This window comes from Arachis stenosperma, chromosome 2 (assembly GCF_014773155.1).
Source record: "Arachis stenosperma cultivar V10309 chromosome 2, arast.V10309.gnm1.PFL2, whole genome shotgun sequence".
Classification (NCBI taxonomy): domain Eukaryota; kingdom Viridiplantae; phylum Streptophyta; class Magnoliopsida; order Fabales; family Fabaceae; genus Arachis; species Arachis stenosperma.
Genome location: NC_080378.1, coordinates 93,928,559 through 94,000,647, shown reverse-complemented (window position 1 = coordinate 94,000,647; position 72,089 = coordinate 93,928,559). Strand labels below are relative to the sequence as shown.

At 35.4% G+C, this 72,089-nt stretch overlaps 2 protein-coding genes and 2 non-coding genes across 5 annotated transcripts; 1 reads left to right on the top strand and 3 right to left on the bottom strand.

Moving 5' to 3' along the window:
• Nucleotides 1-17,937: 17,937 nt before the first annotated feature.
• Nucleotides 17,938-21,606, top strand: LOC130961739 (NADPH-dependent aldo-keto reductase, chloroplastic-like). The gene is made up of 7 exons (XM_057887736.1): nucleotides 17,938-18,266; nucleotides 18,808-18,858; nucleotides 19,012-19,088; nucleotides 19,238-19,325; nucleotides 19,862-20,137; nucleotides 20,471-20,719; nucleotides 21,313-21,606. Exons 1-7 carry the CDS (start codon nucleotides 18,147-18,149, stop codon nucleotides 21,397-21,399), a joined length of 948 nt encoding a protein of 315 aa, XP_057743719.1. The 5' UTR covers nucleotides 17,938-18,146; the 3' UTR covers nucleotides 21,400-21,606.
• Nucleotides 21,607-26,924: 5,318 nt separating this feature from the next.
• LOC130961103 (2-oxoisovalerate dehydrogenase subunit beta 1, mitochondrial) lies at nucleotides 26,925-35,451 on the bottom strand. Of its 2 annotated transcripts, XM_057886782.1 has the most exons (14): nucleotides 35,148-35,403; nucleotides 32,738-32,973; nucleotides 31,145-31,256; nucleotides 30,854-30,889; nucleotides 30,673-30,732; nucleotides 30,542-30,599; nucleotides 30,354-30,451; nucleotides 29,629-29,718; nucleotides 29,476-29,544; nucleotides 29,276-29,362; nucleotides 28,047-28,142; nucleotides 27,790-27,867; nucleotides 27,590-27,676; nucleotides 26,925-27,328 (listed from the first exon to the last, which is right to left on the bottom strand). In XM_057886782.1, the coding sequence occupies exons 2-14, from the start codon at nucleotides 32,917-32,919 to the stop codon at nucleotides 27,293-27,295; spliced, it is 1,089 nt and encodes a 362-aa protein (XP_057742765.1). In that variant the 5' UTR covers nucleotides 32,920-32,973; nucleotides 35,148-35,403; the 3' UTR covers nucleotides 26,925-27,292. The 2 variants fall into 2 exon arrangements, with proteins under 2 accessions (XP_057742765.1, XP_057742763.1); XM_057886780.1 differs by lacking the exon at nucleotides 32,738-32,973 and having other exon boundaries at nucleotides 35,148-35,451.
• A 9,450-nt stretch (nucleotides 35,452-44,901) lies between these two features.
• LOC130964585 (small nucleolar RNA R71) lies at nucleotides 44,902-45,005 on the bottom strand. Its single transcript, XR_009080672.1, has one exon. It is a non-coding gene; the product is annotated as a small nucleolar RNA R71 (small nucleolar RNA).
• A 12,163-nt stretch (nucleotides 45,006-57,168) lies between these two features.
• On the bottom strand, nucleotides 57,169-57,276 carry LOC130964378 (small nucleolar RNA R71). The gene has a single exon (XR_009080475.1). It is a non-coding gene; the product is annotated as a small nucleolar RNA R71 (small nucleolar RNA).
• Nucleotides 57,277-72,089: the final 14,813 nt, after the last annotated feature.

Genomic DNA, 72,089 nt, shown 5'->3' with positions numbered 1-72,089 from the left:
TTTCCAATCCATCACAGCCTCCACCTTAGTTGGGTCTACGGCTATTCCCTTCTTACTCACCACGTGACCCAAAAACTTCACCTCACTCTTCCAAAACTCACACTTAGACAGTTTTGCATAGAGTTTCTTCTCCTTTAGAATCTGCAACACGGTCCTCAAGTGTTCCGCATGCTCTTCTTCAGTCTTGGAATAAATCAGTATGTCATCAATGAAGACAACAACGAATTTATCCAGAAACGGACGGAAGACTCTATTCATGTAATCCATGAATACCGCAGGAGCGTTCATCAACCCAAAGGACATCACAGTGTACTCGTAATGACCATAACGAGTCCTGAAAGTGGTCTTAGGGATATCCTCACCCCTCACCCTTATCTGGTGATAACCGGATCGCAAATCGATCTTGGAGAAAACTCCAGCTCATTGTAACTGGTCCATGAGGTCATCAATTCTCGGCAATGGGTACTTATTCTTTATTGTAACCTTGTTCAACTGCCAGTAATCCCCACAGAGCCGCATACTCCCATCCTTCTTCTTCACCAGTAACACCGGAGCACCCCACAGAGAGACACTTGGTCGTATGAAATTCTTTCCCAACAAATCCTCTAACTGAGACTTTAACTCGTTCATCTCTAACGGTGACATCCTATAAGGAGCACTTGAGATTGGTCCCGCCCCGGGCACCAACTCAATAGCAAACTCAACCTCTCGGTTAGGTGGAAACTCATCAATATCATCGGGAAACACTTTCGGAAACTCACACACAACCGGAATCTGCTCCAACCTTTGATCATCACCCGAAACACCCGTGGTTAGCAACATGATACCCTGACATTCGGTTCCAGAACAATTCACCATCATCGAATTCACGTAATAATTATTCACCACGACCGACCCTTCTGTATCTCCCGGCATAAAGTACACCGACTTTGTAGAACAATCAAGCAGAACATGGTTCTTAGATAACCAGTCCAATCCCAAGATAAGATCAAGACCGACCATCGGTAAGCAGATTAAATTATGAACAAAATCACGCTGCTTGAACCTAAAGGAAACTTCCGGGCATCCTAGCCTAGTCACCGTGGCTTCATGGGTAGCATTGTACACTCTTAGATCATAACCTAAAGTTACAATTTTCAACCCTAACTCATGGGCTTTCCCAAATGCAATAAATGAATGCGATGCTCCCGAATCAAATAAAGCATTTAAAGTTTGAACAGCTATTTCACAGTTACCTCGAATGAGTGTTTCGGATCCCTCTGCACCCACAGCTGAGGTGGTGAACACCCGACCAGTTTGTTGTGCTTTCCCAGCACCTTGCTTCTGCCGCTCCGGACACCATGGGAGCTTATGCCCTGCCTTTCCACAATGGTAGCACAAACCCCATCCGGCCTTGCATGGTGTTCCCGGATGGTGACCTTCACACCTAGTACAAACTTGATCATTCTGAGGTTGCTTCCCAAACCTTTTCCCTTGGGAGTTGTTGTTGTTGGGCCTCCTAAAGGAACCTCTCCTCTTGAAAGGTGGACCTCTAGGTGCAATGCTCTTCCCTCGGTTCCGTGGGAATGATCCTCTGTGACTTCCCCTCTTAGCGGCTGCCCTATTCACACACTCTTCAGCCACCCCACACTTGTTCACCAACACAACGAAAGTTCTAATCTCCATTGGTCCCTGAGCTCTATTTCTGTCGTTGCCATGGTTGTTCATCTGTTGACCAAGGGCTTCAGCAGTGGCTTGCATAGCAGCAGCCATATTCTCCAATGCAGTCGTAAAATTCACCGGGTCATTAGGGTTATTCATCGGCGCACGAGCATTCGTACGACCTCTCGCACTACCTCTACCGCGTCCACGAGGCGCCATCTGGTTCCTATACACACCAAACAATCGATATTAAGTTGATCAGGCTCAATATCGGAAGTCTAGTGCTTCAAAGTCCCAAATGCATGCTCATGAACGTTTATGGCAATTATATCAAGCAGATATACTATCAGCACATAACACACACACAGAGAATGCACAGAAGCATAGTCAGTCCATCCCTCAGGCTCTACAGGAACGAACTGCTCTGATACCATAATGTAACACCCTACCATACAGAGTCTTATGCTTAAGTCATAATTCAGAGATGGCAAGGTATTACGACCTCTAAAATAAAAATTTAGTACGTATAGTAGTATGAATGATTGATTATAACTAGGAGCCTTTGTAGCAAAAGGGGTAAACAAAAAAAAAAACCGCAACTCAAAAGCGCAACACTCCGATCGATAACGTAACGAACGAGGATAACCAACGCGAGATTATATATTTACAAAAGAGTGTCAAGAACAGGAATATCAAGGCTCAAAATCCAGCTGCGAAGATAACCGGTCCGAGCATAACAATATATACATATGATAAAATAAGGAAAACCCCAAGGAAACCCAAAGGGACACAAATACATAAAACCTATTCTCCAAAATCTCCCATAAGAGGAGTCATCACAGTTTGTATTATTTAATGGAGATAAAAGTATCTAAGAAAAACATATAAACTAAACAGAGTCCCCAAGAGCAAGGAATCTTCGCAAATCTAGAAGTCTCCAGCATGCCTCAGCGGAAAACCTCACGTCCTGCATCTGAAAACCACAAAATCCGCATGGGTGAGAACCAGAGGTCCCCAGCATGGTAACAGCTTCCACATATATAATACATAATAATAGAGGAAAGCCAAAGGCAATCCTAGAACTTCCTCCAGATAATATCAAAGCTTATAAACAAGCTAAACCGTATAAGGGCATCTGACTAAAGATTCTTCAGTCTAACTAATACTTCCCTTTCCAATTCCTTCAAACCTCCCAACCACCAGCAAGAGTATATTATAGCAAGCACAGTTATATCAGACAAAGAATATACAAATAGGAGCAGTTAAGACATTTAGACAATTAGCAAGTAATATGCAGTCAAATAGGCAATCTCAAACAATTCACATAGTATGCATATGATGAATGCCTGTCCCTAGTGGCTGATGATATCATCTTGTCGGTTATAGAGCCAACCCGACAAGTCCTGGTCGCTAACCATTGGACTGTCCCTCTGTCATGCATCCCCAAACTCGAGTTATACTCGTTATAAACTTGATCATAAACATGATCCATATCCATCACCCTCACTGGTGAATATTTATGGGGGATCGAGCTCATCCGGGTCTTTCACAGTGCCCGGCCACACTTACGACATAGGGTTAACAGAGTCTCGAGCCTCCACCTGGAGCACGTGGTGGCTAGCCACTGCTACTACCCAGGGAAACTCGTATCTCTGATAGTGGAAGTGCAAAAATCACAATTATCAATAATTCAGCATAAACATGCATGAATTCTCATCCATGGATCAACATCCATATCAGCCATCCGGCTCACGGTTCAGTCCAGAACCAGCCAATATTCATAGCATACACAGCTATTCCGGCTCATGGTTAAATCCATAACCAGCCATTTCATTAACAATTACAGCCTTTCGGCCCATGGCATAACAAGCACTTCCACCACCATCCTCCGCATCTCACATAATCATATTGATCCTCATTGATCATTCATATTTCCCTTGCTTCACTCGCAAGTTACCTCATTCACTAGCCCCTTTTTAATAGCTAGGCATGTCACAAAGATTTAAGACATAAATGGTGAGATCGGAGGCTTAGAAGTATGAGATTTGGCTTTTAAAACTCAAAAGTCAACTTTGGGATGAAAACAGGGCCACGCATACGCGCACTCCACGCGCACGCGTGGGTGGCCTCAAAACTTCATCGACGCGCAAGCGTCATGCACGCTAACGCGTGGGTTAAAAACTTGCCAACCGACGCGCACGCGTCAACCACGCGTACGCGCGGGTGTTTTCGTGCCCCAGGCACAACACTGGCACAGTTCTGGCATAACTCTCTGGAAAATGGCTGGGCATTAGGTGCAGCACCATCGGCGCGCCCGCGCACATCACGCGTACGCGTGGATGGCACTTCTCGGAAGATCGGCGCGTACGCGCCAGGTGCGCCTACGCGCAAGGGGTCATTCTGCTAAAAATTTTCTAAGTTAAAAGCTGCAGAATTTCACAGATTTACACCCCAATCTTCCAATGGACATAACTTCCTCATTTTAAATCGTTTTTCACCCGTTCTTCGAACGGCATGGACATCCCGGATCCAATTTCATTTCTAAATAAATTTGACACAAAACGAAGATCCGTAGTCCAAGTTATGTCCCGTCAAAATATGCCCAAAAACCATATTTTCATACAAAACCACAATATGCCATTTTCAAAACAAACCATTTTCAACTCTTTTCAAAATCAATCAAAACATGCCAATTTCATCCCTTTTCTTTGAAATCAATCAAAATGTATCAAATTCAACACCAAGCCTCCTCAACTCACACATTAAGACTTTACCACAATTTACAAAATCACTATCTCATCATTTTAGCCCACTTCACCCAAGTGGCTCAAACTCAAACATATTGACATATCATATACTATTCCTCATGCCACCAATTCTCAACAACATCAATTCCAATAAACCATCATTGTACATAATCAATATCATACTCACCATCAACATGGTTCAACCCACAATTCAACCATAACCAATCATCAAGCATATATCACAACATGCATATTTCTCATACATCATACCACCAAGGCATCAATAATCATCATCACATATATGACCACATCATATATCTCAATCATTTAACAACATCAACAATTCAATGCCTATCTTAGGGCCTCTAGCCTAAGTATTTCCTACCACATTACATATTAGATACGGGAAACCGAAACCATACCTTAGCCGATTTTCCCAAGCTCCCCCGGAGCACTTCCAAACCACTTATTCACAAGCTCTCAAGGCCTCAATACCTCCAAGAACAGATTTTTCACCACCAAGCCCTTTTCAAGCTTTTCAAAATCACCAATCAAGCTCCAATATTCACATATACACAACCTAAGCCACAACCATCATACCCATACACAACATCTCAAAACCCAAACATCATAAAACAACAAAATACACTAGGGTTGAGAATCTTACCACACCCAAGGTCCAAGGAGACAAGATTAACCTTCTCCTTCAAGAGGGTTGGGTCCTATAACATCAAAGAACCCAAAATCTCAACACTTTACCCATGAAACTCGAAAATAAGGGCTGAGATTTCGAACAGTAACACGTGGCTTACCTCAAGATTGGTTGTATGAGTTTTGTAGAGCTCTCCGCGATGAACGCGTGGCCGCAAACGGAGCGGCAATCGGAGCTCTAGATCAAAAGTTATGATGGTTTGAAGATCAACCAAGGGAGAGAACTTGAGAGAGTGTTCTTCCTCCCTTTCTTTCTAATTTCAGCTTGTGTGTGTAACAAATGAGGAGAGAGAGTGCTGAAAACTAGGGTTTTGGTTAAGTTATGTTGGGCCAAGGGCCCACTTTGGGTCCGGTTGGCCCGGTTTGGCCCGTTCGGTCCAATCTTGGTCCGAATTCTATAAAATTGGTACCAAAATTCTCGTCTCAATCTCCTCTATCACATTTAGCCATAAAAATCACATTTTAGGCTTTCTAGAATAAATTCTCATTTATGAGTTAATTAGCCGTTAATTAACCGGGTTTTACATATCTAATTTTTAAAATTTTTAATAAAATTGAATATATATATATATATATATATATATATATATAAAGTTTTCAAATTCTCCTTTTCCATGTTCACATGATGCTATCACCACTAGTCTAAGCTAAGTAAAAGTCAAATTAAAAATTTTTATGATTTTTCACTTATGGGTAGTGTTATGCTAAAAATTATAAACAAAAAAATTTATTAGACTCAAAATTGGTTAATAATAGTAGATGGATAAAGTAAGGTTATTTAGCTAAATGAGCTTATATGAAATAATATTATCAATCATATAAATACGTACATATACAAAATATTAGACATCAAAAATTAAAATAAATTGAAAATTATAATCATAGAGAGAACAGCACAAATAAAAATAAAAATATTGTTATAAATATAAAACCACACATTAATAGCTCAAATCTCACTAGGTTGTATTCTAGTTTCAATCTATGTTCTACAATTTTTCTTCAATCAAAATTAATGAAATGCTTTAACCCAAATTAATGGGATGTTCTAAATTTTTCATAAAAAACTTATTATTCTAATAAAGTAATGTAAAAAATTAAAAATAAAATAATTAGAAATAAATCTAATAATAATAATAATAATAATAATAATAATAGAAATAAAATATACAAGTGTTCAGTAAAAAATTTGTTTACAACTGATGATGTCGATCTATACCCCTTATACTTGAATTTTGTACGGCCTACTATGCACTCATTACGATCAAAGGGTCAACGATGGCTCTACAAATTTTCACTTTCAGTTAATAGATTTTTAGACAGCTTAAACTAATACACATTTATATCTATTAACCGACTCTCATCTCCATTTTTTGCTTTTTTTTTCTTTTTTATCGCTCATCTTAATTGAAAGGAAAAAGAAAAATATGTGAAACTAAAATATACAATAAATAAAAACTCTTCTAAGTGACATAATAATATAGGCATACTTAATCATACAAAAAAATAATCCTATTATTAATTCTAAATAATTAAAAATTATAAGTCACTTATTATATATATTCACCAAATTATGCCTAATCATAAATAATTACTCCAAATTATATGGTAGCTACAACTTATAATTGAGAATTTAACAATATTTTTAGAGACAAAGCTTATACCAAGACATATTTATCGAGCATCGAGTGCGCATAAAAATAAACAAGAATAGATATGCATAAACAAGTGATTCAAATCTAACAATGCACGATAACAATATTAAGAAGCAAGCATTGTTTCTAAGGATTGAAACAAATTTTTTTTATCAATGATTCTTTGAGACATTTTTAGAACACTTAAATTTTTTTTTAATAATGTATAAAAGAGACATCCTAACATATATTTTCACCCTAAAGCAAATTGTAACACAAAATTAAACAAATTTAACATAGCATTAAACAAATATAATGTAAAAGAACTTAAAACATGAAAAAAATTAAAAAACAAAAAAAGAATGAAAGATTTTACCATGATATGTGTCTTTCACCTAATATTTTTATTTATTGTCTTTAAGTTAAACACAGATAAAATTCTTGCCATAATAGTCTGTGCTTGAATTCATCTTTAAATTTTTATCAATATTTGATATGTTTTATGAGATCCTAAGTTAAGTGTGCCAAGCTTTGAAGAATTCAAACATAAGTAAAGAGTCTCCAAAAATATTTGTTAATGAATTTTTTTTTCGGGATTCCAAAATTTATAAGACAATTCACCTTTTTGTTTCTCATGTTGCTTTCCTTAAAATTTTCAAGGATCTAATTATTTTCTTGAACTCCATATCATAGTCTTGGTTTTCTTGAATTAAGCCTTGCACTATTTTTGGACATCAAATCTTAACTTTTCACCTTGTTGAATTTTGACTCATGTTGTCACCTAACATCCAATTTCTTCTTGCTTAGCATCCCAAAAAGAGCTTTAAGTAGTCTATTTTCAATATGACATATTGATGTGGGCCAAAAAAATTATAGAGAAAAAAGTTACACACTCAAATTGTATTTTGGATGTTGGCAACTTAGGAAGAGATAATTTCAATAGGTGTGCCATCGTAGTTTCTACCTTCTTTGACTTTTGTTCATCGATTTCTAACTCTTTGTAAGTTTTTTCAAGTTTCATCTCTTATTTGTCAATTTTTTTCAAAACTTTTTTTCATATCAAGAGATATATCCATTAGAGGGTGTATATATTTCTCTCTAATAGAATCTTTACCTTGCAATGGTGAAGGAGTAACAAAGTATTTATTATTAGACTTGCTTATTATTTCAACTTATTCCAAGTGTTCAACCACCTCCTCACAGTTAATGCACTCAATAATCTCACCTTTGAGCAATGAATCCTTCAATTTCTTCTTTTCTAGTTGAGAACGCAAGATTTTTTTTGCACACCACTATATTCGATTGACTTTATTTCCTTACATATGTCTAATGGTAGTACAATAGAAGATATTATAAGTATGCTTATAGCAATTTGGTCCATTAATTTTTTAAGGTAGCTCAATTTCTCATCTCATCCTTAGATGATAGATTTGAGCTCTTTTTGTTCTTGAATTAATGGTTGAAAAGTTTCTTCCATCGAGGATTGTAGAAAAAAAGAGGGTTGATCATATAAAAAAAAGTTATAGTGTATGAGAAGTAGTTCATAAGGGTAAGAATATTGAGGTGATGTATATAGAGGTTGTGATTCTAAAGGTGGTTGTTTAGAGGCTCAAAAGGGTGGTCGTAAGGTGGATATAGATTTGAATCCCATGTAGATATTTGGTGGTGATAGAATATGGATTGAATGTATTGTTGAGGATGAAAGTCATAGAAATATGGTGGATGAGGTTCATAATCATAGCAAGAACTACCATAGCCATTGGCTTGGTATGTACCATAGATTAAACAAAACTAAAACCTAGAATTAAAGAGAAATTCATAAGAAAACCTTGAAATTGTAGAGAGAATTTAGAGTTTCTCTTTTTAGAATTCAAGATCCTAAACTTTACAAAACGAGAAAAAAATGAGTATAAAATATGTTGTGTATCTCACCCTCAAATCTTGGATTTAAAATATCATATCACGCAACTGTTGAGACCCCTTGGAGAGCAAAAAATGTGAATATACATACTTCATTAATTAAGGCATGTGAAACTTTCTTCGTGCAAGCAAGAACATATTGCTTACGCGAGAGTATCGCTTAAGCGAGAAAATTGTGTTCGAGCGAGAATCTCACTTAAACAAGAAAATCGTGCTTAAGCGAGCTTCCAGATAGCTACACTTTTGAATTGCTTCTTGACTTCGCTTCTTTGCTCTATTTTTTTCAATCTTTTTTAGATCGTTGATACATTTTAACCATGAAACAGTTAAAAAAACTTTATCACGACATCAAATGACATAAAAAGTAATTAAGAAATTAATAATTAAAAGTACGAAAAGTATATTTTTCACACACAACTTCATCTAAAGCAATGTTCGAAAAATTTAATTAATTAAACCAAAATTATTTACATTAATTGATAAATTTCGTACTTTTTAACACAATTTAAAATGATCAAATAAAATTTATCAACCACTTGTATTTGATTTTTTGTGTGTGTCATTTGTAATTAATTTTTTTTGTACAAATAACATTTTTAATTAATTTTAATGTATATTAAAAAAAATTAATATAACCTTGTATCAACGATCAAGTATCAACGATACTTTTCGAGAGAGTAATAGGGGGTACAGGAAAGAATGAGCTATGATTCCACCTTTTTTGATATCGATAAACGCTCATTGGAAGAGGAGGATTTGGTGTCCAGAAACACGAAAAAAAATAAAAATGAATGAAGGAGACTAAGAAATACAAGGAATGGAAGACGTTGTGGAAGAACAAAGAAATGAAAAACCAAAGAAAGCAGGTGAAATCATGAACCAAGCAGCAAACAATTGTAATTCAGAGGCACACAAAACGCCTAGAAGATCCTACCGAGACATGGCAGTTGAGAACGGCTTTGGCAAACTGAATCCACAAGAAATTGTGGAGATGGTTTCGGAGGACTACATCTCGGAGGACCTTGGATAAGATCTACTCATAGAAGACCTAGCTTCCTTCAATCCTAAGCCTACGATTGTGGTTTCTCTAGAGGAGTACGAAGACTGGTGCAAGCTCTGAAAACTCTCAATCTTCAAGCACTTGACAGATGGGTGCAAAGATGATGGGTCAAAAAGGGATCCATAAAGGTCATGATCTCGAAGAGAATATTTTCTTGGGTAGATTCACAGATCAAGATGACTACTTCCATACGCTTTTTGAAGAACCTTGGATGATAGTTGACCATTATCTCCTTGTTCAGAGATGGAGACCTCTATTCATTCCTCAAGAGATGCATGTCCAGAAGGTTGCGGTATGGATTTGGATCCCTAACTTTTCAGTTGAATTATATAATAAATACTTTCTTTGGAAATTGGAGAAGGCTCTCGGCACGATACTCAAGGTGGATGATCTAACATTTATCCACTCTAGAGGAAGGTTCGCAAGAATGTGTTGAAATCGATTTTAAGAAAATAAATTATGCCAACTTTTACAGTTCTTGGCAAAGACTTTAACATTGTGTACGAAGGTCTACATCAAATTTGCTTTAACTGTGGCCAATATGGCCATAGAATGGAAAACTGCCATGATAAGGTAGCCGGAACCACCAGTAACGGTGGACCTAAGGCGACTGAGGGAAATAAAACTAGCCATGAAAAACCCAGCAATGGTCATGAGTCAATTCAGGGAGTACAAGACCTGCAACAGGATCCAAAAAGGAAAGATATTCCTATTGTGATTAATCAGGAAACCATCTCGCCCACGTCTCACGAAGTGCAACTAAAAGGGAAGGATTTATTAAATCACACTACTAATCAGGAAAAAATCAGCGCAAATCAAGCAAATAATCCGTATGGACCATGGATGATTGTGAAGAAAAACTAAAGGAAGACGAAGCCCAAAACAAAAAATTCAGGAAAGGAAAAAAAAAGAAAGGGTCCACCAATCAAGAATTCTTGCTAAAGGAAATTAGGAAACAAATTTGAATACTGAAGAAAGCCAGCCCAACGTCCATCATGTGATAAAATTAAATGAGAAGAATGATAACCAATTGGTGGGACCCATGAGAGAGTACGAACTAAGCAGAAACAAAAAAAAAATCTTTCAAAAAAAGAACAGCAAAGACAAAAGAATTCTATTCCCATCATAGAGAGAAAGCATACTACCATTAGTAAAAAGACTCTAGTAGCCTCTAAACATGTCAAGAAACCAGTTCAATATCATAAAATCTTTTGAAGCACTCCAACTAATCAAGACAGCAATCAACCACCACAAGCAAATAAAAAAGAAAAAGAGGAGCAACATCAAGAATATTGGAGACAATTCTCTTACCTTAACAAGCAAATTGTTAAAATAAATTCTGACCAACTAGTTCACGTCGGAGGCCTCCTAAATCATACCACTCAAGATCTTATTGAAAGTATCATGGAAGGAGGGGACAAGAACCAAACTAACATGGAAGATCATACTAAACCTCTGGACCCAGGTGAGTCTAGCAACATGGCAAATAAGGGTGCGACCATGAACGATTCAGAACCACAGATGGAGGGAGATGTGACCCCATATACAGTTATGGTGGGGAAACCACCAATAACAAGGTTACTATGGCCTAAGTCCCTACTGTGTTCAGGAAGTTTCTTCAACTTTCTTTTATTGTTTATAATAAATCTGTTAATTTGAAATTGTAGAGAGGTGTCCTTTAAAGAATTTTCCATTATTATTAAGAATTTAACTTGTCGTTACAAACAAAATTTATGTATTTTACTTGAAACTCATGTGTCAGAATCTAAGGCAGAGAGGATTATCCAGAACTTGGGTTTTGATTCTTGGTGCATTAGCAATAAGCACGAAAGGTATGGTGAACCTATCTGAATTTAGAAATAATTCGTTCATATGAAGATAAAATATAAGGAGAATAATTGCTGGTTCTTTACAAGTGTTTACGGCAGCCTTCAACCTACAAACCGTAATAGCCTTTGAAACGACCTCGAAGAGTTAGCTGCTACAACCCAAGGACCATGGTGCCTTGGTGGAGATTTCAACTCCATTATTTCACTTGAGGAATCAGGGGCACCCTGAATCTATCCCAGGATACAAACAGATTTCAAGAATATATTCAGCATTGTGGGCTCAAAGATTTGGGTTTTTCTGGACCTCCTTTTACTTGGCAAAGGAACCGAATAAAACGCAAACTTGATCGTTTTCTTTGTAACTTAGATTTTAGGGATGTATTCCCAATAGTTGGAGTGAAGCATCTCCCTAAAATGAAGTCAGATCACCTACCAATCTTATTGGACTTCAATAAGGGAGGAAAGACGAGACAGACCTTTCAAGCTTCTTGCACCTTGGTTTCTTCATGAAGACTACAACAACTTAGTGAAGAACAACTGGTGTAAGCAAGGAGACCTTATCCTTAACATCAATACCTTTATTGAACAAGCTAAAGTGTGGAATAAGGAGGTCTTCGGTCCTATTTTCAAGAAGAAGCAAAAAATCATGTTCAGACTCGACAGTGTCAACCAGAATCTATCCTTTAACAGTAACCCCTTTCTAGAAAAACTCCAAAAAGGCTTATGGAGGGAGTATGAAGTGATTATTGTCCAAGAGGAGAGTTACTGGCAGCAAATGTCCAAATACAAAATTATCAAATTTGGAGATAAAAATTCAAAGTATTTCCACCAGAAAGCAAATAGCAGAAGAATGAGAAACATGGTCAAGGCTCTAAAGAATAGTGAGGGTGAATGGATAGATAATATGGAGGAACTAAAGGACCTAGGAGTATTTTTTTTAAATCCATTTATGCCCCTTATAATTATAATTCAGTGCTTACAAATTTTCTTGTTGAGAGTAGATTTCCTAAATTATTTGAGGCAGACCTATGTCTCCTCAATAGTAATATTAGTCGTGAAGAGATTAAACATGTATTTTAACATGGGTAGTTGGAAGGCGCCAAGAAGGGATGGTCTCTCAGCAAAATTCTTCCAACACTCATGGAATATTGTGGCTGATTTCATTATTAATTGGGTGTAAATGATTTTTCAAAACCTAGAAGAGATTGCCAAAGTGAACCAGCCATTGTAGTGTCTGTTATAAGATTGTTACAATGGTTATTGTTGAGAAGTTAAAATCTAATCTAAACTATATTGTCTCTAACACTCAAGCAAGTTTTGTACCAGGTAGGGTTAGTGCGGACAACATTTTAGTAGCTCAAGTAATCCACACTATGAGGACTAGAAGAAGTGGCAAAGGTCTTATGGCTATTAAGATCGACTTGGAGAAGGCTTATAATCGTCTAAGTTAGAGGTTCATTATGGATACCCTATGTGACATAGGCATTTCAGAGAACTTAATCAATGTTATTCATCATTACATCTCTTCTCCCTCTATGAACCTTCTTTGGAATGGTTTACCCTCCAAGGATTTTAACTCGACAAGAGGCATAAGACAGGGAGATCCCTTATCCCCTTATCCTCTTATCTCTTAGTTTTGTGCATTGAAAAGATTTCACATTTGATAACATCTCTTATTGATAACAAAAAATGGAAACCGATTAAGCTATCTAGGAATGGACTTCACTTGTCTCATTTATGTTTTACAGATGACCTTGTATTGTTTGCACAAGCAAAAAAAGATCAAGTAAGAATTATTAAAGAGGCACTCAACACGTTTTGTGAAGCATCCGGTCAAAAAATCAGTTTAAACAAGTCGTGCGTGTTTTTTTGTAAAAATGTTAACCACATTATTAGAGAGGAATTCAGCAGAGAACTTGGCATCCCTCTAACAAGTAACCTTAAAGAGTACCTCGACATCCCTCTCATCCATGAGAAGTGTGGAAGGATCCATTTTCAACCTATCCTAGACAAGATGCAAGTTATGCTTTTGAGTTGGAATTTGCGTACTCTCTCTTTGGCGGGCAGATGCACACTTGTTCAATCATTGCTTTCTACAATTCTAAGTTATACTATGCAAACCATGAAGATGCCTAAAGAAGTCTGCAATCAAATTGATAAAATTTGTAGAGATTTTCTATGGAGGTTGAATAAGGAGAAAAAGAAAATTTACTCAATCAACTGGGACACTGTTTGCAAGCCGAAAGAGCTAGGAGGTTTGGGTTTACGTAAAGCTCAAGAATCAAATAATCATTTTCTTATGAAGCTGACTTGGGGTTTAATTCATGATGGCCAAGCTTTATGGGTGAAGGTGATGAAGTCCAAATATGCGTGTGGAGACAGCCTCATTCCTAAGGTAATGGACATGACCAATTACTCTAATGCTTGAAAAGGAATTGTAAAAGTTTGGAATCAATTTCAAAGCAATCCAATATGGTGTATGGGAAAAGCATTAAGTTTTGGATAGCTCATTAGATTCAAGAAATTTCTAATCTTAGTGAATTACCCCCTTATTCAAATTGATGAGCACATAAAAGATGATACGCTGGATAACTATGCTACAATTGATGGATGTTGGGATTGGGCGAAGATCTCCCGATCTGTCCCAAAAGAGGTTACCGACCTGATTCACAGTATGAAAGCGCCTCACCCCTCTCTTGGCCCAAACTCTATTTGTTGGCTACCAGACCCTCAAGGTAAATTTTCTATCAAATCAGCCTACAATGCTATATATGTGAAGATGATGAACCTAGTTGGATTTATAAAACTTACTAGAAAATTAGAGTTCCTCAAAGGTTGAGAACATTTTCTTGGTTATTATGTCATAATACGCTGCTAACTAATGTTAAGAGAAGAAATAGAGGACTTACAGACAACGAAAATTACCTAAGATGCAGTGATCACGAAAAAAATTTGTTCCATGTTCTTAGGGATTGCCCTTTTGCCCAAAGCATTTAGATGAGCAGCTTGAATAGAGACTATCAGGATCATTTCTTTAGCCAAACTCTCCAAAACTAGTTATATGAAAACCTGAACAGAGTCTCTCTATCTAACAGTGGAATTTCATGGCTTACTTTTTTTCTTACCAACTGCAACATAATTTGGAAAAGGAGGAACAACTTGATTTTTAGACAAGAGAACACTCCATACCAGCAAGTTGCTCAGAAAATTAAGGTAATAGCTAAAAATTACCATGATATTCTTGCTCTTACTGAGAAGAGCAGTGACATCCTCCAAGCTTCACACTCTATTATGATCGGATGGAAACTGCCAGATGAAGGATGGTACAAGGTCAATATCGACGGCACAGTTCTTCAAGCAAGGAATTCAGGTGCGTGTGGCGGGCTAATTAGAGATTTTAACGACATGGTTGTGGCAGGATTCATGATGAATATTGGAAAAGTCACTATTACAGCCAGTGACGGACCCAGAAAAATTTTGCAGTGGGGGCAAAAATATAATAAAATTTAGATAAATAGATATATTTTTTTGGATTTTCACAATACCCAACAAGTTAAGAACTAATCCGTTATGAATATGAATTTCATTTAAGAGTCTGCAATTAGCCAATGAGTTGCTACACATACGAGATAAAATTCAAACTCTCAACACTTGCTTAAGCGGACAACAACTAATCTGATCACTCGATCAACCCAAATTGATTTAGATATATTTAAAATTTTAAATTATAACTATCTATACATATTGATAAAGACTAAAAATATACACACAATCACTTATTATAATATTTTTAAATAATAAAAAGATAATTTTACACACAATATAATATTCAAAATAATAAAAACAATAATTTATATTGGCTTTCTTTTTATTTTTAACATAATAATAGTATTTTTTTATATGTGTTCTTAAAAAATTATTTTATTTTTTATTATTTCATATTTAATTGTTAAATCTATTTATTATAGTCTTTATGGTATAAATAAATTTTTTAACCAAAATAATTACTATAATCAAGACTATTTTAATAATAAATATTAATACAATATATTAATATATAAATAATATTTTTTTATCTTAAATAATTTTTTAAAAAATCACTAATAATTTAAGTTGTATTTAATTAAAAAACTAAGTTTCAATTTAATTATCAACTAATTAATTAATATAATAAAATTAATTATCACTAATTTTGAGTTTATTTATGTATTTATTATTATACGAACCCAAATTTAATAATAATAATAATAATATTATTATTATTATTATTATTATTATTATTATTATTATTATTATTATATGTTAAGTTTAACAAAAAAATTTAACATAAAACACAAAAAAAAAATCATTTATATTTATTACTTTGAAGTAATATAAGAAGAGACATATATATAAGTATTAGAGTAAAGTATCGTTTTTATCCCCAACGTTTGGGGTAAATCCTATTTGTGTCCCTAACGTTTAAATCGTCCTATTTGTATCCCTAACATTTGTAAAAGTGATTCAATGTTATCCTGCTGTCAATTACACATCATGAGCTCTTTAGTTTGAATTTTAAAAATCTCTTATCGAAGTTAGAATACAAATGTCTGGGATAGAATCGATTATCTACTCCGAAAAATAGCTCATCAAATGTTGAAACTAATTCCTACAACATTTACATAATTCACTTTTTTAGGGACATAATTGAATCTAAACACAAATAGTGGGTATAATATTAAAATCGAACACATCCAAGTGAGACCTAATTGAGAATGAATACATCCAAGTGAGAATAATTGAAAAATATAATCTGATTTGTTAGTATAATTGATAGTAGGATAACATTGAATCATTTTTATAAACGTTAATGATACAAATAGAACGATTTAAACGTTAGGGACACAAATAGGACTTACTCCAAATATTGGAGACAAAAATGATACTTTACTCTAAATATTAATATTTTTTTTAAATTTTGTGGGGGCAAATGCCCCCTCTTCCTTATATGTAGGTCCGTCCTTGATTACAGCTCCAGAGTTATGGTCTATATACTTAAGTTTCAAGATTACTATTGAATTGGATTTCAAGAAGGTAATGATGGAGACGAATTCTACCTGTGCAGTGAAGTTGCTGCAAAATAGCTCAACCACCCTCCATGGTTGCACCTCCCTTATTCGGGCCATTAAAGATCTCCAAGCCAACCTCTTTGATTTCAATGTCAACCACGTCTTTAGAGAGACCTACTTTAGTACAGATGCTCTGGCGAAGCACGCCCACAATCTCCCGGTGGGTGTTCATCGTTTCATCACTCCGCTCATTTTTCTTGTCCCCTGATGGATGGTGATAAAAGAAAAGTCATGTTTGCTAGAATTCTAAAAGCTTAGTTTGTTTTTGTTTTGGGCCTGGAGCCCCTACTTCATAAAAAAAAAACTATCAAGTATCAACACACACCTATAGCACATGACAATAGCCGACACTTGACACTTCAACATGTCATAACTCCATAAGTCATAATATTTGCTAAAAAACTTTTTCTGAAAAATAATAGCAATGTGGATAAAATTATAATTGTAAAAATCAGATTGAATTGACCTATTCAACAAAAAAATTGGTCAATTGGATACTGATTTAGTCCGGTTTAATATTCTAACCGTTTAAAAAAAACAAACTGCTTAAACTGACACTCGACCGAACTTGGCTCTTCTAATATAAAGACCAAATTGACAACTACTAAGCTAATTTGTTTTCCGCTATCTTTCATGCTTTTAAAGCATATATTTCATTTTTAAATAATATCCTAATTAAGACACACATATATACGTCGAAATATTTAATTCCTATTTTTTATATTTAACATTTTTAAAATTAATTATTTTTTAATTGTATACAATTATTAACATAAATATTAAATTTTATTAAATATCTATATATTAAAAAGTAAATAAAAATGCTTTTATTAATTATAAAATATTTTTGCTATTTATAATTATTTGATCTATTAATATTAATTTTTTTCAACACATATTTGGATAATTTAATAAGTCTAAATTAATTTAATATAAAATAAAAAAATTACTTATTCTAAAAAAAAAACTTATATATAATTATTTAAATTATAAATATACCTAGATTTTTAATTTATTTCTTAGATATAGTTTATGAATTATTATTTTTGTTACGTCAAATTAAATATTATTGTAGTAGTATTGACTAATTTTATATTTATCTTTATATTAATTATTTTTAAAATTTAAAACTTAATTATATTTAAAATATCAATAAAAATATATATTTTTTAAAATTTTAATTATTTTATAAATTTTATTTAAATACGAACTGAATAAACCAGATTCAATCAGTAATCTATTTATTAAATTAATAAACTAATAAATCAGTAATCTAACTACCTCCACCACCTTTTTTATTCTGACATCTGTGGACAAAACTTCCCTGAGGATTCCCGGAACAAGAAAAGCATAGATTCTGTTTCTGCTCACTTGTAGTTTTCTGTTTTCGACTCCTTTTTCTACTTATCATCTTTTAAAAAGCTTCCGTACCAGAATTTTCACTCTACTAGGGTTTAATAACCTGTTCGCATTCCGAGAAAAAAAAATTTGAAAGAAAAATGACGAACGAAATCCGATTCTTCGAGCTCAACACCGGAGCCAAGATCCCCTCCGTCGGCCTGGGAACATGGCAATCCAATCCTGGCCTCGTCGGTGAAGCTGTTGCCGCTGCCATCAAGGTTTCCACTTAATCCATTTCATCCTCACACTTATGTTTTCTAATTTCGATTTTTCTCAAATTTGATTTTTGGTAAGGCTTGTTCTACTTGTTTGATGTTTGTTACTACTATTATCACTCTACATGCCGTCTTTTTTTCTCTCAGAAGTTCATTTCCTTAACTATGTATTATCATTGAATTGAATTACATGGTTGGTTAAGTTGAGTTTTTAAATTTTATTTTCTGTTTTGCTATTTTGTCAATCACTTAGTTTCAGTTTCCATACAGTGATAATATATAAGGAACACAGCTATATGGTTTTGAATTGCGCTTCGGTTTTCATCACTTATCATGGCTGTGGTGTGTGTTGCGATTACTGGCATTGTTGTCATGGCAAACGTGGTTGTTGCTGGTTATCATCATGATATGTTTATTGACATAGGAGCTATATTGTTGTGGTGGACTGCAATTAAAAATCACATAATTGCACAATTTCTTGAATCTCATGTTCTTGTTCTATATGATGATGATTCATATTTAATTGGTTTGATGTATGTTACAGATTGGTTATCGCCACATTGATTGTGCTCAAATATATGGCAATGAGAAGGAGGTAATTGACATAAATTAGGATTCTTTTATTCTCTTTTTGTATTGGTGTTGTGTTCTGCTACATTGATTCTATAACATTAACTAACTATTTGGAGCAAATGATTGAGATCATGGTTGGTTGGGTACAAAAGAAATTATTTCACTTTGATTGCAGATTGGTGTTGTGTTGAAGAAGCTTTTGGATGAGGGTGTAGTGAAACGTGAGGATTTGTGGATTACCTCTAAACTATGGTTTGTTTTTAGATTCTAGAATTTAGATTATTAGTTTGCTTTCCATGTTTAAGCCTTTAAGTTAAAGTAATTCTGATAGCATTATGATAGCATGTATCTTTGTTAATCTTCGTTGAATAGAACCCAAGTATTTGAGATGTGTCCTGCAGGAATACCGATCATGCTCCAGAAGATGTGCCACTAGCACTGGACAGGACTTTGAAAGATTTGCAGCTTGATTATGTGGATTTGTACCTTGTATGTAATATCACCAAATCTCCAATATTCTCTAACTATTTGATGCTAAAAATTTAAATATATGCAATTAATTATTTTATTACTTTTGAACTTGATTATTTTGTCTATATATAATTTGTTTTGAATTTTAGAGGGAAGTATTGTATCTGGATTTACATGATGCAGCCTTTCAATATGAAGTCATTAAGCTAAATATACCATCCGTTTTAACTTTTCATTTGTAGGAAAAACGCTTCCACTTATAGCTTGGTTTACAGATGGTATATAGCTTTGCTAAATGCCATATGCATAAATTTTTCTATTCTAAAATGTTCTTATGCAACAATTGGAAATCAGTTGTTAACCATGTGTCTTCATTTGAGGAAGTCCAAATTAGTACTTCATGCATGTGCTACATTGCTCTGACTTTTATGTGTTTTTAATGCGTGTATAATATTGTATCGAATAATTTCAGAATTTGGCATGGTACTGTTAATAGACAGTTTATATACGCATACTCTGTTGTAATCTGCAAACTGACAATTCCGCCCTTTCAGATTCACTGGCCTGCTCCAATGAAGAAAGGATCAGTGGGCTTTAAGCCTGAAAATCTTGTGCCGCCTGACATACCTAGCACTTGGAGAGCAATGGAAGCACTATATGACTCTGGCAAGGCTCGAGCTATAGGTGTAAGCAATTTCTCCTCCAAGAAGCTTGGGGACTTGCTGGAGGTTGCTCGGGTTCCTCCTGCTGTCAACCAGGTGGAGTGTCATCCTTCTTGGCAGCAGGACAAACTCCGGGCTTTCTGCAAATCCAAAGGTGTCCACCTCTCTGTAAGTCAGCAAATGTTGGATGATCTCTCTCGTGTTTGCACCATGTTGGCTATTTTCATCAATCATCCTGTTGTTTTCAGGCTTTCTTTTATTTTTTGGTAGAGAGTGTTGCTACTTGGTAGAAAATTTGATAGAATCTAGCTCTGAGGTGGTTCGTGAATGTTTGAAGTAGGTTTGTAGTAATCAACTTGGGTTCCAAATGTCCAATGGGCAAATACGGAAGATGATCTAAGAAAATTGAGTAAAACTATTAAAGTAGGTTTGTGAAAGTTCATTTTTTGTTTGATTTTTTTCTTACATGAATTGTGTGACCTTTTAATTGCATTTCTGTAGGGCTATTCACCTTTGGGCTCCCCCGGAACAACCTGGCTGAAAAGTGATGTTCTTAAGCATCCAGTTCTAAATATGATTGCAGAGAAACTAGGCAAGACTCCTGCGCAGGTAGCTCTGAGGTGGGGACTGCAAATGGGCCATAGTGTGCTGCCCAAGAGTACACATGAAGCAAGAATAAGGGAAAATTTTGATGTTTTTGGCTGGTCTATACCGGAAGACCTATTTGCTAAATTTTCTGAGATTGAACAAGTGAGTATTCAGCTTTCATAGTATCTCAAAACCTAAATATGTTTAGCAGTTATGTTTATATTGCAGGTACCTCTTGAAGCATTAAATCTAAAATGTTTTGTCGGAATTTTGTTTTATAAATTAAGTATATGGCGCTTTTACTAATTGATTTTGGATTCTGTTTTGTCACAAAAATCCCAGCTTGTTTTCTTCCTATGCTTTGAGGCTGAGTTGAGATTCATGTAGATTAGAAGCTTTGTAAGCATGGTGCTTGTCAAATAAATAATTTTTTTTTTTTTTGACATCTCTTAATCTAATTCTGAGATAGTTGGCTTTTCACTTGTTATTATGGCCTATATAATTGGTTGTTTATTGTTCCCGTTCTTAGTTCATGCATCAAGCTTGAAAAGTTTTTTTCATGAGGAAACATATTAGATATGAAATTATGTATTTATTTCACTAAATAAGTTAAGCTTTTGGGATAATTAGTTCTTGACATTAAGTATGGCTGTATGGCTGTCAGACTGTATGATATTATCCTGTGGATTGCGGAAGGTGTTCTTTACTTCCATGGTAGCAAACAGTTTTTTCTGAAGTGTTCTTCGTTGTTGCAGGCACGATTAGTGAGGGGTACCACTTTCATTCATGAAACTTACGGTGTCTACAGATCTCTTGAGCAGTTTTGGGATGGTGAAATCTGAGCTCATTGGACAACATTATGGACGCATGGTGTAAGAGAAGGCTTTGAAAGTGTGAAACTGCACAACACACACACACACACACACACACACACAAACACACACACACACACACACAAAAGTCATTCTCATTGTTCTTATATCTCAGCAGAAAACTACATTTGCTGAACTGTTGACATGGTTCTTATTAAATTTCATGAATTGAGATCACACCATTGTGCACATTTTTTCGTTATCATTGCTATTGTTATTGTGGCTTAGACCACGATGTGTACTTACAGATTTAGTTATTTGAACTGGTCTTTTAAGTATTTGAGTGAAAGATAAATAGGTTATAGTCTTTTTTGGGTATGTCTAAAATGAGCTCAACGATTATGTGTTTATTGAATGAGCCACACTTATATAGGCTATTAGATCTTATTAAATGGAAATTAAAGGTTAATACAAAAGAAGAGTATTGATGGACTTTAATAGATATAGAATATCCTAGTACATAAATAAATGTTTTAAATGGCAATACTTTGATGCACAATACTTTAAACGGTAATAGAATCTTATATTCTTAAATAATTAAATATAAAATATAAGAATATTTTTTATTTATTAAAATTAATTATTATGCAAAATTTTTTTATAATATTAAAAATTATATTAAAATAATATTTTAAATTATAACTAATATAAAAATATAAAATAATTAAAATTTTATTTTATATTACTTGACAAATAATTAGATTATTATATTTAAAATTTATTAACTAACTATGTTTATTAAAGATATTATTAAATTTATTAACTAACCATATGCGGCACGGGCCGTCCCGTCCCGTCCCACCAACTAAAGTGGGTGCAAAATGCTAGTCGTTTGACTTTTTTTTGAAAAATAAAATTAATTAAAATTAACAAAAAATAATATTTAAACAATTAAATACAAATAAAAAATAGTCAAATTATAATATAATTTTTTACTATCTTTTTTTAAATTTTTAACTTCAATAAAATTGTTCAAAATAATATTTGTCAATAGAACTATCTTTATTTTAAAAAATAAGTCACATAATTTGAACATATATACGAAATTGTAAAATAAAATAAATAAAATCACATAATTGGAACATATATACATAATTTGGCGAATTTTTTTAATTTGACAGATTTCAAATTCTAGCCTGACCCACTTTTTTAGCGAGTTCGGCGGGTCGGCCCAACTGAATATATATATATATATATATATATATATATATATGAAGATAGAAATTTTTTGTTCTAAAAAATATAAAATAAATAAATACAAAAAATATAAATTTTTTTATTCATTAAGATTAATTATTATACAATTTTTTTATAATATTAAAATGATCTTTTAAACTACAACATAAAAATATAAAATAAATAAAGTTTATTTTCTATTACTGGAAAAATAATTAGTTTATTATATTTAAAATTTATTAACTAATTACTTTGTTAAATATATTATTATATAATATAATTTTTTATCAAAATATTTGTAAAAGTAAAATTTATTTAAAACGTTATATATATTACATAAAAATATTAACTTTTTTATTCAGGTATGTATTTAAAATTATATTATTTATTCTGTTTTTCTAAAAAAAATTAAAAAAAATAAAAAATTAATATTTTCATGTATTATATATAATATTTTAAATAAATTATTTTTTTAAAATATTTTTATGAAAAATTATATTAGATAATAATATTTTTAATAAAAGTAGTTAATAAATTTTAAATATAATATTCTAATTATTTACCAAGTAATATACAATAAAATTTTAATAATTTTATATTTTTATGTTACCGTTTAAAATATTATTTTAATATAATTTTTTATTATTATAAAAAAGTTTTGCATAATAATTAATTTTATTAAATAAAAAATACTCATATATTTTATATTTATATATTTTATATTTAATTATTTAAGAATAAAAGATTCTATTGCCGTTTAAAGTATTGTGTATTAAAGTATTGTCATTTAAAGTATTTATTTATGTACTAGAATATTCTATATTTATTAGAGTCCATCAATGCTCTTCTTTTATATTAGCCTTTGATTTTCATCTAATAAAATCTAATGGCTTATATAAGTGTGGCTCATTCAATAAGCATATAATTGGTGAACTCGTTTTAGACATACTCGTCTTTTTTAACTGTAACCATTTCTTCCGTGTTGTTGCTTTGACACGAGACCCGCAAAAACCCTCCCGATTACAATGAATAGCTTGGTTAATCGGTTCATTTGTCGTCCTGTCAAATGTTGTGGTCCGTATCTTATTTACAAAACTGACTTATTTGCGTAGCTCGCATAAAATTTCTGAGCCAGTTTCAAATGCTCAGACCGCATCCCAACTCTTGATATTTTATCTTCGCCAAAGTAATTGTGATCCGGTAACTGCATATCAATTCAAAACAAACATCAGTCGATGAAAACGAGGATTAATGATCAATTCAAACATGCGATTCACGAAAAACTAACAATAAACTAAAGTCTAAACTTCATTACGAAAATCCGTCTCATCACTTCTAAACTCAATAACGTGCGTAACTTCCATGGCCTACTATCGAACATACACGCACAAATCCAAACAAACAACCTAATTAAATATCATACCATGAAATAAATATTAACTAAAAAAACTTCCAATCATCGACCAAAAGAAGTCAAACCAAATACAAAATAAGAGACCTTTAGCTGTGTTAAAAGACTCCAATAATAAACAATCATTCTAAAAATTTTGCCTTTTATAACTCTACATGTTCGAATAAAATCAAACATATTTTTCAAATTGAAAAATGAATACCGGGTGTTAGGTCTAAAAGAAAATTAACACATCCTCACCATAACAAGTAAGTCTAATTGTGCAATGTATTCTCACCATTAAAAAATTTAAAAATTAAAACTCTAATTAGTTTTAAACAACGTAAAAGCTATATCACATGATATCTAAAGTCTTTATACATGTATTTATATTTTAAATTTACTACCATAACAGCTTTGGATGCATCGAGAATTAATATATTGAATTTACATAAACGGTTAAAATAAAAGAGAATACTCTATTTGTACTAAGAATAACTATCTCGTTTATGTCTGTGAGTATGTGTATATAATGAAACAACAATGAATAAGAAAACCAATATGTTTAATTTCCACTGAAGAGCCTCATTGGCTCATTTCAAATTAAAAGATTTTCTACTTAAAAAAGAATACCTACCGAATATTTGTCTGGCATACAACAAATAGTTAATGTTATTATAATTAATACTAAAAATGAATAGATAATTCTGAATTTTAAATTAGATAAATGTATTAAAAAGAAAGAGACACCTATACTCGATTATTATTGAGGGATCTAATACACAGTTTCACATCATATATATCCAAATTCTTCATCTATGATGATATTACTATTAAGAAAATATGACTTGAAACCTGGAATAAATATATTAATAATAGGTGTCAATTTTTTCGATTTCCTGCAATTGTTTCACATGTATTTAATATTTTATTAGATGCAGAAATTCTTCTTCATCATGAGTTTAATTTGTGATATACTTAATTGAGTGTAAGTGGATTGTTGAAGAAAACCAATATTTTTTTTAGTGGATAATCTCATTCAGCAAGCAGCAAACATTTGATGATGAACACTAAGAATAACCATCTTATTTTTATGAAATTAAACATCCATTATCAATGCATCAACCTTCAATTGCTTACCTTGTTAGATTGTTCACCCTCCACCTCAATTGAAAAGGTTGTCAAATGAATGCGTCGAATTGTCATCGGTAAACGAAGATGGGACATGACAAACCAGTTCAACCAAATTAAACTCCATTTACATGGATGTGAGGGGTGATGTACGTTAGAAAAGACAGCCACGAATGTCGGCTGTATTTGGACGGATCTGTCGCAGATGAAGAGGATGCGACGGTAGACGCGGTGGGTTGCGGAGGGCCTGCACCGTCGGCGCGTTGGTGGGCTGCACGAAGGACAACTTGTACGCGAACGGGGGCCTGCTCGGACGTTGGCATAGAGGTAGACGGCGTCGGCTGCGGCTAGACGGCGGTGGCTAGTGTTTTGATCGGCGACGGCCCGGCAAGAGTGGGAGACAATCGACGGCTGGGCAGAACGCAGTTTCCACATGCAGAACGCGCGACTAAAAGAGTAGAAGTGATGAATTGTGTAACTGCTCTATGTTTATCAAATCCTTATTTTATTTAAAATTTAAAATCTGATATTATTAAAAATAAATTAATTATTTAATTAAATATTTGATTTTAATTTTTTTTAATCTTATTATTCACATTATTTACTAAATTTATTGTCTTCTTATACTTTTTTTTATTTTTATTTTAAACTTTTTTCTCTTATGTAAAGGCGTAACCGTAAGACTCTTTGCATTGTCTACAGAGATCTAACCTACTTCAACTTGATTGAAGCCGAATGAAACTGCAGAGAGAATGTACTATAAACCAGTAAAATCGGCCCGTGAACTAATTCAAACTCGACTTTTTAACTGTTTGATAAGCTAAGTTCATGATTTTATAAGGCGAAATTAAACCTAAAATTAAGAATAATAAGTTTGAATTTGGATAAATTCGTGAGTATAGTCGATTATATATATATATATATATATATATATTATAATTATTTATTTTAATACATAATTATATATTTTATACTTTTTGTTTATATTTTATAATAATAATAATAATAATATATAATTTTGCATATAATTATAATATTTATATTTTTTAAATATATAAAAGATCCTGTTAGCTTCCTCCTTGCCGGTAATCCCACAAATATTTACGGGTGCTGTTTTCTTATTATTACTCACCATTCAATTAAAAAAAGAACTGACCAACAAATATTATTACTTTTAGCCAATATTTGGCTAACAATAAATTGTACTTATATTTATGAACATTTTGCATATAAGTATATAATTTGTATTTAATTTTTTTAAAATTTACACATTTAAATTAATAAAATTTATTTATTAAAAATAATTTAATATTTATGCTAACTAAACGATAATGGAAAGTACTAAAAGTGACTGCCCCAAGAATTTCTCTAAAAATGAAAAAGCTAAAAGAGCAGTTCTATACTAACAATGAAAACACCTGATGCAAGGATAAGGTAGTAAATATCAATTCTAAACAATCCCAAAGTCACATGAAATCAAGAAACAGGGAATAAGCTATAGACATATACAAACAAAAAAAAGAGTTTGTTCGTGATTATCTAATTTGTCACGTCAAAAAAAAATAATTAATTTTCAAATTTTCACTAATTCAATCGACATTTAAACAATTTAAACAATTAATTGGATAGTCGTGTAAAAACCTATATTAAGAAATAAGAACTAGCGCAACAACTTTAATAATTAAGACATATGGGCAGTCCCAACATCTATAAAGTAGCAAAGGCAGAAGTGGAAAGAAAGGGTTACTATTTCTGGCACACGGTGGAAAAGAAGAGGGTGGAGGAGGGAGACGGAGAGTGTCATGCAAGTTGTTTAAAGTGGCCATTTAATTTAATTCAATTGGCTTAGCAAGTTAGCATGTATTCTCACATTCTCATTTAAATATTTCATGTGATACAATCCTATTATATATAGAATTACAAGATGGGCCTAATATGCGAATGTATGGCTGTTGATTATTTGATTTTCAAGTTTCATTCATTCTTTCCTTTATTATTATTATTTTTTAAAAATGTTTTACATTTGGAGAAGGCATGATTAATTTAATCTCCAGATTCCATGGTCTGCAATGTATATACAAATCCATCTTGTCCCAAACATGATCATTATGATGATCATGTGAATTCAAGATCACATATATGGTTGAAAGACTGTAATTAAGCTCATCAGTAGCCAACAGTTGATTTAATAGCATCTAATATCTGCATAAAATAAGTGGCAGATCTTGTTAGTAATCTCAAGGATGCTTAGTGTAATTTACCCTATAAGAAAAACAAAAATGTTACGTGCACACCGAAAATCAACTATTAAATCAGTCATCATCTATTTGTATATACATACATGTTTGTTTAACTCATTTTTAATTTGTATTTTATATTTCAATATGTATTCTTTATTGGTAACTGATTTTTGTATCCACCTATTATGATTGTAAAGAAAATTAAGGCGAACAGACAAGTTACCTTATTCTTGGTTGGCATGTAGAAGGGCTCAAACACCAAAGGAAAAGGGGTGTCTAGACCGCAGATTCTCGCTACAGGGGCTTCTAACTGTACCACAAACAACGAAAGAGACGGTTAGGAATTCGTACATATATTGTTAATATGGTTAAGTATGAATGCAATTTCATATACTCTACAACACTAATTTGGCTGAAGCATACCCTCGAGAAGCAGCGTTCGACAATGGAAGCTGAGATTTCAGCACCAAAACCTCCAGTTACCGGAGCTTCATGACTAATCTATACATCCCATTGAAAGCATCATGTAAGACACTCCCTCCATTCCACATTGATGGTCATTTTGACTTTTTTTCATAAAGTTATAAATCAATGCATCTAAATATAATTAATCAATGTATTTGGACACACTTATAAATCCGGATACACCGTTTTTTGACCATTGAAATTAATTTACTCACAAGTAGCCTTCCTGTCTTGTTAACTGAGGCCTCCACTGTTTCCTTATCCCAAGGTATTAATGTCTTCAGATCTATCAGTTCACAAGAAATTCCTTCCTGTAAATGTCACAATAACTTGAAAATTTTAAGAAACAAGTAATATTTTATCATAGACATGCAAATTGTGATTTTCAGTATTTTTCTCACATTATGATTATTTTTTCCCCAACAGTAAGTAAAATTGTGATTTTCAGTATTTTTCTCATATTATGATTATTTTTTCCCCAACGGTAAGTAGTTTAAGAGAGTTTCAACTACCAAATTTTCCACTGGAAAATAAAAAGAAGAATCTACAAATGGGATGCTCTAAATAGTTTTATATATGAAAATTAAATACCAACAACCCAAATTGGCATACTGCTCAACTACAGTTTCACCTGGACATATATGTACATTGACAAAACATGAAAAGATGTGCTTCTCATTTTGTTGCCTAATTTTTTCCTATTATTCTCATGTTTGAGTTGTAATTAATAAATTCTTTTGACAGTAATCATACTTGAGTTTGTTTAATACTAAATAAGTTATGTAGCACTTGCATGGCATATTGTTCTACATCTATAAGCTTCATAATTAAGTTATAAACAACTTGTCATATTGGGTAATTCCATTTTTATTACTATTACACATATTTAATAAATAAAAAAAGTACTGCCTTGATATACTAGTATATATAAAATCAACCATACTAGGTTTAGACAAAAAGTCAGCCACTAAATGAACTATTTGTATAGAATATATATTGAAATACAAAATACACGAGTTAAACTATGCATGTATTTATACACAAATACATAATGGATAATTTGGTAACTGATTTTTGGTGTGCACATAGCATTTTTGACATAAAATAAATGTGATATATTAGTTTCATATCTGTACTATTTGACCACGGTTTCCAATTCTAGTCTCTGTTAATTTCTGTTGTCAATCATGGAAACAGAATCAGCTTCCCTCTGACATTAGAATTCTAAAAAAAATGTTTCCTTCCACATGTAACTCAACCAAACGTACGATAAAATATCCCAACCCCAAATTCAATTTGTTTTCCCTTTCTGGAAAAAAGATTGATTCCAAATACCAAGTGTAATTCTTCAGCGACAACTAGCCCAACAAACTGTAAACCATGGAGAATTATTGTGTGATGCAGAATACATGTTGTAACCTATTTTTGTGGCAATGCAACTTACTTTTTCAGCATCTAGACAGGCTTGTTCCATTATAGATAATTGAGCTCCCCATCCAACAAGTGTAATATCACTTCCCTGACGAACCACCTGAGTATATGTTAAAAAAATTTATTAGACTAAATGTTTCACAGAATTATCATTCTGTAGTTATAACGAACTTCTAACTTCATTTCATGAATTTAATGCGACTTGTGTTGTACCTCTGCCTCGGATAGTGGCAACATGTAATCATCCTCTGGTACTTCTTCGACAGCCAAACGATATAGCCACTGAAACCAAGATTCAAATGATTTAATTCACAAGTCAAATGCCATAAAGAAGCTGAAGACATAATTCTCATGATAAAACACAACCTTCGGTTCAAAAAATACTATAGGATTTGGATCTCGAATGCAAGACAGCAAGAGCCCTTTTGCTTCTCGGGGACTTCGAGGGATGACCACCTTTACAAGAAACACTCAAGCCATTTCGTAAAAATGTACCAACCATAAAACAACAGTATTCTACATTAAGACCGTTAATTATATGAAATCTGTGTATAAGCTTGGAAGTAAACTGCATGCAATAGGTATCTAACTTAGGTTCAAAGTCGGTGATAATGGATTTTACGGGTTTCATATTGATGGTAGCAGAAATTCCATTGTAACTTTGGTTCAAAGATGTAAGAATACATATCATAAACAAGGAACTAGTATAAATCATATTACCATTTGTGACTGGTCAATGGATTTTAAACTGTTTCAGATTTATATTATCAATCACAGGGGTTAAGATGCTCCTGAATGAAATCAGTTTTATACTCAAGGCCCAAACACCACCAAGCATATCATTGAATAAATTAATGGTACTTCAAAAAAATTTGAGATATCCTGCCATGCTTCATCTGGGAGGTAAGATGCAGGTGCTTTCTATTAATTCCATTATTTTTTAGCTGTCTTAATTTGATGACTAGATTTAGGCATGGATGTTCACTATCACTTAGTCTAAATCGATGATCATCTTACACATGACGAGGACCTTTAAACAAAAATGAAGAAAAGTTTAACCAGCAAAAGATAAATGTAAGAAAGCACTATACTTTGATACCAGGAACATGACAGAAAAAAGCCTCAGGGGATTGAGAATGGTAATGCCCACCATGGCCCACAGCTCCATACGGGGCTCTAATCGTTAAACCTATAGGAGTGAGTAAAATGATTTTCATGCAACAGGTGAAAATAGAAATAAGCCAGAACTTCCAACGTTAAAGCAGGAAAAGAAATTTACCACCACAATTAAATTGGTTCCCACTTCGGTATCTGAATTTAGCAGCTTCGTTGACAATCTGGAAACAATAACTGATCAATTACTTATCGAAATTAGCTTTGACTAAAACTAGCCGTGAGAGGGGAGAATGCCTGATCAAAAGCAGGGAAAATGTAATCTGCAAATTGAATTTCTGCAATGGCTCGATTTCCCTGCCATGTAAAATATAAAAGGAGTTTAAACAATTGTTACATCAAAAAGAGAAGGAGAAGGAAAACTAAATTCGTTGGTTAAAAACTAGGAAGTAAAACTATTTTAAGCTCTGAGACTCACCATTGCCGCTAGACCAATGCCAAAGCCAATGATACCCTATGAATAGCATTTCAGCATAATTGTTTTACATCAGTGCTAAAGGAATACTAATTACAAACAATTAGAAACATACATAGCAAGAAAGAACTAAAGAAGTTCACTGAATCATTTTTGGATCTTCAATTGAACACATCTTCCTAGAACTGTCTAGTGAGATTTTAGAATCATAACCAGTCATAAAAATTTAGGCGGAGAATGGGAATAGAACAAGAAAAGAGAAAACAGAAAGGCAACAAATAAGTAAAGAAATACTTGTTCACATAAGGGAGTATTGAAAACCCTTTTCTTCCCAAATTTGTCTGCTAATCCTGTTGTACAACGGAAGACCCCACCAAAGCTCACATCTTCTCCGAAAACATAAGAACTGAAATCAAATGCAAGAGAAGATGAGGTTGAACATAATATTGATGCTATACGAAAAAATAATTTCGTTTCACACAATGAGAGTTAAAGATATGTAAATGGGAAGTTAAAGGTGTACTAGAAATACATACACTTATATCAATTTCATTCAACAATGGGATCAAATTAATCCTAGAAGAAATAAAATAAAATGATTTTTTTTAAAACAATTGCCTGCTGGAAGCCACATGTTATTTCCTAGACGTGTGCGATATGTGTGGATTGAATTCTTAATCAGTATCATAATTGCTTTTAAATTGTCCAGAGGCTACATTTTCATGGAATGCATTGTTTAGCATCTTTGATGGGTGTTGGGTGCAACATAGAGACTTAAATCAGTTCTTGTTTAAACAATTTTGGGAGAAGGAAGAAAACCAAAGATTTATGCCAATTTGCTATTTCTGCTACTAGTAAAAGGGTATTTGGATAGAGCATAACTCACATCTTTAAAGAGTATAAAATGTTTAGAAGAGTATCTTTTCCCAAAGATGCAGAGAGATTGGAGAAATTCGATCCATTTCTATGTTGCTGCTTGTGTATTCTTGTTTATCCTAATCTTTTATAATGAGGGATATATTATGCTCCATAATTATTATTATCCTTCTCTTGTTAATAATAATAATACTTGTTATTTATGTATGTTAGTATGTATACTAGGATAGTAGGATACAAAGCTTCATATTAGCAATGGTTAGATTTAGTTAGTCAAACCTAAAGGTACGAGCCAATGTCTAAATAATTGAAGCTCAAAAACCATATTCATTCTCTCTTACTTTTTCTCGGTTCCGATTGCTTACTATCGCTCTAACACTTTACATTAGCGCAGAAAACTTATAATCAAAGATGTTGCGGACAAAGTCTCTACATTCTTGATAAAAAAAGTTATCTCTAAGGAAAACTTAAGCATCATGAAATACACACTAAGATAAGTAACAATTTCATTGTCAAAATCATGTATAAATGTATTATTATACAAGAGAGTTGAAACATAGAATTTCTAATACTATTTGTTATCTCAACTATTCAATAGTATTAGACTATTAGTACCTAATAATCACTTCTCCAATATATAGGAAACAATTCTCAATATGATTTCAGTTATTACAACACAATGTTATTACTTCCCACTCCCCTCTCTCCCAACTCAATGCACATGATACACATTAAAAGAAAATTGCAAAATATCTAGGACATTTTCGAGTAATGCTACATAACTAACTATTTTCAGCCAACATCAGACAACTCTTTTTTAAATTAATTTGTTTATCTTAAATTCTACACCCTAAATTATAATCCTTTTGACCCTAAATCTTAAATTATAAACCTAAACACTCAAATTGACTAATGTTGACTACCTAAAAGTTAGTTCCATGTACTTTCTCTAAAAAGTCAATCATAACAATAAAAACAACAATAGTAACAATAAACAATGATGACACATACCGTGGATCAGTGTCCAAAGCAATGTGGAGAGCTTGGTTAATTGCAGAATAAAGGTTCAATGATTTGAGACCTTGCTCAGAACCGCTCTTTTGGACGCATGAAGAAGAAGGTGAACTAGAAAACCCTCTCTTGGAAACACAAGGGATCCATGTTCCAATTCTTCGCACACAGCTTCTTGACATCTCTAATTTTTTCTTTTTTTGTGAGAGAAACTTGCTCTGACGAGCTACCGAACACTAGCAAAAAAAATAGAAAAAGGAGAAAAGAAAAAATATGGTAAGTTTGTCCTAAATTATGAATGTTGATGGTAATTCAGAAATTGTGGATTGGAAGCTTAGGTGATGCAATATCAGAGTTTCAAAGAATGATATCTGTGGTGGTGTTGCGTGCATTTGTGGGGAAGGTAGAGATTAGAGAAAACACAGTGACAACGATGGATATAGAATGGCAGATGAAGAAAGGGCGAGGCAGAGTTTTTGGTAAGGTTGTTCGAGTTGCGGTTTGAATTGAATAATTTTTTAAGGAAAATCGGAACCAATCTAATCCAATTTTGGATTGGATTTACGATTTTATAAATTATAAAAATTAAATGTATATAATAGATCTTTAACATCAAATTTTTAATAATTAATAATAATTAATAATAATATAATAAATTTTAATAATATCTTAAAAAACTAATAATAATATAAGAATAAAAATAAAATTAAAAATTAATTAATATAAAATAAATTTTATTTTAATATAAAATATTTATTAAATAATAATATATGCATAATATAGAAATATATAATAAATTAAATATATTACAAATAAAATTATAAATATAATAATAATATTATAGTACATTGTGTAATTTAGATTGGATTGGATCGGTTTTAAGAAGTAGATCAGAAAATATATATAATAAATTAAATATATTACAAATAAAATTATAAATATAATAATAATATTATAGTACATTGTGTAATTTAGATTGGATTGGATCGGTTTTAAGAAGTAGATCAAAAATTTGATTCGATATGATCCATGCGGTTTGTAAAAAATGGAATAAATCAAATCTGAATTAGTGCGATTTTAATCTTTTTTAATTTGAATTAGATTTGATGAACAGTTTAATTTGGATCGTTTTAAATTTGAACACCCATAATTTTTAACATAGTTATTAGAACCGACCGGGAAATTGACCCGTCATAGGTCGGGGTCACACATCAATCGGTGGGTTACTAATTCACTTAATTAAATATAAATATAAAATTATAAAAAAATTAAAATCAAAAGTTAAAAATACATATCTTCACAAATATATTAATAATACATTATAAAATTATAAGTGGTGTTTCACGTGGTGTTTGTGATAAAGACATTTTTAAAATTTTAACAAAAAAATATTTAATTAAAAACTACATTCAACTAATTATACCAAATCAATAGCACCTATGTAAGAATCAAATCAGTAAATATAGTCACAAAAAAAAAATCAGTAAATATAGGTATCCAGCAACAAAAAATTTGAGGAAGTTATTATTTCAGCCATAATTATAAGAACCGATCGAATTAGTCGGTTCAATAAAAAAATCGGTGAATTGATGGTCTGGCCAGTTCAGCAGCGTGCATGCAGCGCACTTCCCTTGCCATTGTGCCACTTTGTTTCTTAATAATATAGGTGACAAAAAATAAATATATAATAAATCATGAATGAATTTTTTTTTTATCTTTTAAGTATGGATTGACATAGATACCAAACAAATAATAACACATGATATATAAACATATTGAGATATTGATATTGATTATGTTATTTTTTGTTTTCTGACTTATTCCTTTAAATTGAAAAAATATTTTATACTATTAACTAATTTATTATCTCTTTTTTACACCATAATAAAAATTAATATTTAATTGTTATTAATATATTTTTAAAAACATGTATTTAATTTTTAATTTTATATTTTTATTTATTTGTGACTGAATCAACCGAATGAATCAGTAATTTATCGGTTGAACCAATAATCTAATCGTATGACCGGATCAATAACTATGATTTCAGCAACAGCAATAGAGCAACAAATTCAACCACCAGTAACAATAAATCAGTGAATTGATGATTTACAGCCTAATTAAAAAGTAAATTCAACTAATTATACCAAATCAATAGCACCTATGTAAGAATTAAATCAGTCAATACAAATATACAGCAAAAAAAAAAGTGAGGAAGTTATTATTTTAGCAACAGTAACAGCAACAGTCAACAGAGCAACAAATTCAACCACCAGTAACAATAAATCAGTGAATTCAGCCCTGATAATATCAAACCACCAGCCCTGATGATTTACAGTAATGGTTCAATGATGACTTACAGCAATGATTCAATGAAATTGAAAAAAGAAAGAACAGGGAAGAAGCTGACCAACTGAAGACGACGACGACCTCAAACGCTGGTTGACTGGTTCCCTTTTCTGCTGACTCCGGCGAAGACGATGGCAGGGAGGGCGACGACGACCTTGAGTGCGACACAGTGAGTGAGCGAGCGAGACCTTCGGACCGGCGTAGTCTCAGAGACGTCAGCGAGTGCGACGGTGAGGAAAAGGAGATTGAAGAGAGAAGAGGGACGTTCATCACTGTCAGATGAAGTCATTAGAGCTTTTTTGTGGTGAGGGTAGGGGGGTGGGATAAGGTACCAAGCGATGTCATTTCAAGAATGAAAAACAAATTTTAGAATGATCCGGACTGGGTTATTTAAACCGGCTGGATTACCGGTTTTATTATACCATACGAATCGAACCAAGTTTTTCCGGACCGATGCTTGAGCGGTCCGCAGGATGGCTTGGCCCAGTCAAGTTCAGATAATTGGATTTCTGGTCAAACCAATCCAGTCAAGCCAAATTTGATAACTAACTACTTGTTTTTAGCAAAAGAATAAACAAATAAAATAAAAAAAATCAGATAAGGTTTAAGACTAAGTTGAGTCAGGGTTCCTATCCGCCAAACCTATGTAAGTAGGTAACATAGAAGAGGTTACGTACTTTGAATAAAAAGCACTCCTAAAATCCTAATTCCAAGTAACAAATGGCAAGTGATAATATTTATGTAGTTGTATATTCAGATGGAAACGCTTCACAAACATTCAAGGATACTTGTTTATATTGCAAAGAGCCAATTTTGATGCTGCTCCCGCCACAAAACTTATTGCCGGGGTTGAAGGACATGATATTAATGAATTTTGGGTTGCTTGGAACTAAGGAGATAAGTCAAGTGCTCTGGCACAATTTTCGTTTGTTAGTTAAAACTTAACTATTTTTTTATATCAAAGATAAGAAATCTCAAACTCATGATTTTTTAAGTGAGTATGGAGAACGGTTAAAAATTAACCATTAATAGAAGGAGAAAAAAGAATGACATTACTCCCTTAAATTATACATAAATATATAATGACATTGAATTGGTTTGCTTTAGAATTATTAATTAAACTTTTGATACATTTTGTATATGAATAATTTTTAATGTCAAGATGATTTTAACATTGAATCTAATTTTTATGGTATAACTAATATTTATATTTGATCAAAATTATCTTGGTAAATATTTACGGTGTAATGACTTAAGATATGAATCTAATTTTTATGGTATAACTAATATTTGTATTTGATGGTTTCAGTGGCTAAGAGAAGGAGGGGTTGAATCTTAGCCCATTTTTTTTTGCTAACACTTGCTGGACTTAGAGGAGACTTTTCTGTTTTTAGCTCGTTCCTATCCACGAGACATTTTCATTTTATCTCGTCACTTGGCACGAGACATTTTTTAATTTTTTCATCTGAACAGTAGAAACAGAAGTGAAGTAGGAGAGAGAGAAGATTACACCCAGATATATCCTGGTTCAACTGCTAAGTGCAGTGCAGCCTACATCCAGTCTCCATCACAACAATGATGGAATTTCACTATAATCATCCAGATTACAAATTGTAAAGTGCTAACCCAACTTACAAGGGGATTCCCACAGAATCATGAAACACAACATAGATGAACAAAGGACCTCTAAGACATCTATGGCTTTTTCTTTTAATTTTGCACTCTCTGCCTTTTTCCGCTCTGTGGCTTTTTTTATACAAACCTCACTGTTTGCCTTTTTTTCATGAGACTCAAGACATGACAAAATTAAACAGAAAAATTACAAAACTGAATACATTGAAGGAGAAGAGAAATCTGTTAGCTCAGGTAGCTCTGAGAACTCTGTGTCTTGCACTCTCAAATTTTCTCTTTGGATCAAACCATGAATGTTCACCCCTTTTATAGAGAAGTGAAGCTTTCACAGTTGAACCACAAAACCGAGCTTATCTTCCTTTCCTTCAAAACAAACCGGTTCGGCCACAGAGAGGGAAGAGGTTACTCATGCAAAACTCAACATGCAAATACCTCTAGTCCTTCCTTGGTCATCACTCTTCATCAATCCGAGCGCTCCATCCTTGGCTTCCTCTCCAAGATGGATTTCTGGCCCTTGATGCTTCATGATGATGATGGCTTCATCTACTCCAATCTCTGCCTCTTCCATCACTTCGCCACTCTAGCTACTTCCTGTGGTGGTTGAGCAGAATCAGAGACAAGCTATGCCTCCAAGAATCTTACCTTGCTGGCCGAATCTTCTTCTTCCTTTTTGAGCATGAAGAGATCCGATATTACCTCACCAAATCTTACTACATTTGGTGATTATCTCAGCCACAGCATACTTTTGGTTTTCTTTTTCTTGCCATCATTAGCTTGATGGTCTTGACGCATGCATCTTCTTCTTTTTCGGTGAGTGTAGCTTTTATGGCTTCTTGGTTAATGACCGAAGAGAAGAGAGAAAGAGATGAGAGAGAATGTGAAGTTAAAGTAAAAGCAATTAAATGAAATGAAACATATTGATAGATTGCTTTTACTTCCCTTGCTTTGAATAGCGTATAGCATTAATCATAATGATTCCCATCAAATCAAAGTCAAGTTCTCTCTCATGTTTCCAATGCTAGCATATTAAGTTTTGAAATCCATTCTTAGCAAGCAATGGAATCCGTTGAAAAGCATGAAGCCTATATGCTTTCTTGGTTTCGGACCAGGCTTGGAAGCATTTAAAAAATTAAAGTTGGGCTTATTAATAACAACATTAAATCTGGCCCAATTATTAACATTTGCTTTCCTGGTGAATTTTGTTTCGGATCAAGCATAGGAGGCTTTTATCAAAATCAAATATGGGCTTAGTTGCAACAACATTGAGCTTGGCCCTTTAATACAACAATTCAGCCACATAATAGGAAACATGTAACAAGGCTGATTGTTGGTTTTAATTTGGGCTAGCAACATTTTATTTTCCGGCCCAATTAAAAACCTGCATCACAAAATTATTAGTTAACATATGATTAATGAAGATTGAATTAATAATTTTGCAATTAAATATTTTAATAATGTTTGCTCATCACAAATATTAATTTGGAGTTTTCAAACTCATCAGTATTTGATCAAAATTATCTTGTTAAATATTTATGGAGTAATGACTTAAGATATCAGCACGAAAAGTTAATTTTTTACAATTATTAGGATATTAGAATATAAAATTTATTATACGGATAAACGACACTCAAAATAATTTATTATTATATAATTATTTTAGATACAAGGGTTTAAGATTTAGAGTTTAAGACCTAAGGTTTATGATTTAGTGTCTACGATTTAAGATTTACGATTTAAGATTTAAGATTTAAAATTTAGTGTCTAAGATTTATGATTTTGGATTTAAGATTTATAATGTAGAATTTATGGTTTAGGGTTTAAGATTTAAAATTTTTTAATTTTAATATATATGTTCAAACATTACTAATTAATGAATATTAGTGTTTATGGTGTTGGATTTTTTATGCCATTGTTGAGTTAATAGGAAAATTTAGGATTTATGATTTTGTTATTTTCTTAATTATTAGTGTTTATGGAATTGAATACCTCATTACATTTTTGGATTTATAGGAGGGATTTAGATTTTAGAATTTGTTTTATGTTTGAATTATTAGTGTTTACGGTGTTGTGCACCTAACATTGTTGGGTTTAAGGGAGAAATTTAGGGTATGGGATTTAGATTTATTAATTATAATTTTAATATATTTTCTATATGAATAATTTTCAATGTCGATATGATTTTATTAACTAAATCATTAAATCTAATTTTTAGTGTGTAACTAAGATTTGTATTTCAATCAAGATTATCTTGATTAGTGTTTACGGTGTAGTGACTTAAGATATCCGTACAAAGGGTTAATTTGTTACAACTGCAGGGATATTAGAATATAAAATTTACTATATGCAGAAAAATAACTCTCAAAATCGTTTGTTATTATAAAATTATTTTAGGTGCAAGAATTTAGTACTAGAGTTTAGAATTTAGGACTTAGAATATAAGATTTATGATTTAGAATTCAAAATTTAGAATTTAAAATTTAAAGTTTAGGATATAAAATTTAGAATTTAGCGTATAAAATTTAGGATCAAGAATTTATGATGTTAGATTTAGAATTTAAAATTTATGGTTTAAAGTTTAGGAATTATGGTTCAAAGATTAAAGTTTTTAATTTTAGTATATATGTTCAAACATCACTAATTAAAAGTATTCCGTTTTTTATCTCATTGTGGGTTAATAAGAAGATTTCGAATTTAGAATTTTGTTATTTTCATATTATTAGTGTTTACAGTATTTTTTGGTTGTCCACAGTATTCCTAATCCGATAGATCAATGACTAATCCGTTGCGAACCTGAACTCTATTTTAGTGTTTACAGTATTGAACATATAATGGTATTTTTGGGTTTATACGAGAGATTTAGATTTTAAGATCTGTTATACATTTGGTATTCATAGTGTTGAGCACCCATAGGATTGTTGGTTCATAAGAGAGATTTAGGATATATGGTCTACAGTTATTAATTATAATTTTGATATATTTTCTATATGAATAATTTTTAATGTCTATATAATTTTATTAACTAAGTCATTGAATTCAATTTACATGTTCTAACTAATATTTGTATTTCAATTAAGATTATCTTGATTAGTGTTTACGGTGTAGTGATTTAAGATATCAGTACGAATTAAAGGGTTAATTTTTTGCAACTATATTAAGATATTTTTAATATAAAATTTACTATTTGGAAGAGCAACTCTCAAAATTATTTATTATTATACACATTTTAGGTGTGAATTAAAAATATTAGTATGTTATTGTTTTGTATATTAATTGAAATCATTTTGATGAAAGAACATGTGATTCTATTCAAGACTAATCGAATCTTATATCTACATATCATGCACTTTTTTATGTGTTGACAAATATATCATTTTTCTTTGTGCTTAAAATTAATTTTAATTTCATATGTCATGTCGACTCTACGGACAACTATGATTTTAGATTGAATCCAAAACTTGCAAGACTTAAAAGAAAAAGAATATTGGATATTAAGAGGAGAAAAAGATCAAACTGTGTCATTAGTAGTTCATATGGTCAGTAGTTCATTTTTTCATATCATGCAATGTCAACTGTTTTAGTTTCATATTTATCAAATTTTCATATGTTTTAATTTTTTGACATTTTTTTAGAGTAAAACCCCTCCTCGATCCCTAACCATTTATGAAAAGGACCTGGCGACCCCTAATCATTAGAAAATAACAACGCAGTCCTTAACCATTTTCTCTGTGTGACCGAAAGGACCCTGTAACAGTTCTTCCGTAAAATATAACCGAAAAATCCTACGTGTAACGGTAACTATCTGACGTAGATTCAAACAATTTGATGAGACAACTAGGTCCTTGCACAATCATAAAAAATGTTGCCGTTTTGATGCACGATGGAATCAGATTCTAACATACATTCCTCATTCTCTCCTTGAAAAGGCACACACTCTCACTCTTTGCCCTCATCTCACACATAGAATTACCGTCGACCCTAGAGACTGTCAGACTTCCAGACAAAAACGACGATAAGGGAGAGCCGGTGAGGATGACGACGTGGTGTTTGTTGACGGAGGTGGTGACGTGTTGTTGACGGAGCCACACTTTCGTTCTTGGAGGTGAGTTTTTTCAACGTTTGTAAACCACATCATTGCGGTCCTTCATTGTTTATTTGAAGCAAGTATTTTTTCCATGGACCACCATTATTGTATGATATGTGTATTGATTTACATTTGTGAAGAACAGTCACTTTCACTAGGGTTGTGATGAGCGGATAATTTGTACGCTTTTTGGCATTGTTTTTAGGTAGTTTTTAGTAGGATCTAGCTACTTTTAGGGATGTTTTCATTAGTTTTTATGCTAAATTCACATTTCTGGACTTTACTATGAGTTTGTGTGTTTTTCTGTGATTTCAGGTAATTTCTGGCTGAAATTGAGGGACCTGAGCAAAACTCTGATAAGAAGGCTGACAAAGGACTGCTGATGCTGTTGGATTCTGACCTCCTTGCACTCGAAATGGATTTTCTGGAGCTACAAAACTTCAAATGGCGCGCTCTCAATGGCGTTGGAAAGTAGACATCCAGATATTTCCAGCAATATATAATAGTTCATACTTTATTCGAGATTAGACGACGTAAACTGGCGCTCGACGCTAGTTCCATGTTGCATTCTGGAGTCAAACGCCAGAAATACGTCACGAACCAGAGTTGAACGCCAAAAACACGTTACAACTTGGTGTTCAACTCCAAAAGAAGCCTCTGCACGTGTAAAGCTCAAGCTCAGCCCAAGCACACACCAAGTGGGCCCCGGAAGTGGATTTCTGCATCAATCACTTATCTTTGTAACCTTAGTAGCTAGTTTTAGTATAAATAGAACGTTTTACTATTGTACCAGTGTCTTTTGACCACGTTACATCTTTGGTCTCAGTTTTATCTTATTCTTCATCTTAGGAGACTATTGATCACGTTTTGGGGGCTGGCTATTCGGCCATGCCTGAACCTTCATCACTTATGTGTTTTCAACGGTGGAGTTTCTACACACCATAGATTAAGGGTGTAGAGCTCTGCTGTACCTCGAGTTTTAATGCAATTACTACTATCTTTTATTCAAATTCAATCTTATTTTTGTTCTAAGATACTACTCGTACTTCAATCTGATGGATGTGATGATCCGTGACACTCATCATCATCTGTCCCTATGAACGCGTGCCTGACAACCACCTCCGTTCTACAAGCGAAAGCTAGAGTATGTATCTCTTGGATTCCTGATGCATGACGCATGGTTGCCCTCGCCTGACAATCGAGCCTTCCATTCCGTGAGATCAGAGTCTTTGTGGTATAAGCTAGAATTGATGGCGGCATTCATGAGAATCTGAAAAGTCTAAACCTTGTCTGTGGTATTCCGAGTAGGATTCCGGGATTGAATGACTGTGACGAGTTTCAAACTTGCGATTGTTGGGCGTGATGACAAACGCAAAAGAATCAATGGATTCTATTCCGACATGATCGAGAACCGACAGATGATTAATCGTGCTGTGACAGAGCATTTGGACCTTTTTCACTAAGAGGATGGGATGTAGCCATTGACAACGGTGATGCCCTACATACAGCTTGCCATGGAAAGGAGTAAGAAGGATTGGATGAAGGCAGAGAAAAGCAGAGATTCAGAAGGAGCACAGCATCTTCATACGCCTATCTGAAATTTTCGTCGATGATCTACATAAGTATTTTTATCTTTATTTTCTGTTTATTTATTATTATTATTCGAAAACTCCATAACCATTTATTATCCGCCTGACTGAGATTTACAAGATGACCATAGCTTGCTTCATACCAACAATCTCCTTGGGATCGACCTTTACTCACGTAAGGTTTATTACTTGGACGACCCAGTGCACTTGCTGGTTAGTTGAGCGAAGTTGTGAAATTATGTTTAGCCCATGGTATTGAGAACCAAGTTTTTGGGGCCATTACCAGGGAATCAATTTCGAACAACAATTTAAGTATGAATCACAATTTCGTCCACCAAGTTTTTGGCGCCATTGCCGGGGATTGTTCGAGTTTGGATAACTGACAGTTCATCTTGTTGTTTAGATTAGGTAATTTTCTTTTTGTTTTATTTTCAAAAAAAAATTCAAAAATCTTTCAAAAAAAATTTTCTCCCTCTGTTTTCGAAAAATTATTTCAGAGTTTTTAAGAATGAATTCTAGAGCCTCATGTAACAAACATTACATGATCCCTGGGATTCTGATTGAGGACTTTGGATTCATTACTTCTTTTTTCCAAAAGATGTTTTCAAAAAATATAAAATAAAATCCAAAAATATTTTATGTTTCTTGATTGAGTCTAGTGTCAATTTTTAAGTTTGGTGTCAATTGCATATTCATCTTGTTCTTGTATTTTTCAAAAATTCATGCATTCATAGTGTTCTTCATGATCTTCAAGTTGTTCTTGGTAAGTCTTCTTGTTTGATCTTTAAATTTTCTTGTTTTGTGTTGTATGATGTTTTTCATGTGCATTTTTGCATTCATAGTGTCTAAACATGAAAGATTTCTAAGTTTGGTGTCTTGCATGTTTTCTTTACATCAAAAATTTTTCAAAAATATGTTCTTGATGTTCATCATGATCTTCAAAGTGTTCTTGGTGTTCATCTTGACATTCATAGTGTTCTTGCATGCATCATTGGTTTTGATCCAAAATTTTCATGTTTTGGGTCATATTTGTGTTTTTCTCTCTCATCATTAAAAATTAAAAAAAATTAATTATCTTTTCCTTTTTTCTCTCAAAATTTCGAAAATTTGAGTTGACTTAGTAAAAAATTTTTAAAATTAGTTATTTCTTGTAAGTCAAGTCAAATTTTCAATTTTAAAAATCTTATCTTTTCAAAAAAAAAAAAAAAATCAAATCTCTTTTACTTTTATCTTATGATTTTTGAAAATTTAAAACTATTTTTCAAAATCTTTTTCTTATTTTATTTCAAATTTTCGAAACTTAACTAATAAGTAATGTGATTGATTCAAAAATTTGAAGTTTGTTACTTTCTTGTTAAGAAAGGTTCAATCTTTAAATTCTAGAATCATATCTTTTAGTTTCTTGTTAGTCAAGTAATTAATTTTAATTTTAAAAATTAAATCTTTTCCAACCATATCTTTTTAATCATATCTTTTTATCATATCTTTTTTTAAAATTTTGATTTAAAATATTTTTTCTAACTTCTTATCTTCTTATCTTTTCAAAAATTGACTTTCAAATCTTTTTCAACTAACTATTTGACTTTTTGTTTATTTCTTATCTTTTTCAAAACTACCTAACAACTTTTCTCTCTCTAATTTTCGAAAATACCTCCCCACTTTTTAAAAAATTCTTTTTAATTAATTAATTATTTTAAATTTTAATTTTAATTTTATTTCCTATCTTAATTTTCGAAAATCATTAACTCCTTTTCAAAAATTATTTTCGAAAACTTCTGTCTCTCATCTTATTCTATTTATTTATTCATTTACTAACACTTCTCTTCATCTCAAATCACTGCTCCTATCCTCACCCTTATGTTTGGATTATTCATTCTTCTTCACTCTTATTCCCTTTCTTCTTCTACTAACATAAAGGAATCTTTATACTGTGACATAGAGGATTCCTCTTCCTTTTCTGTTCTCTTCTTTCTCATATGAGCAGGAACAAGGAAAAAGACATTCTTGTTGAAGCTAATCCGGAACCTGAAAGGACTCTGAAGAGGAAACTAAGAGAAGCTAAATTACAACAATCCAGAGACAACCTTGCTGAAATTTTCGAACAAGAAAAGGAGATGGCAGCCGAACCCAACAACAATAATACAAGAAGGATGCTTGGTGATTATACTACACCTACTTCCAAGTTTGATGAAAGAAGCATCTCAATCCTTGCTATTGGAGCAAACAATTTTGAACTGAAACCTCAATTAGTTGCTCTAATGTAACAAAATTGTAAGTTTCATGGACTTCCATCAGAAGATCTCTATCAGTTTTTAACTGAGTTCTTGCAGATCTGTGAGACTATTAAGACTAATGGAGTAGATCCTGAAGTCTACAGGCTCATGCTTTTCCCTTTTGATGTAAGAGACAGAGCTAGAACATGGTTGGACTCACAACCTAAAGATGGCCTGGACTCTTGGGATAAGCTGGTCATGGCCTTCTTGGTTAAATTCTTTCCTCCTCAAAAGCTGAGCAAGCTTAGAGTGGATGTTCAGACCTTCAAGCAAAAAGATGGTGAATCCCTCTATGAAGCTTGGGAAAGATACAAGCAGATGACCAAAAAGTGTCCTTCTGACATGTTTTCAGAATGGACCATGATAGATATATTCTATTATGGTCTGTCTGAGTTCTCTAAGATGTCACTGGACCACTCTGTAGGTGGATCCATTCACCTAAAGAAAACGCCTGCAGAAGCTCAGGAACTTATTGAAATGGTTGCAAATAACCAATTCATGTACACTTCTGAGAGGAATTCCGTGAATAATAAGATGCCTCAGAGGAAGGGAGTTCTTGAAATTAATGCTCTGAATGCCATATTGGCTCAGAACAAAATGTTGACTCAGCAAGTCAACATGATTTCTCAAAGTTTGAATGGATGGTAAAATGCATCCAACAGTACTAAAGAGGCATCTTCTGAAGAAGAAGCTTATGATCCTGAGAACCCTGCAATGACAGAGGTAAATTACATGGGTGAACCTTATGGAAACACCTATAATTCATCATGGAGAAATCATCCAAATTTCTCATGGAAGGATCAACAAAAGCCTCAACAAGGCTTTAATAATGGTGGAAGAAACAGGTTTAGCAATGGCAAGCCTTTTCCATCATCTTCTTAGCAACAGACAGAAAATTCTGAGCAGAGCACCTCTAACTTGGCAAATATAGTCTCTGTTCTGTCTAAGGCCACTTTAAGCTTCATGAGTGAAACAAGGTCCTCCATTAGAAATTTGGAGGCACAAGTGGGCCAGCTGAGTAAGAAAGTAACTGAAACTCCTCCTAGTACTCTCCCAAGCAATACTGAAGAAAATCCAAAAAGAGAGTGCAAGGCCATTGATATAATCAATATGGCCGAACCTAGAGAGGAAGGAGAGGACGTGAATTCCAATGAGGAAGACTTCATGGGACGTCTCTCAAGCAAGAAGGAGTTCCCTATTGAGGACCCAAGGGAATCTGAGGCTCATATAGAGACCATAGAGATCCCATTAAACCTCCTTCTGCCATTCATGAGCTCTGAAGACTATTCTTCCTCTGAAGAGGAAGAAGATGTAACTGGAGAGCAAGTTGCTCAATATCTAGGAGTCATCATGAAGCTAAATGCCAAGTTGTTTAGTAATGAGACTTGGGAAAGTGAACCTCCCTTGCTCATTAGTGAACTAGATACCTGGGTTCAGCAAACTCTACCTCAAAAGAGACAAGATCCTGGCAAATTCGTAATACCCTGCACCATAGGCACCATGACCTTTGAAAAAGCTCTGTGTGACCTAGGGTCAGGTATAAATCTTATGCCACTCTCTGTAATGGAGAAGCTGGGGATCATTGAGGTATAGCCTGCCATATTCTCATTACAAATGGCAGACAAGTCAATAAGACAAGCTTATGGATTGGTAGAGGACGTGTTAGTAAAGGTTAAAGGCCTTTACATCCCTGCTGATTTCATAATCTTAGACACTAGGAAGGAGGAGAATGAATGCATCATCCTTAGAAGACCTTTCCTAGCCACAGCAGAAGCTGTGATAGATGTTAACAAAGGAGAATTAGTCCTTCAATTAAATGGGGACTACCTTGTGTTTAAGACTCAAGGGTGTTCTTTTGTATACATGGAGAGGAAGCATGAAAAGCTTCTCTCAGTACAGAGTCAAACAAAGCCCCCACAATCAAGCTCTAAGTTTGGTGTTGGGAGGCCACAGCCAAACTCTAAGTTTGGTGTTGAATCCCCACATCCAAACTCTAAGTTTGGTGTTGGGAGTCTACAACATTGACCTGATCACCTGTGTGGCTCCATGAGAGCCCACTGTCAAGCTATTGACATTAAAGAAGCGCTTATTGGGAGGTAACCCAATTTTTTATTTATCTAATTTTATTTTTCTTTTATTGTTCTTTAATGTTTTATTAGGTTCATGATCATGTGGAGTCACGAAAAAATACTAAAATTAAAAATAGAATCAAAAACAGCAGAAGAAAAATCACACCCTGGAGGAAGGACTTACTGGCGTTCAAATGCCAGTAAGGAGCATCTGGCTGGCGTTCAACGCCAGAACAGAGCATAGATCTGGCGTTGAATGCCAGAAACAAGCAGCATCCTGGCATTTAAACGCCAGGAATATACCTTGAGGAGAGTTGGCGTTGAATGCCAGAAACAAGCATGGAATTGGCATTCAACGCCAGAAACATGCTGCAATTGGGCATTGAACGCCCAAAATAAGCATCAATTCGGTGTTTAAATGCCAGAATTGTATGCAAAGGCATTTTACATGCCTAATTGGTGCAGGGATGTAAATCCTTGACACCTCAGGATCTGTGGACCCACAGGATCATCCCAGGATCTGTGGACCCCACAGGATCCCCACCTACCTCAACTCACCTTCTCTCTTCTTCACCAATCACCTCAATCTGTCATTCCCATTACCTCTTCACCACTCACATCCATTCATCTCTTCCCCACCCAATACCACCCATATGGCCGAAACATACACATCTCTCCCTCTCCTCCATATCTTTTTCTCCTTCCATTCTTTCTTTGCTCGAGGGCGAGCAACATTCTAAGTTTGGTGTGGTAAAAGCATAGCTTCTTTATTTTTCCATAACCATTTATGGCACCTAAGACCAGAGAAACCTCAAAAAAAAAAAAAAAGAGAGAAAAGAGAAGAAAATTGCTTCCACCTCTGAGTCATGGGAGATGGAGAGATTCATCTCAAGGATCCATAGCTCAGTAGTAGAGCATTTGACTACAAATCAAGAGATCCCTGAGATACCTCAGGGGATATATTTTCCTCCACACAATTATTAGGAGCAACTAAGGATAGGAGCACCAAAATCACTAGGGATCAAGCAACAGAGGCAAGGAAGAGACATAGAGGAGCTCAAAAAGCACCATTGGTCCTTCAAGAAGGCGTCACCCTCACTAAGGTGGACTCATTCTTTGTTCTTATTTTTTTCTGCTTTTTCGATTTTATGCTATATGTTTATTTATGTTTGTGTCTTTATTACATGATCATTAGTAATTAATAACTATGTCTTAAAGCTATGAATAATTCCATGAATCCTTCACCTCTCTTAAATGAAAAATGTTTTAATTCAAAAGAACAAGAAGTACATGAGTTTTGAATTTATCCTTGAATTTAGTTTAATTATATTAATGTGGTGACAATACTTTTTGTTTTCTGAATGAATGCTTAAACAGTGCATATTTTTTATCTTAATGTTTATGAATGTTAAAATTGTTGGCTCTTGAAAGACTGATGAACAAGAGAAATGTTATTGATGATCTGAAAAATCATAAAATTGATTCTTGAAGCAAGAAAAAGCAGTGAAAAAAAGTGGCGAAAAAAAAATATTATAATTAGAAAGAAAAAAAAAGCAAGCAGAAAAAGCCAATAGCCCTTAAAACCAAAAGGCAAGGGTAAAAAGGATCCAAGGCTTTGAGCATCAATGGATAGGAGAGCCCAAGGAAATAAAATCCAGGCCTAAGCGGCTAAATCAAGCTGTCCCTAACCATGTGCTTGTGGCATGCAGGTCCAAGTGAAAAGCTTGAGACTGAGTGGTTAAAGTCGTGATCCAAAGCAAAAAGAGTGTGCTTAAGAGCTCTGGACACCTCTAACTGGGGACTTTAGCAAAGCTGAGTCACAATCTGAAAAGGTTCACCCAGCCATGTGTCTATGGCATTTATGTATCTGGTGGTAATAATGGAAAACAAAGTGCTTAGGACCACGGCCAAGACTCATAAAAGTAGCTGTGTTCAAGAATCAACATACTGAACTAGGAGAATTAATAAATAATATCTGAAATTCTAAGTTCCTAGAGACGCTAATCATTCTAAACTTCAAAGGATAAAGTGAGATGCCAAAACTGTTCAGAAGCAAAAAGCTACTAGTGCCGCTCATCTAATTCGAACTAATTTTCATTGATAGTTTGAGATTTATAGTATATTCTCTTCTTTTTATCCTATTTGATTTTTAGTTGCTTGGGGACAAGCAACAATTTAAGTTTGGTGTTGTGATGAGCGGATAATTTATACGCCTTTTGGCATTGTTTTTAGGTAGTTTTTAGTAGGATCTAGCTACTTTTAGCGATGTTTTCATTAGTTTTTATGCTAAATTCACATTTCTGGACTTTACTATGAGTTTGTGTGTTTTTCTGTGATTTTAGGTAATTTCTGGCTGAAATTGAGGGACCTGAGCAAAACTTTGATAAGAAGCCTGACAAAGGACTGCTGTTGCTGTTGGATTCTGACCTCCCTGCACTCGAAATGGATTTTCTGGAGCTACATAACTCCAAATGGCACGCTCTCAATGGTGTTGGAAAGTAGACATCCAGATATTTCCATCAATATATAATAGTCCATACTTTATTCGAGATTAGATGACATAAACTGGCGCTCAACGCCAGTTCCATGTTGCATTCTAGAGTCAAACGCCAGAAATACGTCACGAATCAGAGTTGAACGCCAAAAACACGTTACAACTTGGTGTTCAACTCCAAAAAAAGCCTCTTCACGTGTAAAGCTCAAGCTCAGCCCAAGCACACACCAAGTGGGCCCCGGAAGTGGATTTCTGCATCAATCACTTATCTTTCTAACACTAGTAGCTAGTTTTAGTATAAATAGAACGTTTTACTATTATACCAGTGTCTTTTGACCACGTTACATCTTTGGTCTCAGTTTTATTTTATTCTTCATCTTAGGAGACTATTGATCACGTTTTGGGGGCTGGCCATTCGGCCATACCTAAACCTTCATCACTTATGTGTTTTCAACGGTGAAGTTTCTACACACCATAGATTAAGGGTGTGGAGCTCTGCTGTACCTCGAGTTTTAATGAAATTACTACCATCTTTTATTCAAATTCAATCTTATTTCTGTTCTAAGATACTACTCGTACTTCAATCTGATGGATGTGATGATCCGTGACACTCATCATCATCCGTCCCTATGAACGCGTGCCTGACAACCACCTCCGTTCTACAAGTGAAAGCTAGAGTGTGTATCTCTTGGATTCCTGATGCACGACGCATGGTTGACCTCGCCTGACAACCGAGCCTTCCATTCCGTGAGATCAGAGTCTTCGTGGTATAAGCTAGAATTGATGGCGGCATTCATGAGAATCCGGAAAGTCTAAACCTTGTCTGTGGTATTTCGAGTAGGATTCCGGGATTGAATGACTGTGATGAGCTTCAAACTCGCGATTATTGGGTGTGATGACAAACGCAAAAGAATCAATGGATTCTATTCCGACATGATCGAGAACCGACAGATGATTAGCCGTGCCGTGACAGAGCATTTGGACCTTTTTCACTAAGAGGATTGGATGTAGCCATTGACAACGGTGATGCCCTACATACAGCTTGCCATGGAAAGGAGTAAGAAGGATTGGATGAAGGCAGTAGGAAAGTAGAGATTCAGAAGGAGCACAGCATTTTCATACGCCTATCTGAAATTCCCATCGATGATCTACATAAGTATTTTTATCTTTATTTTCCGTTTATTTATTATTATTATTCAAAAACTCCATAACCATTTATTATCCGTTTGACTGAGATTTACAAGATAACCATAGCTTGCTTCATACCAACAATCTCCGTGGGATCGACCCTTACTCACGTAAGGTTTATTACTTGGACGACGCAGTGCACTTGCTGGTTAGTTTAGCGAAGTTGTGAAATTATGTTTAGACCATGGTATTGAGCACTAAGTTTTTGGGGCCATTACCGAGGAATTAATTTCGAACAACAATTTAAGTATGAATCACAATTTCGTCCACCAGGTTGGATTATTAGTTCAAGTAAAAATTTTTGTCTCTTTTGGGTATATTAATGTCTGTTAAGTGTAATTTATTTGTGGGTAATTAAGTAAAGTTTTTATATTGTAGATGTTTGTTGAGATTATACCAGTACTTCACCATGGGGTGGTTTGAAAGAGACAAAAATAGAATGCTCTGCTACCTTGATGGTAAGGTGGAGAGATTCTCCAAGTTGGGCATTGACTTTGTTAATTTTAAGGATTTAGAGGAGATGTTCAAAGGTTTAGGGTATACATAGTACAAGACTATGTATTGGCAAGACCCCGCTGCCCCTTACCTAGAGGCTGGCCTCCACATATTGAAAGGTGACAAAGAAATTAACCAGATGTGTGATAACAAGATGGCAAATTTGGAAACCGATGAGTTGCATGTGTATTTTGATCATCTCGTGAGCCAGCCAGTTGTGAATGAAGCAGGAGATGTTCCTGTAGAGTTGAATGATTCTTTCACTGATGATGGCTATGAGAGCGCTGAAGATGAGACTTATAAGCCTCCCCTACCTGGTTATGAGACACTAAGTAGCAGTAGTAGTAAGGAGTTAAGGTCAAGGAACAGGCTCAGAAATAAGAGTAAGAAGGACACACCAAAAAAGAAGACAATGATACCTAAGAAGAAGAGAGCAACACCTAGAAAAAAAAATTGTGACACGTGTAAAGGAAAAAGTTACTGATGATGATGGCCTATCTCCTCAAACCAAGAAGAAGAAAAATAAGAAATATGTGGGGAAGACAAGAAGGCATATCTTAGAAAGGGCTAGGGCTCTAAATCGGCCAAGACAAGGGCAACATGCTGGAGAGAAGGGTCCAAATTGTAATGATACTATGGGTGAGAATGAAAGCCCAAACAAAGTGCCTAGAGCAGAGGCCAATGATGAGCCCATTATGGATGAGGTATATTCTGATATTGACAAGCAATATCAGTATGAGTCAGAAGCATTCAACTCTCCAATTTCTTCTTCTGATGAGGGCAGAAGGCCTAAATTTCATGAATTTGATGATAACACTGGTTATGGTGAGGTGGATTTTGAAGTTGGAGAAATATTTGACACCATGGCACGATTCAAGCAAGCATTGAAGGACATGTTTTTTTTTTTGAAGGAAAAGATTAGAGTATATAAAAAATAAAAAGCATAGAGTGAGAGTAAAGTGTGCAGAAGAGGGCTGTCCTTGGCTAATCCTAACTTTCTGGAATAGTCAGAAAATGTGTTTTCAAGTCAAAACATATGTTAAGGAGCACACTTGTGGTAGAAATCTGACAAGCAACATGGCAAGTAGATCATGGGTTACAAGCAAGCTAGTGAAGAGGTTGGTCACACAGCCGCAGCTATCACCTAAAGAGGCATTAGAGTACATGAAAGACGACTATAATGGGCATATCCACTATAAAATTATCAGCAGAGCTTTGAAGGCATCCAGAGAGGAGGTTATAGGAAATGAAAAGGAGTAATTTGGAAAAGTTAGAGACTACTTGTCTGAGCTTCATAAGAGTAATCCAGCGTCAACAGCTATAGCGGATGTGATCCCCCAACCTGAATTACCACCTGTGTTTGACAAGCTATACATATCATTAGATGCATGCAAGCGTGGATTCAAGGCAGGATGTCGTCCTTTAATCGGGCTAGATGGCTGTCACCTGAAGGGTTACTTTGGTGGCCACTTCCTTTCAGTCGTTGCTCAAGACGCTAACAACCACTTCTTTGTCATTGCTTATGATGTGGTTGATAGTGAATGTAATGAAATATGGAGGTGGTTCCTAACTTTCCTCCAGGAGGACCTAGACTCATGCACTGAATTTGACTGGAATTTTATTTCTGATCAACAGAAGGTATGTTAATTATTAATGTGGTACTTATTAATGTGTTAATTAATTTTGTGTTCATTTTATTAATGTGTTAATTATTGATCTAATGCCTATCTGAATTATTAATCCAATGATTGTGTGCCTATTATTTGGAAGCGATTGGAGGTTGTTCTTCAAGAAGTTATGCAACGGGCGCATCACAGGAACTGTGTCCTCTACATCTGGAAAAATTTTGTTAAGCAATGGAAAGACAAACAATACAAGGGTCTAGTATGGCAATGTGCAAGGAGTACATCAACTCCAGAGTTTCGTGCGAATATGGACAAGTTGAAATCAGTTAACCAGCCTGCTTGGGAGTATCTCTCCAAGTTTCGTGAATCTGCATGGACTAAAAGTCAATTCTTTCACTATCCGAAGGTTGATAATATCACCAACAATATGTGTGAGGTTTGGAATACGAAGATTGTGGAGTATAGGAGTAAGCCGATATTGACAATGTGTGAGGATTTGCAGTGTTATATAATGAGAAAATGGCTGGACATAAGAAAAGGTTTAAGTAATTACCATGGAAAATTGGATCCTGTGCAACAACAAAGATTGGATGAATTCATTAAGCCTGAAAGCACTAAGTGGACAGCTGAGTGGACTGGAGATGATGAATAAGATATCTTTGAGGTTCAAAGATGCCAAAGTAAGCTTGGGGTGAATCTAAAGGAAAAGACATGCACTTATAATCTATGGCAGTGATGAGCGGATAATTTGTATACTTTTTGGCATTGTTTTTAGTATGTTTTTGATATCTTTTAGTTAGATTTTAGTACATTTTTATTAGTTTTTATTTAAAATTCACTTTTCTGGACTTTACTATGAGTTTGTGTGTTTTTCTGTGATTTCAGGTATTTTCTGGCTGAAATTGAGGGACCTGAGCAAAAATCTGATTCAGAGACCAAAAAGGACTGCAGATGCTGTTGGATTCTGACCTCCCTGCACTCGAAGTGGATTTTCTGGAGCTACAGAAGCCCAATTGGCGCGCTCTCAACGGCGTTGGAAAGTAGACATCCAGGGCTTTCCAGCAATATATAATAGTCCATACTTTGTCCAAGATTTGATGGCCCAAACCCGCAAAGCAAACCGGCCTCAGGAATTCCAGCGTTAAACGCCGGAACAGGAATAAAAGTTGGAGTTAAACGCCCAAACTGGCATGGGAGCTGGCGTTTAACTCCAGAAAAGGTCTCTACACGAATTTCCTTGATTGCTCAGCCCAAGCACACACCAAGTGGGCCCGGAAGTGGATTTTTATGTCATTTACTCATCTATGTACTAGTTTTCTATAAGTAGGACCTTTTACTATTGTATTAAGGAGCTTTTATCAAGACTTTGGTAGCCATGAAGACTTTGGTAGCTATCTTCACTTTTATGCTATCTTAGATCTTTGGGAGGCTGGCCATTCGGCCATGCCTAGACCCTGTTCTTATGTATTTTCAACGGTGGAGTTTCTACACACCATAGATTAAGGGTGTGGAGCTCTGCTGTACCTCGAGTATTAATGCAATTACTATTGTTCTTCCATTCAATTCCGCTTATTCTTTTACCAAGATATCACTTGTTCTTCACCTATGAACAAGGTGACTGACAACCATTCTTGTTCTACAAGCATTCGAGGCTTAGTGAATATCTCTTGGATTCTTCGGAGTCTTCGTGGTATAGGCAGGACCTGATGGCAGCATTCAAGAGAATCCGGAAGGTCTAACCTTGTCTGTGGTGTTCTGAGTAGGATTCAATGACTGAATGACTGTGATGTGCTTCAAACCTGTAACCTACTGGGCGTTAGTGACAGACGCAAAAGAGTTATTCTATTCCGGTAGGGGAGGGAACCAAACCGGTGATTGGCGGCACTGTGACAGAGTGCTTTGCATTAGCTTTCACTGCGCGGATGGGAGGTAGCTGCTGACAACAGTGAGACCCTACACGAGCTTGCCATGGAAAGGAGTAAGAAGGATTGGATGAAGGCTGTAGGAAAGCAGAGAGACGGAAGGGAAGGCATCTTCATACACTTGTCTGAAGCTCTTACACCAATGATATACATAAGTATCACTATCTTTATCTTTTATGTTATTTTCGTTCATCATCATCATATACATTTGAGTTTGCCTGACTAAGATTTACAAGATGACCATAGCTTGCTTCAATACTAACAATCTCCGTGGGATCGACCCTTACTCACGTAAGGTTTTATTACTTGGACGACCCAGTGCACTTGCTGGTTAGTTGTGCGAAGTTGTGTAATGCCATGGTATTGAGCGCACCAAGTTTTTGGAGCCATTACCAGGGATTATGAGAGTTGTGAAAAAGTATAGTTCACAATTTTGCCGGCCAAGTTTTTGGCGCCGTTGCCGGGGATTGTTCATGTTTTGAGCAAGCTTTTGGTAACATCAGAGCCAAGATCCGGCAACAACATCAAATTTTTGGTGTTATTGCCCGGGATTGTTTAGGCTGGACAACTGACGGTTCATCTTGTTGCTTAGATTAGGTATTTTTTTTTCGAAATTCTTGAAGGTGAAATCTAGAGTTTCATGATGATTTGTTGAAATCTGGCTGGCTGAGAAGCCATGTCTAATCTGATTGGACCGAGGTTTCAACTTATCACCACAAGAGCTTGTTGATTTCGTATCAATCTTGCTGTTGGAGCAGTGATTTGCTAAGGCTTGGCTGACCTTGGTCATGTCTAGTGTTTTGGACCGAAGCTTTCTTTGAAAGCTTGGCTGGCTGTGAAGCCATGTCTAATTCCTGGACCGGAGCCTTAGACTAGCATTGCACTGATTCCTGGAATTCTCATTAAGAATTTTGATACCTTTTTCCACTTAATTTTCGAAAAACACAAAAAAATTCAAAAAAAACCATAAAATCCCAAAAATATTTCTTGTTTGAGTCTAGAGTCTCATCTTAAGTTTAGTGTCAAATGCATGTTTTTATTATATTTTTCGAATCCATGCATGTATTTCTTTGTTTTGATCTTTGAATTCTATTGACTTGAAGTATTTTGTGTGTCTCATATGCATTTTCATGTTGTTAGTGTCAGTAGTACACAAACTGCTAAGTTTGGTGTCTTGCATGCATTGTTAATTGATTCCTTTTGCATTTTGATTATCAAAAATCCAAAAATATTTTTAATTTGTGTCCTTTCAAGTCAATGATACAAAGAATTGAAGATTCAAAACATGCTGCAGAGGAATTATACAGAAAAAGCTGAGCATTCAAAAATGCCCAGTGAAGAAGGCAGACTGGCGTTTAAACGCCAGCCAGGGTACCTGGTTGGGCGTTTAACGCCCAAAGAGGTAGCATTTTGGGCGTTAAACGCCAGAATGTATACCATTCTGGGCGTTTAACGCCAGGATGGTGCAGGGGGAAGATTTTGTTTTCAAAATCAAATTTTTTTTTTTAGTTTTTCAAAATCAAATCTTTTTCAAATCAAATCTTTTCAATCAAATGTTTTCAAAATCAATTTCTTTCCTTTTTAAAAGATACTTACTAACAATTAATGATTTGATTGAACATCACAAGATTGTTACCTTTTCTGTTGAGAAAGGTTTGAATGTTTCAAATCATATCTTTTCTTGTTAGGCAAGTCATTAATTTTCAAAATCATATCTTTTTCAAATTGTTTTCAAATCATATCTTTTAAAAATGCTTTCAAATCATATCTTCTCAATCACATTTTTTTTAAATTCATAACTTTTCAATTAAATCTTTTTAACCACATCTTTTTCAAAACAGTTTTCAATCAAATCTTTTTAATTTCTAATTTCAAAATCTTTTTCAAAAATCACTTGGTTTCCTTTCCACTTTGATTTTCGAAAATTAATTAATGTTTTTCAAAATAATTTCAAAATTTTTCACTTGATTTTCGAAAATAAACTTCCCTCCTTCCCACATCCTTCTATTTATGGAGTGCCACTCCTTCTCAATGCACAATTCGAACCTTATCTAACTAAAGTTCGAATTTATCTTCTCCTTCTTCTTTCTATTTCTCTTTTCCTCTGACACTTAAAGGAATCTCTATACTGTGACATAGAGGATTCCACATTTTCTTGTTCCCTTCTCTTTCATATGAGCAGGAGCAAGGACAAAGGCATTCTTGTTGAAGCTGATCCTGAACCCGAAAGGACTTTGAAGAGAAAGCTAAGAGAAGCCAAAGCACAACTCTCTTTAGAGGACCTGACCGAATTCTTCAAGGAAGAAAACATGGCAGCAGAAAACAACAACAATGCAAACAATGCAAGGAAGGTGCTGGGTGACTTTACTGCACCTACTCCTGATTTTTATGGGAGAAGCATCTCTATCCCTGCCATTGGAGCAAACAACTTTGAGCTTAAGCCTCAATTAGTTTCTCTAATGCAACAGAATTGCAAGTTCCATGGACTTCCAATGGAAGATCCTCATCAGTTTTTAGCTGAATTCTTGCAAATCTGTGACACAGTCAAGACTAATGGGGTTAACCCTGAGGTCTATAGACTGATGCTATTCCCTTTTGCTGTAAGAGACAGAGCTAGAATATGGTTGGACTCTCAACCTAAAGAAAGCCTGGACTCATGGGAAAAGCTAGTCAATGCCTTCTTGGCAAGATTCTTTCCACCACAAAGATGGAGTAAGCTTAGAGTGGAAGTCCAAACCTTTAGACAAAAGGATGGAGAATCCCTCTATGAAGCTTGGGAAAGATACAAACAATTAATCAGAAGATGTCCCTCAGACATGCTTTCTGAATGGAGCATCATAGGTATTTTCTATGATGGTCTCTCTGAACTATCTAAGATGTCCTTGGATAGCTCTGCAGGAGGATCTCTTCATCTGAAGAAGACGCCTACTGAAGCTCAAGAACTGATTGAAATGGTTGCAAATAACCAATTCATGTACACTTCTGAAAGGAATCCTGTGAACAATGGGACTAATCAGAAGAAAGGAGTTCTTGAGATTGATGCTCTGAATGCCATACTGGCTCAGAATAAGATATTGACTCAACAAGTCAATTTGATTTCTCAAAGTCTGTCTGGAATGCAAAATGCACCAAACAGTACTGAGGATGCTTCATCTAAGGAAGAAGCTTATGATCCTGAGAACCCTTCCATGGAAGAGGTGAATTACCTAGGAGAACCCTATGGAAACACCTATAATTCTTCATGGAGAAATCACCCAAATCTCTCATGGAAGAATCAAGACCTCAACAAGGTTTCAATAACAATAATGGTGGAAGAAACAGGTTTAGCAATGGCAAGCCTTTTCCATCATCTTCTCAGCAACAGACAGAGAGTTCTAAGCAGAATACTTCTGACTTGGCAACAATGGTCTCTGATCTAATAAAGACCACTCAAAGTTTCATAAATGAAACAAGGTCCTCCATCAGAAATTTGGAAGGACAAGTGGGTCAGCTGAGCAAGAAAGTTACTGAACTCCCTCCTAGCACTCTCCCAAGTAATACAGAAGAAAATCCAAAAGGAGAGTGCAAAGCCATAGACATGGCCGAATTCTGGGAGGAAGGAGAGGCAGTGAACGCCACTGAGGAAGACCTCAATGGGCATGCACTGGCCTCCAGTGAGTTCCCCAATGAGGAACCATGGGAATCTGAGGCTCAAAATGAGACCATAGAGATTCCATTGGACTTACTTCTGCCATTCATGAGCTCTGATGAGTATTCTTCCTCAGAAGAGGATGAGTATGTCACTGAAGAGCAAGTTGCTAAATACCTTGGAGCAATCATGAAACTAAATGACAAGTTATTTGGAAATGAGACTTGGGAGGATGAACCTCCCTTGCTCACCAAAGAACTGGATGACTTGTCTAGGCAGAAACTGCCTCAAAAGAGGCAGGATCCTGGGAAGTTTTCTATACCTTGTACCATAGGCACCATGACCTTCAAGAAGGCCTTGTGTGACTTAGGGTCAAGTGTAAACCTCATGCCCCTCTCTGTAAAGGAGAAATTAGGGACCCTTGAGGTGCAAGCTGCAAGAATCTCATTAGAGATGGCAGACAATTCAAGAAAACAAGCTCATGGACTTATAGAGAATGTTTTGGTGAAGATTGAAGACCATTACATTCCTACTGATTTCATAGTCCTAGAGACTGGGAAGTGCATGGATGAATCCATCATCCTTGGCAGACCATTCCTAGCCACAGCAAAGGCTGTGATTGATGTTGATAGAGGAGAGTTGATCATTCAAGTGAATGAAGAATCCATGGTGTTTAAGGCCCAAGGATATCCCTCTATCATCACGGAGAAGAAGCATGAAGAGCTTCTCTCAAAACAGAGCCAAACAGAGCCCCCACAGTCAAACTCTAAGTTTGGTGTTGGGAGGCCACAACCAAACTCTAAGTTTGGTGTTGAAACCCCACATTCAAACTCTAAGTTTGGTGTTGGGAGGTTTCAACACGGTTCTGAGTGTTTCTGAGGCTCCATGGGAGTCCTCTGTCAAGCTAATGACACTAAAGAAGCGCTTGTTGGGAGGCAACCCAATGTTTTATAGTTAACTATTTTCTTTTGTTATTTTATCTTTTTTGTAGGTTGATGATCATAAGAAGTCACAAAATCCATTGAAAAAGCAAAAACAGAATGAAAAACAGGAAGAAAAACAGCACACCCTGGAGGAAGAAGCTGCTGGCGTTTAAACGCCAGTAAGCCTAGCAGTTGGGCGTTTAACGCCCAGTCTGGCACCTTTCTGGGCGTTTAACGCCAGAAAAGGGCACCAGACTGGCGTTAAACGCCAGTAAAGGGCAACAACCTGGCGTTAAACGCCAGGAATGGGCACTAGCCCGGCGTTTAACGCCAGAAATGGCTCAAAACGTGATTTTGAGCAACTTTTGGTGCAGGGATGACTTTTCCTTGACACTACAGGATCTGTGGACCCCACAGGACCCTACCATCACTCTCTCTCTTCTTCCCCCATTCACCAATCACCTCAACACTTTTTCCCCAAAAACCCCTCACCTATCAAATCCCATCTTTCTCTTCACCACTCACATCCATCCTTCATAAAACCCCACCAACCTCACCCTTAAAATTCAAACCACCTTCCCTCCCAAACCCACCCTCAAATGGCCGAACCTTTTACCCCCCTCTCTCCTATAAATACCCCTCTTCAACTCTTCATTTTCACACAACCTAAACACCCTTTCTTCTCCCTCTTTGGCCGAATACACCACCATCTCCCTCCTCTTCATTTCTTCTTCTTCTACTCTCTTCTTTCTTCTTTTGCTCGAGGACGAGCAAATATTTTAAGTTTGGTGTGGTAAAAGCGTTGCTTTTTCATAACCATTATGGCACCAAAGGCCGGAGAAACCTCTAAAAAGAGGAAAGGGAAAGCAAAAGCTTCCGCCTCCGAGTCATGGGAGATGGATAGATTCCTCTCAAAGGTGCATCAAGACCACTTCTATGAAGTTGTGGCCTTGAAGAAGGTGATCCCCGAGGTCCCCTTTTCACTCAAAAAGGGTGAATATCCGGAGATCCGCCATGAGATCCGAAGAAGAGGTTGGGAAGTACTTACCAACCCCATTCAACAAGTCGGAATCTTGATGGTTCAAGAGTTCTATGCCAATGCATGGATCACCAAGAACCATGACCAAAGTGTGAACCCGAATCCAAAGAATTATCTCACTATGGTTCGGGGGAAATACTTGGATTTTAGTCCAGAAAGTGTGAGGGTGGCGTTCAACTTGCCTATGATGCAAGGAGATGAGCATCCTTACACTAGAAGGGTCAACTTTGATCAAAGGTTGGACCAAGTCCTCACAGTCATATGTGAAGAGGGCGCACAATGGAGGCAAGACTCAAGAGGAAAGCCGGTTCAATTGAGAAGGCATGACCTCAAACCCGTGGCTAGAGGATGGTTAGAGTTCATACAACGCTCAATCATTCCCACTAGCAACCGGTCCGAAGTTACCATAGACCGGGCCATCATGATCCATAGCATCATGATTGAAGAAGAAATAGAAGTTCATGAGGTTATAGCCCAAGAACTCTATAAGGTGGCGGACAAGACTTCCACTTTGGCAAGATTAGCCTTTCCTCACCTCATTTGTCACCTCTGTTATTCAGTTGGAGTTGACATAGAGGGAGATACCCCCATTGATGAGGACAAGCCCATCACCAAGAAAAGGATGGAATACACAAGAGACCCCTCTCATCAAGAAATCCCTAAGATTCCTCAAGGGATGAACTTTCCTCCACAAAACTATTGGGAGCAACTAAACACCTCCCTAGGAGAATTAAGTTCCAACATGGGACAACTAAGGGTGGAGCATCAAGAACACTCCATTCTCCTCCATGAAATTAGAGAAGATCAAAGAATCATGAGGGAGGAGCAACAAAGACAAGGAAGAGACATTGAGGAGCTCAAGCACTCCATAGGACCTTCAAAAGCAAGGAAGAGCCGCCATCACTAAGGTGGACCCATTCCTTGATTTCCTTGTTCTTTATTCCTTTGTTTTTCGAATTTTATGCTTTATGTTATCCATGTTTGTGTCTTATGATCATTAGTGTCTTAGTGTCTATGCCTTAAAGTTATGAATGTCCTATGAATCCATCACCTTTCTTGAATAAAAATGTGCTTAATTGAAAAAGGAAGAATTGCATGAATTTTGAATTTTATAATAGTTTAATTATTTTGATGTGGTGGCAATATTTTTGTTCTCTGAATGTATGTGTAAACAGTGCATATATATCTTGAATTTGTGGTTCATGAATGTTGGCTCTTGAAAGAATGATGAAAAAGGAGACATGTTACTGAGGATCTGAAAAATCAATAAAATGATTCTTGAAGCAAGAAAAAGCTATTCAAAAAAAAAAAAAAAAGAGAAAAAACCGAAAAAAAAAAAAAAAAGAAAGAAAGAAAGAAAAAGAAAAGAAATAAAGTTGTGATCCAAGGCAAATAAGAGTGTGCTTAAGAACCCTGGACACCTCTAATTGGGGACTTTAGCAAAGCTGAGTCACAATCTGAAAAGGTTCACCCAATTATGTGTCTGTGGCATGTATGTATCCGGTGGTAATACTGGAAGACAGAGTGCTTTGGGCCACAGCCAAGACTCAATAAATAGCTATGTTCAAGAATCATCATACTTTACTAGGAGAATCATTAACACTATCTGGACTCTGAGTTCCTAAAGAAGCCAACCATTCTGAATTTCAAGGGATAGATTGAGATGCCAAACTGTTCAGAGACAGAAGGTTAAAAGCCCCGCTCATCTAGTTAATACTGATCTTCACAGATGTTTTTGGAATTCATTGCATATTCTCTTCTTTTGATCTTATTTGATTTTCAGTTGCTTGAGGACAAGCAACAATTTAAGTTTGGTGTTGTGATGAGCGGATAATTTGTATACTTTTTGGCATTGTTTTTAGTATGTTTTTGATATCTTTTAGTTAGATTTTAGTACATTTTTATTAGTTTTTATTTAAAATTCACTTTTCTGGACTTTACTATGAGTTTGTGTGTTTTCTGTGATTTCAGGTATTTTCTGGCTGAAATTGAGGGACCTGAGCAAAAATCTGATTCAGAGACCAAAAAGGACTGCAGATGCTGTTGGATTCTGACCTCCCTGCACTCGAAGTGGATTTTCTGGAGCTACAGAAGCCCAATTGGCGCGCTCTCAACGGCGTTGGAAAGTAGACATCCAGGGCTTTCCAGCAATATATAATAGTCCATACTTTGTCCAAGATTTGATGGCCCAAACCCGCAAAGCAAACCGGCCTCAGGAATTCCAGCGTTAAACGCCGGAACAGGAATAAAAGTTGGAGTTAAACGCCCAAACTGGCATGGGAGCTGGCGTTTAACTCCAGAAAAGGTCTCTACACGAATTTCCTTGATTGCTCAGCCCAAGCACACACCAAGTGGGCCCGGAAGTGGATTTTTATGTCATTTACTCATCTATGTACTAGTTTTCTATAAGTAGGACCTTTTACTATTGTATTAAGGAGCTTTTATCAAGACTTTGGTAGCCATGAAGACTTTGGTAGCTATCTTCACTTTTATGCTATCTTAGATCTTTGGGAGGCTGGCCATTCGGCCATGCCTAGACCCTGTTCTTATGTATTTTCAACGGTGGAGTTTCTACACACCATAGATTAAGGGTGTGGAGCTCTGCTGTACCTCGAGTATTAATGCAATTACTATTGTTCTTCCATTCAATTCCGCTTATTCTTTTACCAAGATATCACTTGTTCTTCACCTATGAACAAGGTGACTGACAACCATTCTTGTTCTACAAGCATTCGAGGCTTAGTGAATATCTCTTGGATTCTTCGGAGTCTTCGTGGTATAGGCAGGACCTGATGGCAGCATTCAAGAGAATCCGGAAGGTCTAACCTTGTCTGTGGTGTTCTGAGTAGGATTCAATGACTGAATGACTGTGATGTGCTTCAAACCTGTAACCTACTGGGCGTTAGTGACAGACGCAAAAGAGTTATTCTATTCCGGTAGGGGAGGGAACCAAACCGGTGATTGGCGGCACTGTGACAGAGTGCTTTGCATTAGCTTTCACTGCGCGGATGGGAGGTAGCTGCTGACAACAGTGAGACCCTACACGAGCTTGCCATGGAAAGGAGTAAGAAGGATTGGATGAAGGCTGTAGGAAAGCAGAGAGACGGAAGGGAAGGCATCTTCATACACTTGTCTGAAGCTCTTACACCAATGATATACATAAGTATCACTATCTTTATCTTTTATGTTATTTTCGTTCATCATCATCATATACATTTGAGTTTGCCTGACTAAGATTTACAAGATGACCATAGCTTGCTTCAATACTAACAATCTCCGTGGGATCGACCCTTACTCACGTAAGGTTTTATTACTTGGACGACCCAGTGCACTTGCTGGTTAGTTGTGCGAAGTTGTGTAATGCCATGGTATTGAGCGCACCAAGTTTTTGGAGCCATTACCAGGGATTATGAGAGTTGTGAAAAAGTATAGTTCACAATTTCGCCGGCCAGGCAGCTTACTGGTAATTCTCTAGTAAAGTCCAATTTGTTGTTTCTATTAAGTATACATGTAATAATATAATTTGTTGTAGGCATGCCATGTAAACATGCAGTTGCTACAATGTCAAGGCTGCGGAAGCTTAACTTGAAGCCTGAAGATTTTGTGCATGAGTGGCTTACCATGGATGCCATGCGTGCCACTTATGGTATTACAATTCAACCTGTAAATAGTGAGAAATTTTGGGAGACATCAGATGTTCTTAGGCCAGTGGCACCTACCATCGAGAGACCCCCTGGTCGTCCTTGAAAGAGAAGAACTACTGATCCTGTGCTGAGAGCCAACTAACAGGAAACACGATAAAGAAGGCCTTCGAGGTGACATGTAGCAAGTGTGAAAAAAAATATCACTATTACAAGACATGTAAGGGAGCTCCAACGGATCTCAATTGGCAGCCAAAGAAGAAGAAGGCAAGACATCCAAAGGAACAATACTTAGGCTAGTATTAGAAGTTATAGGGATTTGAATGTCTCATAGCGTGAGTATCGAAGGGGTTTATGTGTCTTGCAAATGGTTTAATAAGGCATTTATGAATCTTAAAAATGGTATAATGAGGGATTTATGAGTCTTAGAAATGGTTTAATGAGGGGTTTATGTGTCCTAAATGTCTTACTATTGATTACAGGGTGATAACCAAGCTAATGTTGCACTTAAATCTGGTATTGCTCCCTCTGTGGTTATAGATCCTGTGGTAAGTTTATGACTAATTTATGGTATCAAATTATGGTGTGACTTAAAATAGGATAACCCCCTACATTGTGCAAAAATTATAGGCTAAAGCAAGGAAGCATAAGAAGAAGTTACCAAGAAATGTTACTCCAGCGACACTTTCACAAACAGGAGAAGAAATTTCAGTGTCAAAGTCTGCTCCTACGAATGAGGAAAAAATAGTGAAGAAGTTAACATTGTGACTGAAATTTTAGTGTAATGTTCATTCTCTAATCCACATTATCTTTGGTAAAAAAAGTAGACTCAAGACATCAACGGACAAAGTGGTGAAAATGCCAATGGATCACTTGCACCAGACCCAGCTGTACCTAGTCCAACTGCCCCAGGCCCAACCACAACTGCAACAACCATGTCTTGCAAAATATGATGAATGGTCCACATATTCCTACACCATTCAGGAAGAAACAGCCAATTCGTAAGCCATTGACACCTCAAGTTCATGGGTCGTTACTTCCACCCACTGCGGCCACAAACCAAGCCCCATTAACCTAATCAAGGATGGCTACAAGATCAACTAAGTCCACTGGCATTTCTCTCGAGACCCAGACAGTAATTAGTGCGGGCACAGCAGCTAGGTTGTTCCAATTCATCCCAACACCAAGACTTAAACAAGGAATCAAGGCACCAAGCATCGGAACACCACCAAGCTTTAAAGAAGTTGGCTCCATTGCACCCCCTTTTAAAGCTCCATGGAAAAAATGAAGACTAGATAGTTATGGCTAGTATTTTGGATAGTATTTTGTAACTTATATGGGAATGCAAACTATGCCTATCATTGGTTTAGTATTTTGGGACTTCTAGTACTTGCACACTTTAGATTATCTGTTTTGTTTAGTTACCAAGGCATAGTATGTAATGGCATGTAGGTGTTTTACAACTTTTTATATATTATGATATTTTGTGTTTTAGGTTAAAGATTTTCATTGCATACTAGATTTGGTTTATTCTTGATTGAATGAGATTGTATGAAAACATACTTCAAATAACAAAACACTGAAAAATTGTCACTTCAACTCAAAATAGTAAAAAATACTAGAAGACCAAATATCACAACGTTACCTACAATTTAACTCACAACAATCTTTCCATCATTGAAATTTAACAATCACAGTCATCATCCTTAATGTGCATCTGGTTCATAACATCAACATCCAAAATAAGTTATCAATTTTTACATCCTATTAGGCTGAAGTGCAGTGAAAAAAAATCCAACAACAACAGCAATGAAAAATGTCATGATGATACATCTATTTTGTCTTGTGTATCTTTGGTGAGCGAAATTGGGATTTATACTTTCACACAAATCGAATAATATTCCTCGCTCAACTAACCAGCAAGTGCACTGGGTCGTCCAAGTAATACCTTACGTGAGTAAGGGTCGATCCCACGGAGATTATTGGCTTGAAGCAATCAATATTTATTTTATTTGTCTTAGTCAGGATGTCAAAGAAAATTGTTTGGATTACTTGAACAATAGAGTTACTTGTTTATAAAGGATTGTGGAATATGTTGGAGTTTTGGAGATGCTTTGTCCTTTGACTTCAACTCTTCCTTGGAATCCTCTTCTCACACGCAGGTTCCTTCCATGGCAAGCTCTCTGTAGGGTGTCACCGTTGTCAATGGCTACCTCCCATCCTCTCAGTGAAAACGTTCCTATGCTCTGTCACAGCACGGCTAATCATCTGTCGGTTCTCAATCAGGTTGGAATAGAATCCCTTGATTCTTTTGCGTCTGTCACTAACGCCCAGCCCTCAGGAGTTTGAAGCACGTCACAGTCATTCAATCCTGGAATCCTACTCGGAATACCACAGACAAGGTTTAGACTTTCCGGATTCTCATGAATGCCGCCATCAATCCAGCTTATACCACGAAGATTCTGATTAGGGAAGCTAAGAGACATTCATTCAATCTGACGTAGAACGGAGGTGGTTGTCAGGCACACGTTCATGGGTTGAGAAAGGTGATGAGTGTCACGGATCATCACCTTCTTCACAATTGAGCACGAATAAACATCTTAGATAAGAACAAGCGTGTTTGAATGGAAAACAAAGGAATTGTATTAAATCATCGAGACGCTGCAGAGCTCCTCACCCCCAACAATGGAGTTTAGAGACTCATGCCGTCAAAAGTATGTAATTCAGATCTGAAAATGTCATGAGGTGTACAAGAAGTGTCTGTAAAAGTTGTTTAAATAGTAAACTAGTAACCTAGGTTTACAGAAAATGAATAAACTAAGATAATTGGTGCAGAAATCCACTTCTGGGGTCCACTTGGTGTGTGCTGGGGCTGAAACTAATGCTTTCCACGTGTGGAGGCCTTTCCTGGCGTCAAACTCCAGGTTATGACGTGTTTTGGGCGTTCAACTCCGGATCATGACGTTTTTCTGGCGTTTAACTCCAGACAGCAGCATGAACTTGGCGTTTAACGCCAAGTTACGTCGTCTATTCTTGCACAAAGTATGGACCATTATATATTGCTGGAAAGCCCTAGATGTCTACTTTCCAACGCCGTTGAGAGCGCGCCAATTGGACTCTTGTAGCTCCAGAAAATCCATTTCGAGTGCAGGGAGGTCAGGATCCAACAGCATCAGCAGTCCTTTTTCAGCCTAAGTCAGATTTTTGCTCAGCTCCCTCAATTTCAGCCAGAAAATACCTGAAATCACAGAAAAACACACAAACTCATAGTAAAGTCCAGAAATATGATTTTTGCCTAAAAACTAATATTATTTTACTAAAAACTAACTGAAACATGCTAAAATCTACATGAAATTACCCCCAAAAAGCGTATAAAATATCCGCTCATCACAACACCAAACTTAAACTGTTGCTTGTCCTCAAGCAACTAGATGAATAAAATAGGTTCCACAAAGATTAAGAAGTAATAATATTTTAGAGTTTTAAATGAAGCTCAGATTCTTATTAGATGAGCGGGGCTTGTAGCTTTTTGTCTCTGAACAGTTTTGGCATCTCCCTGTATCTTTTGAATTTCAGAATGATTGGCATCCTTAGGAACTCAGAATTCAGATAGTATTATTGACTCTCCTAGTGTAGTATGTTGATTCTTGAACACAGCTATTTATGAGTCTTGGCCGTGGCCCTAAGCACTTTGTTTTCCAGTATTACCACCGGATACATAAATGCCACAGACACATGACTGGGTGAACCTTTTCAGATTGTGACTCAGCTTTGCTAGAGTCCCCAGTCAGTGGTGTCCAGAGCTCTTAAGCACACTCTTTTGCTTTGGATCACGACTTTAACCATTCAGTCTCAAGTTTTTCACTTGGACCTTCATGACACAAGCACATGGTTAGGGACAGCTTGATTTAGCCGCTTAGGCCTGGATTTTATTTCCTTGGGCCCTCCTATCCATAGATGCTCAAAGCCTTGGATCCTTTTTACTCTTGGCTAGTGCTCATGGCTTGTGAATATTGTTTTTTTTTTTTTGCTGCTTTTTCTTGCTTCAAGAATCAATTTCATGATCTTTCAGATCATCAATAATATTTTTCGTGTTCCTCATCCTTTCAGGAGCCAATATTCATCAAATTCAAAGTACATATTATGCACTGTTCAAGCATTCATTCAGAGAACAAAAAGTATTGCCACTACATATAATTAATTATAAATTTTATTATTAAGAACTCGAAAAATATAGATTACTTCTTTATTCTAAAATAAAATCTACTACTTTATTCATGCCTGATGATGATGAGAAAAATAGACTATAGCTTAATTGGAAATAAAATCAAAATAGACATACTAATTACTACTAAATATCTCCTAAGGTGAAATTCAATAAAATAAAAACGCTATCACTAAATTAAAGCAGGAAAATTGGAACTCAGCAACCTGTTGTTTTGAGTAGTAGATGTTCTTTTAATCCATGGAGCACTTTTCAGGGATTACTTTTTGGCGCTTCAGCTCCCTTAGATCACGCCCTTGCTCCTCCTGTTCCTTGAGCAGTTTGCAAATCATGCTACTTTGATTATTCTGTTCTTCCTTTATTTGATCCATAGCTTCTTGCAATCTGGAAATAGAAGCCTCAAGATGTTCCCAATATTCGAATTGGGGCAGTTCTGGGAGGGCTTCTTGTGCTCTCCTCTTGGTTGAATCATCTTGTTGCTGTTGTCTGACCATTGATATTCCAGTAATGGGCTTTTCAATTAGGATATATTCAGTTATTCCCATCTTCACTCCAGCATCTTTGCAAAGCATAGAAATTAGGCTTGGATAAGCCAGTTTGGCGTCCTTAGAATTCTTGTTTGCAATTTTATATAGCTCACATGAGATAAGCTGATGGACTTCCACTTCTTTTCCCAGCATGATGCAGTGAATCATGACAGCTCTTTTGATGGTAACTTCAGAACGGTTGCTGGTGGGTAATATGGAACGACTAATAAAATCCAACCAGCCTCTAGCTACTGGTTTTAGATCTTCTCTTTTGAGTTGAACTGGGGTGCCAGTTGTACTGGTAGTCCACTTGGCTCCAGGGACGCATATATCTTCCAAGATCTTGTCCAATCCTTTATTGACCCTCATCATTCTCCTATTAAAGGAGTCTGGGTCATCCTTCAGTTGAGGAATCTTGAATATCTCCCTGATCTTGTCAGTATTGGTATGAATGATCTTTCCTCTGACTACGGTCTTATGGTCAAAGAGAGCTGCTCCAATGATTCTTTGCCTTTCTGTCTGCCATAGATTAGCATAGAATTCCTGAACCATGTTCCTTCCCACTTTCGTTTCAGGATTGGCCAGAATTTCCCAATTCCTGTTTCGAATCTGCTCTTGGATCTCCGGATATTCATCTTCTTTCAGATCAAATCTGACTTCCGGGATCACTGATCTGTGACTCATTATCTTGTAGTAATGGTCTGAATGTTCTTTAGTCAAGAACTTCCCTTGATTCCAAAGTGGCTTTGGATTGCTTTCTTTCTTGCCTCTTGGGTTGGGTTGTTTCCCTTTAGGAGCCATGATCAAGAGACACAATAGTTTTTGTGATCACGGGTAAAACACACCAAACTTAGAGCTTTGCTTGTCCTCAAGCAAAAGAGAAGAAAGAAGAGGGATAGGAGGAGAGCAATGGGGAATGGTGATGATGAGGAGGGTGCCGAATACAATATAAAGGGAGGGGGGGTGGGATATTTTCGAAAAATAAGAAAGAGATAAGATAAAAGATATGATTTTAAAAGATATGATAAGAAAAAGATATAATTTTTAAAATAAAAGATATGAATAATAATTTAAAAGATAAAATTTTAAATTTACTTTTGAAAAAGATTTTAAAAGAAATAATTAAGTTTTGAAAACAAATTTGAAAAGATGATGGATTGGATTTGAAAGCCATTTGTTTTTTTGGGTTAAGATATATCTAAAACATTTGTAAAATTGGATTTTAGAAATTAGGATCCAAAACTTTTGGAATTGAAAGTAATAATTTGGAATATGTTTATGCAAGAAATCATGAATTGAAACATAAAAAGTTTGAAAAAAATATGAAGAGAAACGAAATTGTACCTCCTCCCACCATCCTGGCGTTAAACGCCCACATGGTGCATGGTTTGGGCGTTTAACGCCCACATGTTGCTTCTCCTGGGCGTTCAACGCCCATGTGATGCTTCTTTCTGGCGTTGAACGCCAGGAAGTCCTTCTTTACTGGGCGTTTTTCTAAACGCCCAGAATGCTAGCAGATTGGCGTTAAACGCCCAGAAGGTGCATCTTTCTGGCGTTTAACGCCCAGAAGATGCTCCTTTCTGGCGTTTAACGCCCAGATAGCTACCCTTACTGGCGTTAAACGCCCAGTGGGAGCTTCTTTTGGGCGTTTAACGCCCAAAGTATTTCTTACTGGCTTTTTCATGCCAGTGAGCTTCCAAATTTCCCTGTAACTCTGTGACTTCAACCAATTGCTATTTCACCTTTGAAGATACTTGACATATACCTGAAACAAAATTAATTAATTAATGAATACGAATAAAATTAAATTTTGTGATTGGCTGGGTTGCCTCCCAGCAAGCGCTTCTTTAATGTTATTAGCTGGACTATTACTGAGTTTTAATCCAGTCTCAGTTTTGAGCATTCTTGCTCAAAATTGCCTTCAAGATAATGTTTGACTCTTTGTCCATTAACAATGAACTTTTTGTTAGAGTCACTATCCTGAAGTTCTATGTATCCATATGGTGATACGCTTGTAATTACATATGGACCTCTCCACCGGGATTTTAATTTCCCAGGGAATAATTTGAGCCTTGAATTAAATAACAGAACTTTCTGTCCTGGCTCAAAGACTCTGGATGACAATTTCTTATCATGCCATCTTTTTTCTTTCTCTTTGTAAATTTTTGCATTTTCGAAAGCATTGAGTCTAAATTCCTCTAGCTCATTTAACTGGAGCAATCGTCTTTCTCCAGCTAACTTGGCATCAAGGTTCAGGAATCTGGTTGCCCAGTAGGCCTTGTGTTCCAGTTCCACTGGCAAGTGACACGCCTTTCCATACACAAGCTGGTATGGAGAGGTCCCTATAGGGGTCTTAAATGCTGTTCTGTATGCCCACAGAGCATCATCCAAGCTTCTTGCCCAATCCTTTCTACGGTTAATTACAGTCCGTTCCAGGATTCTTTTGAGTTCTCTATTTGAGACTTCAGCTTGCCCATTAGTTTGTGGATGATATGGAGTAGCCACCCTGTGGTTGACTCCATAACGTACCAGAGCAGCATAAAGCTGTTTATTACAGAAATGAGTGCCCCCATCACTGATCAACACTCTAGGGATACCAAATCTGCTGAAGATATGTTTCTGGAGGAATTTCAAAACTGTTTTAGTGTCATTAGTGGGTGTTGCAATAGCCTCCACCCATTTGGATACATAATCCACTGCCACCAGAATATAAGTGTTTGAGTATGATGGTGGGAAAGGTCCCATGAAGTCAATGCCCCATACATTAAACAACTCAATCTCCAAGATCCCTTGCTGAGGCATGGCATAACTGTGAGGTAGGTTACCTGATCTTTGGCAACTGTCGCAATTAAGCACAAATGCTCGGGAATCTTTATAGAGAGTAGGCCAGTAGAAGCCACTTTGGAGGACTCTTGTGGCTGTTCGCTCACTTCCAAAATGTCCTCCATACTGTGATCCATGGCAATGCCAAAGGATCTTCTGTGCTTCCTCTTTAGGTACACATCTACGGATTACTCCGTCTGCACATCTCTTGAAGAGATATGGTTCATCCCAAAGATAGTACTTTGCATCTGTGATTAATTTCTTTGATTGCACCCTACTGTACTCTTTGGGTATGAATCTCACTGCCTTGTAGTTTGCAATGTCTGCAAACCATGGCACTTCCTGGATGGCAAACAGTTGCTCATCCGGAAAGGTTTCAGAGATTTCAGTGAGAGGGAGGGACGCCCCTTCCACTGGTTCTATTCGGGACAGGTGATCTGCTACTTGATTCTCCGTCCCTTTTCTGTCTCTTATTTCTATATCAAACTCTTGCAGAAGCAACACCCATCTTATAAGTCTGGGTTTTGAATCCTGCTTTGTGAGTAGATATTTAAGAGCAGCATGATCAGTGTACACAATCACTTTTGATCCTACTAAATAGGATCTGAATTTATCAATGGCATAAACCACTGCAAGTAGCTCTTTTTCTGTGGTTGTGTAATTCTTCTGTGCGTCATTTAAGACACGGCTGGCATAGTAAATGACGTGCAGAAGCTTGTCATGCCTTTGTCCCAACACTGCACCAATGGCATGGTCACTGGCATCACACATCAGTTCAAATGGTAATGTCCAGTCTGGTGCAGAGATGATTGGTGCTGAGACCAATTTA

Bases quoted from the DNA above. Each gene is read 5' to 3' on its own strand.
- LOC130961739 (XM_057887736.1), top strand. From the start codon at position 18,147: ATGACGAACGAAATCCGATTCTTCGAGCTCAACACCGGAGCCAAGATC. The intron at 18,267-18,807 runs GTTTCCACTTAA...TGTATGTTACAG, and splicing joins CTGTTGCCGCTGCCATCAAG to ATTGGTTATCGCCACATTGA. The intron at 20,138-20,470 runs GTAAGTCAGCAA...GCATTTCTGTAG, and splicing joins CCAAAGGTGTCCACCTCTCT to GGCTATTCACCTTTGGGCTC.
- LOC130961103 (XM_057886780.1), bottom strand. From the start codon at position 35,356: ATGAACGTCCCTCTTCTCTCTTCAATCTCCTTTTCCTCACCGTCGCAC. The intron at 30,600-30,672 runs GCATTCTCCCCT...TATTGTTTCCAG, and splicing joins TTTTCCCTGCTTTTGATCAG to ATTGTCAACGAAGCTGCTAA. The intron at 28,143-29,275 runs GTAAGTTGCATT...TGACATTTACAG, and splicing joins CCTGTCTAGATGCTGAAAAA to GAAGGAATTTCTTGTGAACT.